Source organism: Fistularia commersonii, chromosome 12, assembly GCF_037954325.1.
Source record: "Fistularia commersonii isolate RoL2024-O1a breed Wild chromosome 12, RoL_Fcom_v1.0, whole genome shotgun sequence".
Classification (NCBI taxonomy): domain Eukaryota; kingdom Metazoa; phylum Chordata; class Actinopteri; order Syngnathiformes; family Fistulariidae; genus Fistularia; species Fistularia commersonii.
Window position 1 is genome coordinate 6772796 of NC_141295.1, and position 72089 is coordinate 6844884.

The window sequence follows — 72089 nt, forward strand, 5'->3', positions numbered from 1 at the left end:
CTATATCTTATGAACTTTTGGCTGGGTTACACTGAATTTGACATATATTGTGCAGAATCATGTCCTAAACAACATATTTCAACAGCAGAAACCAGCTTGATGAAATTCATTAGTTATTTCTACTCCGAATCAAAAACGCTTCAACTCGGTGAGATAAGCAGTTTTTGAACGAATGGTAAAATCTTTTCAACTCGTTACTGGATTACACTGAATTTTACATATATTGTGCAGAATCATGTCCTAAACAGCATAAATCAACAGCAGAAACCTGTTTGTTGATATTCATTATTTATTTCCACTCCGAATCAAAAACGCTTCAACTCTGTGAGATAGGCAGTTTTTGAACGAATGGCTATATCTTTTGAACTTGTGGCTGGATTACACTGAATTTGACATATATTGTGCAGAATCATGTCCTCAATAACATATTTCAACAGCAGAAACCTGCTTGATGAAATTCATTAGTTATTCCCACTCCGAATCCAAAACGCTTCAACTCAGTGAGAGAAGCACTTTTTGAATGAATGGCTATATCTTTTGAACTTGTGGTTGGATTATACTAAATTTGACATATATTGTGGAGAATCATATCCTAAACAACACATTTCAACAGCAAGAACCAGCTTGATGAAATTCATTAGTTATTTCCACTCCGAATCAAAAACGCTTGAACTCGGTCAGATAAGCACTTTTTGAATGAATGGCTATATCTTTTGAACCTGTGGCTGGATTACACTGATTTGAAATATATTGTGCAGAATCATGTCCTAAACAACACATTTCAACAGCAGAAACCAGCTTGATGAAATTCATTAGTTATTTCCACTCCAAATCAAAAACGCTTGGATTCAGAGATATAAGCAGTTTTTGAACGAATGGCAAAATCTTTTGAACTTGTGGCTGGATCACAGTGAATTTGACATATAATGTGTAGAATCATGTCCTAAACAACATATTTCAACACAAAAAACCAGCTTGATGAAATTTATAAGTTTTTTCCACTCCGAATCAAAAACGCTTCAACTCGGTAAGATAAGCACTTTTTGAAAGATTTGCTATATCTTATGAACTTTTGGCTGGGTTACACTGAATTTGACATATATTGTGCAGAATCATGTCCTAAACAACATATTTCAACAGCAGAAACCAGCTTGATGAAATTCATTAGTTATTTCTACTCCGAATCAAAAACGCTTCAACTCGGTGAGATAAGCAGTTTTTGAACGAATGGTAAAATCTTTTCAACTCGTTACTGGATTACACTGAATTCGACATATATTGTGCAAAATCATGTCCTAAACAGCATATATCAACAGCAGAAACCTATTTGTTGATATTCATTATTTATTTCCACTCCGAATCAAAAACGCTTCAACTCTGTGTGATAGGCAGTTTTTGAACGAATGGCTATATCTTTTGAACTTGTGGCTGGATTACACTGAATTTGACATATATTGTGCAGAATCATGTCCTCAATAACATATTTCAACAGCAAAAACCTGCTTGATGAAATTCATTAGTTATTCCCACTCCGAATCCAAAACGCTTCAACTCAGTGAGAGAAGCACTTTTTGAATGAATGGCTATATCTTTTGAACTTGTGGTTGGATTATACTAAATTTGACATATATTGTGGAGAATCATATCCTAAACAACACATTTCAACAGCAAGAACCAGCTTGATGAAATTCATTAGTTATTTCCACTCCGAATCAAAAACGCTTGAACTCGGTCAGATAAGCACATTTGAATGAATGGCTATATCTTTTGAACCTGTGGCTGGATTACACTGATTTGAAATATATTGTGCAGAATCATGTCCTAAACAACACATTTCAACAGCAGAAACCAGCTTGATGAAATTCATTAGTTATTTCCACTCCAAATCAAAAACGCTTGGATTCAGAGATATAAGCAGTTTTTGAACGAATGGCAAAATCTTTTGAACTTGTGGCTGGATCACAGTGAATTTGACATATAATGTGTAGAATCATGTCCTAAACAACATATTTCAACACAAAAAACCAGCTTGATGAAATTCATTAGTTATTTCCATTCCGAATCAAAAACGCTTCAAATCGGTGAGATAAGCACTTTTTGAACAAATGGCTATAACTTTTAAACTTGTAGCTGGATTACACTAAATTTGAAATATATTGTGGAGAATCATGTCCTAAACAACATATTTAAACAGCAGAAACTTGCTTGATGAAATTCATTAGTTATTTCCACTCCGAATCAAAAACGTTTCAACTCCGTGAGATAAGCAGTTTTTTAACGAATGGAAAATCTTTTGAACTTGTGGCTGGATTACACTGAATTTGACATATATTGTGCAAAATCATTTCCTAAACAACATATTTGAACAGCAGAAACCTGCTTGATGAAATTCATTAGTTTTTTCCATTCTGAATCAAAAAACGCTTCAACTCGGTCAGTTAAGCACTTTTTGAAAAAATGGCTATATCTTTTGAACTTGTGGCTGGATTACACTGAATTTGACATATACTGTAAAGAATCATGTCCTAAACAACTTATATCAAACGCAGAAACCTGCATAATGAAATTCATTAGTTATTTCCACTCCGAATCAAAAACGCTTCAACTCAGTGAGATAAGCACTATTTGAAAAAATGGCTATATCTTTTGAACTTGTGGCTGGATTACACTGAATTTGACATATATTGTGCAGAATCATGTCCTAAACAACATATTTCAACAGCAGAAACCTGCTTGATGAAATTCATTTGTTTTTTCCACTCCGAATCAAAAACGCTTCAACTCGGTGAGATTAGCAGTTTTTGAACGAAAGGCTATAACTTTTAAACTTGTAGCTGGATTACACTAAATTTGACATATATTGTGGAGAAGCATGTCCTAAACAACATATTTCAACAGCAGAAACCAGCTTGATGAAATTAATTAGTTATTTCCATTACGAATCAAAAACGCTTAAACTCGGTGAGATAAGAACTTTTTGAACGAATGGCTATATCTTTTGAACTTGTGGCTGGATTACACTGAATTTGACATATATTGTGCAGAATCATGTCCTAAACAACATATTTCAAACACAGAAACCTGCATTATGAAATTCATGAGTTATTTCCACTCCGAATCAAAAACGCTTCAACTTGGTCAGATAAGCACTTTTTGAACGAATGGTTATATCTGATGAACTTTTGGCTGGGTTACACTGAATTTTACATATATTGTGCAGAATCAGGTCCGCAACAACATGTATCAACAGCAGAAACCAGCTTGATGAAATTCATTAGTTATTTCCACTCCGAATCAAGAACGCTTTAACTCGGTGAGATAAGCACTTTTTGAACGAATGGCAAAATCTTTTGAACTTGTGGCTGGATCACAGTGAATTTGACATATAATGTGTAGAATCATGTCCTAAACAACATATTTCAACACAAAAAACCAGCTTGATGAAATTTATAAGTTTTTTCCACTCCGAATCAAAAACGCTTCAACTCGGTAAGATAAGCACTTTTTGAAAGATTTGCTATATCTTATGAACTTTTGGCTGGGTTACACTGAATTTGACATATATTGTGCAGAATCATGTCCTAAACAACATATTTCAACAGCAGAAACCAGCTTGATGAAATTCATTAGTTATTTCTACTCCGAATCAAAAACGCTTCAACTCGGTGAGATAAGCAGTTTTTGAACGAATGGTAAAATCTTTTCAACTCGTTACTGGATTACACTGAATTCGACATATATTGTGCAGAATCATGTCCTAAACAGCATAAATCAACAGCAGAAACCTGTTTGTTGATATTCATTATTTATTTCCACTCCGAATCAAAAACGCTTCAACTCTGTGAGATAGGCAGTTTTTGAACGAATGGCTATATCTTTTGAACTTGTGGCTGGGTTACACTGAATTTGACATATATTGTGCAGAATCATGTCCTCAATAACATATTTCAACAGCAGAAACCTGCTTGATGAAATTCATTAGTTATTCCCACTCCGAATCCAAAACGCTTCAACTCAGTGAGAGAAGCACTTTTTGAATGAATGGCTATATCTTTTGAACTTGTGGTTGGATTATACTAAATTTGACATATATTGTGGAGAATCATATCCTAAACAACACATTTCAACAGCAAGAACCAGCTTGATGAAATTCATTAGTTATTTCCACTCCGAATCAAAAACGCTTGAACTCGGTCAGATAAGCACTTTTTGAATGAATGGCTATATCTTTTGAACCTGTGGCTGGATTACACTGATTTGAAATATATTGTGCAGAATCATGTCCTAAACAACACATTTCAACAGCAGAAACCAGCTTGATGAAATTCATTAGTTATTTCCACTCCAAATCAAAAACGCTTGGATTCAGAGATATAAGCAGTTTTTGAACGAATGGCAAAATCTTTTGAACTTGTGACTGGATCACAGTGAATTTGACATATAATGTGTAGAATCATGTCCTAAACAACATATTTCAACACAAAAAACCAGCTTGATGAAATTTATAAGTTTTTTCCACTCCGAATCAAAAACGCTTCAACTCGGTAAGATAAGCACTTTTTGAAAGATTTGCTATATCTTATGAACTTTTGGCTGGGTTACACTGAATTTGACATATATTGTGCAGAATCATGTCCTAAACAACATATTTCAACAGCAGAAACCAGCTTGATGAAATTCATTAGTTATTTCTACTCCGAATCAAAAACGCTTCAACTCGGTGAGATAAGCAGTTTTTGAACGAATGGTAAAATCTTTTCAACTCGTTACTGGATTACACTGAATTCGACATATATTGTGCAAAATCATGTCCTAAACAGCATATATCAACAGCAGAAACCTATTTGTTGATATTCATTATTTATTTCCACTCCGAATCAAAAACGCTTCAACTCTGTGAGATAGGCAGTTTTTGAACGAATGGCTATATCTTTTGAACTTGTGGCTGGATTACACTGAATTTGACATATATTGTGCAGAATCATGTCCTCAATAACATATTTCAACAGCAAAAACCTGCTTGATGAAATTCATTAGTTATTCCCACTCCGAATCCAAAACGCTTCAACTCAGTGAGAGAAGCACTTTTTGAATGAATGGCTATATCTTTTGAACTTGTGGTTGGATTATACTAAATTTGACATATATTGTGGAGAATCATATCCTAAACAACACATTTCAACAGCAAGAACCAGCTTGATGAAATTCATTAGTTATTTCCACTCCGAATCAAAAACGCTTGAACTCGGTCAGATAAGCACTTTTTGAATGAATGGCTATATCTTTTGAACCTGTGGCTGGATTACACTGATTTGAAATATATTGTGCAGAATCATGTCCTAAACAACACATTTCAACAGCAGAAACCAGCTTGATGAAATTCATTAGTTATTTCCACTCCAAATCAAAAACGCTTGGATTCAGAGATATAAGCAGTTTTTGAACGAATGGCAAAATCTTTTGAACTTGTGGCTGGATCACAGTGAATTTGACATATAATGTGTAGAATCATGTCCTAAACAACATATTTCAACACAAAAAACCAGCTTGATGAAATTTATAAGTTTTTTCCACTCCGAATCAAAAACGCTTCAACTCTGTGAGATAGGCAGTTTTTGAACGAATGGCTATATCTTTTGAACTTGTGGCTGGATTACACTGAATTTGACATATATTGTGCAGAATCATGTCCTCAATAACATATTTCAACAGCAGAAACCTGCTTGATGAAATTCATTAGTTATTCCCACTCCGAATCCAAAACGCTTCAACTCAGTGAGAGAAGCACTTTTTGAATGAATGGCTATATCTTTTGAACTTGTGGTTGGATTATACTAAATTTGACATATATTGTGGAGAATCATATCCTAAACAACACATTTCAACAGCAGGAACCTGCTTGATGAAATTCATTAGTTATTTCCACTCCGAATCAAAAACGCTTGAACTCGGTCAGATAAGCACTTTTTGAATGAATGGCTATATCTTTTGAACCTGTGGCTGGATTACACTGATTTGAAATATATTGTGCAGAATCATGTCCTAAACAACACATTTCAACAGCAGAAACCAGCTTGATGAAATTCATTAGTTATTTCCACTCCGAATCAAAAACGCTTGGATTCAGAGATATAAGCAGTTTTTGAACGAATGGCTATATCTTTTGAACTTGTGGCTGGATTACACTGAATTTGACATATATTGTGCAGAATCATGTCCCAAACAACATATTTCAACAGCAGAAACCAGCTTGATGAAATTCATTAGTTATTTCCATTCCGAATCAAAAACGCTTCAAATCGGTGAGATAAGCACTTTTTGAACAAATGGCTATAACTTTTAAACTTGTAGCTGGATTACACTAAATTTGAAATATATTGTGGAGAATCATGTCCTAAACAACATATTTAAACAGCAGAAACTTGCTTGATGAAATTCATTAGTTATTTCCACTCCGAATCAAAAACGTTTCAACTCCGTGAGATAAGCAGTTTTTTAACGAATGGAAAATCTTTTGAACTTGTGGCTGGATTACACTGAATTTGACATATATTGTGCAAAATCATTTCCTAAACAACATATTTGAACAGCAGAAACCTGCTTGATGAAATTCATTAGTTTTTTCCATTCTGAATCAAAAAACGCTTCAACTCGGTCAGTTAAGCACTTTTTGAAAAAATGGCTATATCTTTTGAACTTGTGGCTGGATTACACTGAATTTGACATATACTGTAAAGAATCATGTCCTAAACAACTTATATCAAACGCAGAAACCTGCATAATGAAATTCATTAGTTATTTCCACTCCGAATCAAAAACGCTTCAACTCAGTGAGATAAGCACTATTTGAAAAAATGGCTATATCTTTTGAACTTGTGGCTGGATTACACTGAATTTGACATATATTGTGCAGAATCATGTCCTAAACAACATATTTCAACAGCAGAAACCTGCTTGATGAAATTCATTTGTTTTTTCCACTCCGAATCAAAAACGCTTCAACTCGGTGAGATTAGCAGTTTTTGAACGAAAGGCTATAACTTTTAAACTTGTAGCTGGATTACACTAAATTTGACATATATTGTGGAGAAGCATGTCCTAAACAACATATTTCAACAGCAGAAACCAGCTTGATGAAATTCATTAGTTATTTCCATTACGAATCAAAAACGCTTAAACTCGGTGAGATAAGAACTTTTTGAACGAATGGCTATATCTTTTGAACTTGTGGCTGGATTACACTGAATTTGACATATATTGTGCAGAATCATGTCCTAAACAACATATTTCAAACGCAGAAACCTGCATTATGAAATTCATGAGTTATTTCCACTCCGAATCAAAAACGCTTCAACTTGGTCAGATAAGCACTTTTTGAACGAATGGTTATATCTGATGAACTTTTGGCTGGGTTACACTGAATTTTACATATATTGTGCAGAATCAGGTCCGCAACAACATGTATCAACAGCAGAAACAAGCTTGATGAAATTCATTAGTTATTTCCACTCCAAATCAAAAACGCTTGGATTCAGAGATATAAGCAGTTTTTGAACGAATGGCAAAATCTTTTGAACTTGTGGCTGGATCACAGTGAATTTGACATATAATATGTAGAATCATGTCCTAAACAACATATTTCAACACAAAAAACCAGCTTGATGAAATTTATAAGTTTTTTCCACTCCGAATCAAAAACGCTTCAACTCGGTAAGATAAGCACTTTTTGAAAGATTTGCTATATCTTATGAACTTTTGGCTGGGTTACACTGAATTTGACATATATTGTGCAGAATCATGTCCTAAACAACATATTTCAACAGCAGAAACCAGCTTGATGAAATTCATTAGTTATTTCTACTCCGAATCAAAAACGCTTCAACTCGGTGAGATAAGCAGTTTTTGAACGAATGGTAAAATCTTTTCAACTCGTTACTGGATTACACTGAATTCGACATATATTGTGCAGAATCATGTCCTAAACAGCATATATCAACAGCAGAAACCTATTTGTTGATATTCATTATTTATTTCCACTCCGAATCAAAAACGCTTCAACTCTGTGAGATAGGCAGTTTTTGAACGAATGGCTATATCTTTTGAACTTGTGGTTGGATTATACTAAATTTGACATATATTGTGGAGAATCATATCCTAAACAACACATTTCAACAGCAAGAACCAGCTTGATGAAATTCATTAGTTATTTCCACTCCGAATCAAAAACGCTTGAACTCGGTCAGATAAGCACTTTTTGAATGAATGGCTATATCTTTTGAACCTGTGGCTGGATTACACTGATTTGAAATATATTGTGCAGAATCATGTCCTAAACAACACATTTCAACAGCAGAAACCAGCTTGATGAAATTCATTAGTTATTTCCATTCCGAATCAAAAACGCTTCAAGTCGGTCAGATAAGCACTTTTTGAACAAATGGCTATAACTTTTAAACTTGTAGCTGGATTACACTAAATTTGAAATATATTGTGGAGAATCATGTCCTAAACAACATATTTAAACAGCAGAAACTTGCTTGATGAAATTCATTAGTTATTTCCACTCCGAATCAAAAACGTTTCAACTCCGTGAGATAAGCAGTTTTTTAACGAATGGAAAATCTTTTGAACTTGTGGCTGGATTACACTGAATTTGACATATATTGTGCAAAATCATTTCCTAAACAACATATTTCAACAGCAGAAACCTGCTTGATGAAATTGATTAGTTATTTCCATTCTGAATAAAAAACGCTTCAACCCGGTCAGATAAGCACTTTTTGAACGAATGGCTATATCTTTTGAACTTGTGGCTGGATTACACTGAATTTGACATATACTGTAAAGAATCAAGTCCTAAACAACATATATCAAACACAGAAACCTGCATAATGAAATTCATTAGTTATTTCCACTCCGAATCAAAAACGCTTCAACTCAGTGAGATAAGCACTTTTTGAAAAAATGGCTATATCTTTTGAACTTGTGGCTTGATTACACTGAATTTGACATATATTGTGCAAAATCATTTCCTAAACAACATATTTCAACAGCAGAAACCTGCTTGATGAAATTCATTAGTTATTTCCATTCTGAATCAAAAACGCTTCAACTCGGTCAGATAAGCACTTTTTGAACGAATGGCTATATCTTTTGAGCTTGTGGCTGGATTACACTGAATTTGACATATATTGTGCAAAATCATTTCCTAAACAACATATTTCAACAGCAGAAACCTGCTTGATTAAATTCATTAGTTATTTCCATTCTGAATCAAAAACGCTTCAACTCGGTCAGATAAGCACTTTTTGAACGAATGGCTATATCTTTTGAACTTGTGGCTGGATTACACTGAATTTGACATATACTGTAAAGAATCATGTCCTAAACAACATATATCAAACGCAGAAACCTGCATAATGAAATTCATTAGTTATTTCCACTCCGAATCAAAAACGCTTCAACTCAGTGAGATAAGCAGTTTTTGAACGAATGGCAAAATCTTTTGAACTTGCGGCTGGATTACACTGAATTTGACATATATTGTGCAGAATCATGTCCTAAACAGCAAATTTGAACAGCAGAAACCTGCTTGATGAAATTCATTAGTTTTTTCCATTCTGAATCAAAAAACGCTTCAACTCGGTCAGTTAAGCACTTTTTGAACGAATGGCTATATCTTTTGAACTTGTGTCTGGATTACACTGAATTTGACATATTCTGTACAGAATCATGTCCTAAACAACATATATCAAACGCAGAAACCTGCTTGATGAAATTCATTAGTTATTTCCACTCCGAATCAAAAACGCTTCAACTCAGTGAGATAAGCACTTTTTGAAAAAATGGCTATATCTTTTGAACTTGTGGCTGGATTACACTGAATTTGACATATATTGTGCAGAATCATGTCCTAAATAACATATTTAAACAGCAGAAACCTGCTTGATGAAATTCATTAGTTATTTCCACTCCGAATAAAAAACGATTCAACTCCGTGAGATAAGCAGTTTTTGAACGAATGGCAAAATCTTTTGAACTTGTGGCTTGATTACACTGAATTTGACATATATTGTGCAGAATCATGTCCTAAACAACATATTTTTACAGCAGAAACCTGCTTGATGAAATTCATTAGTTTTTTCCACTCCGAATAAAAAAAACGCTTCAACTCGGTGATATAAGCAATTTTGAACAAATGGCTATATCTTATGAACTTGTGGCTGGATTACACTGAATTTGACATATATTGTGCAGAATCATGTCCTAAATAACATATTTCAACAGCAGAAACCCGCTTGATGAAATTCATTAGTTATTTCCACTCCGAATCAAATACGCTTCAACTCAGTGAGATAAGCAGTTTTTGAACGAAGGGCAAAATCTTTTGAACTTGCGGCTGGATTACACTGAATTTGACATATATTGTGCAAAATCATTTCCGAAACAACATATTTAAACAGCAGAAACCTGCTTGATGAAATTCATTAGTTATTTCCACTCCGAATCAAAAAACGCTTCAACTCGGTGAGATAAGCAGTTTTTGAAAGAAAGGCCATAACTTTTAAACTTGTAGCTGGATTACACTAAATTTTTCATATATTGTGCAGAATCATGTCCGCAACAACCTGTTTCAACAGCAGAAATAAGCTTGATGAAATTCATTAGTTATTTCCACTCCGAATCAAAAACGCTTCAGCTCGGTGAGATAAGCAGTTTTTGAACGAATGGAAAAATATTTTGAACTTGTGGCTGGATTACACTGAATTCTACATATAATGTGTAGAATCATGTCCTAAACAACATATTTCAACAGCAGAAACCTGCTTGATGAAATTCATTAGTTTTTTCCACTCCGAATCAAAAACGCTTCAACTCGGTGAGATTAGCAGTTTTTGAACGAAAGGCTATAACTTTTAAACTTGTAGCTGGATTACACTAAATTTGACATATATTGTGGAGAAGCATGTCCTAAACAACATATTTCAACAGCAGAAACCAGCTTGATGAAATTCATTAGTTATTTCCATTACGAATCAAAAACGCTTAAACTCGGTGAGATAAGAACTTTTTGAACGAATGGCTATATCTTTTGAACTTGTGGCTGGATTACACTGATTTGAAATATATTGTGCAGAATCATGTCCTAAACAACACATTTCAACAGCAGAAACCAGCTTGATGAAATTCATTAGTTATTTCCACTCCAAATCAAAAACGCTTGGATTCAGAGATATAAGCAGTTTTTGAACGAATGGCTATATCTTTTGAACTTGTGGCTGGATTACACTGAATTTGACATATATTGTGCAGAATCATGTCCCAAACAACATATTTCAACAGCAGAAACCAGCTTGATGAAATTCATTAGTTATTTCCATTCCGAATCAAAAACGCTTCAAATCGGTGAGATAAGCACTTTTTGAACAAATGGCTATAACTTTTAAACTTGTAGCTGGATTACACTAAATTTGAAATATATTGTGGAGAATCATGTCCTAAACAACATATTTAAACAGCAGAAACTTGCTTGATGAAATTCATTAGTTATTTCCACTCCGAATCAAAAACGTTTCAACTCCGTGAGATAAGCAGTTTTTTAACGAATGGAAAATCTTTTGAACTTGTGGCTGGATTACACTGAATTTGACATATATTGTGCAAAATCATTTCCTAAACAACATATTTGAACAGCAGAAACCTGCTTGATGAAATTCATTAGTTTTTTCCATTCTGAATCAAAAAACGCTTCAACTCGGTCAGTTAAGCACTTTTTGAAAAAATGGCTATATCTTTTGAACTTGTGGCTGGATTACACTGAATTTGACATATACTGTAAAGAATCATGTCCTAAACAACTTATATCAAACGCAGAAACCTGCATAATGAAATTCATTAGTTATTTCCACTCCGAATCAAAAACGCTTCAACTCAGTGAGATAAGCACTATTTGAAAAAATGGCTATATCTTTTGAACTTGTGGCTGGATTACACTGAATTTGACATATATTGTGCAGAATCATGTCCTAAACAACATATTTCAACAGCAGAAACCTGCTTGATGAAATTCATTTGTTTTTTCCACTCCGAATCAAAAACGCTTCAACTCGGTGAGATTAGCAGTTTTTGAACGAAAGGCTATAACTTTTAAACTTGTAGCTGGATTACACTAAATTTGACATATATTGTGGAGAAGCATGTCCTAAACAACATATTTCAACAGCAGAACCAGCTTGATGAAATTAATTAGTTATTTCCATTACGAATCAAAAACGCTTAAACTCGGTGAGATAAGAACTTTTTGAACGAATGGCTATATCTTTTGAACTTGTGGCTGGATTACACTGAATTTGACATATATTGTGCAGAATCATGTCCTAAACAACATATTTCAAACACAGAAACCTGCATTATGAAATTCATGAGTTATTTCCACTCCGAATCAAAAACGCTTCAACTTGGTCAGATAAGCACTTTTTGAACGAATGGTTATATCTGATGAACTTTTGGCTGGGTTACACTGAATTTTACATATATTGTGCAGAATCAGGTCCGCAACAACATGTATCAACAGCAGAAACAAGCTTGATGAAATTCATTAGTTATTTCCACTCCGAATCAAGAACGCTTTAACTCGGTGAGATAAGCACTTTTTGAACGAATGGCAAAATCTTTTGAACTTGTGGCTGGATCACAGTGAATTTGACATATAATGTGTAGAATCATGTCCTAAACAACATATTTCAACACAAAAAACCAGCTTGATGAAATTTATAAGTTTTTTCCACTCCGAATCAAAAACGCTTCAACTCGGTAAGATAAGCACTTTTTGAAAGATTTGCTATATCTTATGAACTTTTGGCTGGGTTACACTGAATTTGACATATATTGTGCAGAATCATGTCCTAAACAACATATTTCAACAGCAGAAACCAGCTTGATGAAATTCATTAGTTATTTCTACTCCGAATCAAAAACGCTTCAACTCGGTGAGATAAGCAGTTTTTGAACGAATGGTAAAATCTTTTCAACTCGTTACTGGATTACACTGAATTCGACATATATTGTGCAGAATCATGTCCTAAACAGCATAAATCAACAGCAGAAACCTGTTTGTTGATATTCATTATTTATTTCCACTCCGAATCAAAAACGCTTCAACTCTGTGAGATAGGCAGTTTTTGAACGAATGGCTATATCTTTTGAACTTGTGGCTGGATTACACTGAATTTGACATATATTGTGCAGAATCATGTCCTCAATAACATATTTCAACAGCAGAAACCTGCTTGATGAAATTCATTAGTTATTCCCACTCCGAATCCAAAACGCTTCAACTCAGTGAGAGAAGCACTTTTTGAATGAATGGCTATATCTTTTGAACTTGTGGTTGGATTATACTAAATTTGACATATATTGTGGAGAATCATATCCTAAACAACACATTTCAACAGCAAGAACCAGCTTGATGAAATTCATTAGTTATTTCCACTCCGAATCAAAAACGCTTGAACTCGGTCAGATAAGCACTTTTTGAATGAATGGCTATATCTTTTGAACCTGTGGCTGGATTACACTGATTTGAAATATATTGTGCAGAATCATGTCCTAAACAACACATTTCAACAGCAGAAACCAGCTTGATGAAATTCATTAGTTATTTCCACTCCAAATCAAAAACGCTTGGATTCAGAGATATAAGCAGTTTTTGAACGAATGGCAAAATCTTTTGAACTTGTGACTGGATCACAGTGAATTTGACATATAATGTGTAGAATCATGTCCTAAACAACATATTTCAACACAAAAAACCAGCTTGATGAAATTTATAAGTTTTTTCCACTCCGAATCAAAAACGCTTCAACTCGGTAAGATAAGCACTTTTTGAAAGATTTGCTATATCTTATGAACTTTTGGCTGGGTTACACTGAATTTGACATATATTGTGCAGAATCATGTCCTAAACAACATATTTCAACAGCAGAAACCAGCTTGATGAAATTCATTAGTTATTTCTACTCCGAATCAAAAACGCTTCAACTCGGTGAGATAAGCAGTTTTTGAACGAATGGTAAAATCTTTTCAACTCGTTACTGGATTACACTGAATTCGACATATATTGTGCAAAATCATGTCCTAAACAGCATATATCAACAGCAGAAACCTATTTGTTGATATTCATTATTTATTTCCACTCCGAATCAAAAACGCTTCAACTCTGTGAGATAGGCAGTTTTTGAACGAATGGCTATATCTTTTGAACTTGTGGCTGGATTACACTGAATTTGACATATATTGTGCAGAATCATGTCCTCAATAACATATTTCAACAGCAAAAACCTGCTTGATGAAATTCATTAGTTATTCCCACTCCGAATCCAAAACGCTTCAACTCAGTGAGAGAAGCACTTTTTGAATGAATGGCTATATCTTTTGAACTTGTGGTTGGATTATACTAAATTTGACATATATTGTGGAGAATCATATCCTAAACAACACATTTCAACAGCAAGAACCAGCTTGATGAAATTCATTAGTTATTTCCACTCCGAATCAAAAACGCTTGAACTCGGTCAGATAAGCACTTTTTGAATGAATGGCTATATCTTTTGAACCTGTGGCTGGATTACACTGATTTGAAATATATTGTGCAGAATCATGTCCTAAACAACACATTTCAACAGCAGAAACCAGCTTGATGAAATTCATTAGTTATTTCCACTCCAAATCAAAAACGCTTGGATTCAGAGATATAAGCAGTTTTTGAACGAATGGCAAAATCTTTTGAACTTGTGGCTGGATCACAGTGAATTTGACATATAATGTGTAGAATCATGTCCTAAACAACATATTTCAACACAAAAAACCAGCTTGATGAAATTCATTAGTTATTTCCATTCCGAATCAAAAACGCTTCAAATCGGTGAGATAAGCACTTTTTGAACAAATGGCTATAACTTTTAAACTTGTAGCTGGATTACACTAAATTTGAAATATATTGTGGAGAATCATGTCCTAAACAACATATTTAAACAGCAGAAACTTGCTTGATGAAATTCATTAGTTATTTCCACTCCGAATCAAAAACGTTTCAACTCCGTGAGATAAGCAGTTTTTTAACGAATGGAAAATCTTTTGAACTTGTGGCTGGATTACACTGAATTTGACATATATTGTGCAAAATCATTTCCTAAACAACATATTTGAACAGCAGAAACCTGCTTGATGAAATTCATTAGTTTTTTCCATTCTGAATCAAAAAACGCTTCAACTCGGTCAGTTAAGCACTTTTTGAAAAAATGGCTATATCTTTTGAACTTGTGGCTGGATTACACTGAATTTGACATATACTGTAAAGAATCATGTCCTAAACAACTTATATCAAACGCAGAAACCTGCATAATGAAATTCATTAGTTATTTCCACTCCGAATCAAAAACGCTTCAACTCAGTGAGATAAGCACTATTTGAAAAAATGGCTATATCTTTTGAACTTGTGGCTGGATTACACTGAATTTGACATATATTGTGCAGAATCATGTCCTAAACAACATATTTCAACAGCAGAAACCTGCTTGATGAAATTCATTTGTTTTTTCCACTCCGAATCAAAAACGCTTCAACTCGGTGAGATTAGCAGTTTTTGAACGAAAGGCTATAACTTTTAAACTTGTAGCTGGATTACACTAAATTTGACATATATTGTGGAGAAGCATGTCCTAAACAACATATTTCAACAGCAGAAACCAACTTGATGAAATTCATTAGTTATTTCCATTACGAATCAAAAACGCTTAAACTCGGTGAGATAAGAACTTTTTGAACGAATGGCTATATCTTTTGAACTTGTGGCTGGATTACACTGAATTTGACATATATTGTGCAGAATCATGTCCTAAACAACATATTTCAAACGCAGAAACCTGCATTATGAAATTCATGAGTTATTTCCACTCCGAATCAAAAACGCTTCAACTTGGTCAGATAAGCACTTTTTGAACGAATGGTTATATCTGATGAACTTTTGGCTGGGTTACACTGAATTTTACATATATTGTGCAGAATCAGGTCCGCAACAACATGTATCAACAGCAGAAACAAGCTTGATGAAATTCATTAGTTATTTCCACTCCAAATCAAAAACGCTTGGATTCAGAGATATAAGCAGTTTTTGAACGAATGGCAAAATCTTTTGAACTTGTGGCTGGATCACAGTGAATTTGACATATAATATGTAGAATCATGTCCTAAACAACATATTTCAACACAAAAAACCAGCTTGATGAAATTTATAAGTTTTTTCCACTCCGAATCAAAAACGCTTCAACTCGGTAAGATAAGCACTTTTTGAAAGATTTGCTATATCTTATGAACTTTTGGCTGGGTTACACTGAATTTGACATATATTGTGCAGAATCATGTCCTAAACAACATATTTCAACAGCAGAAACCAGCTTGATGAAATTCATTAGTTATTTCTACTCCGAATCAAAAACGCTTCAACTCGGTGAGATAAGCAGTTTTTGAACGAATGGTAAAATCTTTTCAACTCGTTACTGGATTACACTGAATTCGACATATATTGTGCAGAATCATGTCCTAAACAGCATATATCAACAGCAGAAACCTATTTGTTGATATTCATTATTTATTTCCACTCCGAATCAAAAACGCTTCAACTCTGTGAGATAGGCAGTTTTTGAACGAATGGCTATATCTTTTGAACTTGTGGTTGGATTATACTAAATTTGACATATATTGTGGAGAATCATATCCTAAACAACACATTTCAACAGCAAGAACCAGCTTGATGAAATTCATTAGTTATTTCCACTCCGAATCAAAAACGCTTGAACTCGGTCAGATAAGCACTTTTTGAATGAATGGCTATATCTTTTGAACCTGTGGCTGGATTACACTGATTTGAAATATATTGTGCAGAATCATGTCCTAAACAACACATTTCAACAGCAGAAACCAGCTTGATGAAATTCATTAGTTATTTCCATTCCGAATCAAAAACGCTTCAACTCGGTCAGATAAGCACTTTTTGAACAAATGGCTATAACTTTTAAACTTGTAGCTGGATTACACTAAATTTGAAATATATTGTGGAGAATCATGTCCTAAACAACATATTTAAACAGCAGAAACTTGCTTGATGAAATTCATTAGTTATTTCCACTCCGAATCAAAAACGTTTCAACTCCGTGAGATAAGCAGTTTTTTAACGAATGGAAAATCTTTTGAACTTGTGGCTGGATTACACTGAATTTGACATATATTGTGCAAAATCATTTCCTAAACAACATATTTCAACAGAAGAAACCTGCTTGATGAAATTGATTAGTTATTTCCATTCTGAATAAAAAACGCTTCAACCCGGTCAGATAAGCACTTTTTGAACGAATGGCTATATCTTTTGAACTTGTGGCTGGATTACACTGAATTTGACATATACTGTAAAGAATCAAGTCCTAAACAACATATATCAAACACAGAAACCTGCATAATGAAATTCATTAGTTATTTCCACTCCGAATCAAAAACGCTTCAACTCAGTGAGATAAGCACTTTTTGAAAAAATGGCTATATCTTTTGAACTTGTGGCTTGATTACACTGAATTTGACATATATTGTGCAAAATCATTTCCTAAACAACATATTTCAACAGCAGAAACCTGCTTGATGAAATTCATTAGTTATTTCCATTCTGAATCAAAAACGCTTCAACTATGTCAGATAAGCACTTTTTGAACGAATGGCTATATCTTTTGAGCTTGTGGCTGGATTACACTGAATTTGACATATATTGTGCAAAATCATTTCCTAAACAACATATTTCAACAGCAGAAACCTGCTTGATTAAATTCATTAGTTATTTCCATTCTGAATCAAAAACGCTTCAACTCGGTCAGATAAGCAGTTTTTGAACGAATGGCTATATCTTTTGAACTTGTGGCTGGATTACACTGAATTTGACATATACTGTAAAGAATCATGTCCTAAACAACATATATCAAACGCAGAAACCTGCATAATGAAATTCATTAGTTATTTCCACTCCGAATCAAAAACGCTTCAACTCAGTGAGATAAGCAGTTTTTGAACGAATGGCAAAATCTTTTGAACTTGCGGCTGGATTACACTGAATTTGACATATATTGTGCAGAATCATGTCCTAAACAGCATATTTGAACAGCAGAAACCTGCTTGATGAAATTCATTAGTTTTTTCCATTCTGAATCAAAAAACGCTTCAACTCGGTCAGTTAAGCACTTTTTGAACGAATGGCTATATCTTTTGAACTTGTGTCTGGATTACACTGAATTTGACATATTCTGTACAGAATCATGTCCTAAACAACATATATCAAACGCAGAAACCTGCTTGATGAAATTCATTAGTTATTTCCACTCCGAATCAAAAACGCTTCAACTCAGTGAGATAAGCACTTTTTGAAAAAATGGCTATATCTTTTGAACTTGTGGCTGGATTACACTGAATTTGACATATATTGTGCAGAATCATGTCCTAAATAACATATTTAAACAGCAGAAACCTGCTTGATGAAATTCATTAGTTATTTCCACTCCGAATAAAAAACGATTCAACTCCGTGAGATAAGCAGTTTTTGAACGAATGGCAAAATCTTTTGAACTTGTGGCTTGATTACACTGAATTTGACATATATTGTGCAGAATCATGTCCTAAACAACATATTTTTACAGCAGAAACCTGCTTGATGAAATTCATTAGTTTTTTCCACTCCGAATAAAAAAAACGCTTCAACTCGGTGATATAAGCAATTTTGAACAAATGGCTATATCTTATGAACTTGTGGCTGGATTACACTGAATTTGACATATATTGTGCAGAATCATGTCCTAAATAACATATTTCAACAGCAGAAACCCGCTTGATGAAATTCATTAGTTATTTCCACTCCGAATCAAATACGCTTCAACTCAGTGAGATAAGCAGTTTTTGAACGAAGGGCAAAATCTTTTGAACTTGCGGCTGGATTACACTGAATTTGACATATATTGTGCAAAATCATTTCCGAAACAACATATTTAAACAGCAGAAACCTGCTTGATGAAATTCATTAGTTATTTCCACTCCGAATCAAAAAACGCTTCAACTCGGTGAGATAAGCAGTTTTTGAAAGAAAGGCCATAACTTTTAAACTTGTAGCTGGATTACACTAAATTTTTCATATATTGTGCAGAATCATGTCCGCAACAACCTGTTTCAACAGCAGAAATAAGCTTGATGAAATTCATTAGTTATTTCCACTCCGAATCAAAAACGCTTCAGCTCGGTGAGATAAGCAGTTTTTGAACGAATGGAAAAATATTTTGAACTTGTGGCTGGATTACACTGAATTCTACATATAATGTGTAGAATCATGTCCTAAACAACATATTTCAACAGCAGAAACCTGCTTGATGAAATTCATTAGTTTTTTCCACTCCGAATCAAAAACGCTTCAACTCGGTGAGATTAGCAGTTTTTGAACGAAAGGCTATAACTTTTAAACTTGTAGCTGGATTACACTAAATTTGACATATATTGTGGAGAAGCATGTCCTAAACAACATATTTCAACAGCAGAAACCAGCTTGATGAAATTCATTAGTTATTTCCATTACGAATCAAAAACGCTTAAACTCGGTGAGATAAGAACTTTTTGAACGAATGGCTATATCTTTTGAACTTGTGGCTGGATTACACTGAATTTGACATATATTGTGCAGAATCATGTCCTAAATAACATATTTCAACAGCAGAAACCCGCTTGATGAAATTCATTAGTTATTTCCACTCCGAATCAAATACGCTTCAACTCAGTGAGATAAGCAGTTTTTGAACGAAGGGCAAAATCTTTTGAACTTGCGGCTGGATTACACTGAATTTGACATATATTGTGCAAAATCATTTCCGAAACAACATATTTAAACAGCAGAAACCTGCTTGATGAAATTCATTAGTTATTTCCACTCCGAATTAAAAAACGCTTCAACTCGGTGAGATAAGCAGTTTTTGAAAGAAAGGCCATAACTTTTAAACTTGTAGCTGGATTACACTAAATTTTTCATATATTGTGCAGAATCATGTCCGCAACAACCTGTTTCAACAGCAGAAATAAGCTTGATGAAATTCATTAGTTATTTCCACTCCGAATCAAAAACGCTTCAGCTCGGTGAGATAAGCAGTTTTTGAACGAATGGAAAAATATTTTGAACTTGTGGCTGGATTACACTGAATTCTACATATAATGTGTAGAATCATGTCCTAAACAACATATTTCAACAGCAGAAACCTGCTTGATGAAATTCATTAGTTTTTTCCACTCCGAATCAAAAACGCTTCAACTCGGTGAGATTAGCAGTTTTTGAACGAAAGGCTATAACTTTTAAACTTGTAGCTGGATTACACTAAATTTGACATATATTGTGGAGAAGCATGTCCTAAACAACATATTTCAATAGCAGAAACCAGCTTGATGAAATTCATTAGTTATTTCCATTACGAATCAAAAACGCTTAAACTCGGTGAGATAAGAACTTTTTGAACGAATGGCTATATCTTTTGAACTTGTGGCTGGATTACACTGAATTTGACATATATTGTGCAGAATCATGTCCTAAACAACATATTTCAAACGCAGAAACCTGCTTGATGAAATTCATGAGTTATTTCCACTCCGAATCAAAAACGCTTCAACTCGGTCAGATAAGCACTTTTTGAACGAATGGTTATATCTGATGAACTTTTGGCTGGGTTACACTGAATTTTACATATATTGTGCAGAATCAGGTCCGAAACAACATGTATCAACAGCAGAAACAAGCTTGATGAAATTCATTAGTTATTTCCACTCCGAATCAAGAACGCTTTAACTCGGTGAGATAAGCACTTTTTGAACGAATGGCAAAATCTTTTGAACTTGTGGCTGGATCACAGTGAATTTGACATATAATGTGTAGAATCATGTCCTAAACAACATATTTCAACACAAAAAACCAGCTTGATGAAATTTATAAGTTTTTTCCACTCCGAATCAAAAACGCTTCAACTCGGTAAGATAAGCACTTTTTGAAAGATTTGCTATATCTTATGAACTTTTGGCTGGGTTACACTGAATTTGACATATATTGTGCAGAATCATGTCCTAAACAACATATTTCAACAGCAGAAACCAGCTTGATGAAATTCATTAGTTACTTCTACTCCGAATCAAAAACGCTTCAACTCGGTGAGATAAGCAGTTTTTGAACGAATGGTAAAATCTTTTCAACTCGTTACTGGATTACACTGAATTCGACATATATTGTGCAGAATCATGTCCTAAACAGCATAAATCAACAGCAGAAACCTGTTTGTTGATATTCATTATTTATTTCCACTCCGAATCAAAAACGCTTCAACTCTGTGAGATAGGCAGTTTTTGAACGAATGGCTATATCTTTTGAACTTGTGGCTGGATTACACTTTGACATATATTGTGCAGAATCATGTCCTCAATAACATATTTCAACAGCAGAAACCTGCTTGATGAAATTCATAAGTTATTCCCACTCCGAATCCAAAACGCTTCAACTCAGTGAGAGAAGCACTTTTTGAATGAATGGCTATATCTTTTGAACTTGTGGTTGGATTATACTAAATTTGACATATATTGTGGAGAATCATATCCTAAACAACACATTTCAACAGCAGGAACCAGCTTGATGAAATTCATTAGTTATTTCCACTCCGAATCAAAAACGCTTGAACTCGGTCAGATAAGCACTTTTTGAATGAATGGCTATATCTTTTGAACCTGTGGCTGGATTACACTGATTTGAAATATATTGTGCAGAATCATGTCCTAAACAACACATTTCAACAGCAGAAACCAGCTTGATGAAATTCATTAGTTATTTCCACTCCAAATCAAAAACGCTTGGATTCAGAGATATAAGCAGTTTTTGAACGAATGGCAAAATCTTTTGAACTTGTGGCTGGATCACAGTGAATTTGACATATAATGTGTAGAATCATGTCCTAAACAACATATTTCAACACAAAAAACCAGCTTGATGAAATTTATAAGTTTTTTCCACTCCGAATCAAAAACGCTTCAACTCGGTAAGATAAGCACTTTTTGAAAGATTTGCTATATCTTATGAACTTTTGGCTGGGTTACACTGAATTTGACATATATTGTGCAGAATCATGTCCTAAACAACATATTTCAACAGCAGAAACCAGCTTGATGAAATTCATTAGTTATTTCTACTCCGAATCAAAAACGCTTCAACTCGGTGAGATAAGCAGTTTTTGAACGAATGGTAAAATCTTTTCAACTCGTTACTGGATTACACTGAATTCGACATATATTGTGCAGAATCATGTCCTAAACAGCATAAATCAACAGCAGAAACCTGTTTGTTGAAATTCATTAGTTATTTCCACTCCGAATCAAAAACGCTTTCAGCTCGGTGAGATAAGCAGTTTTTGAACGAATGGAAAAATATTTTGAACTTGTGGCTGGATTACACTGAATTCTACATATAATGTGTAGAATCATGTCCTACACAACATATTTCAACAGCAGAAACCTGCTTGATGAAATTCATTAGTTTTTTCCACTCCGAATCAAAAACGCTTCAACTCGGTGAGATTAGCAGTTTTTGAACGAAAGGCTATAACTTTTAAACTTGTAGCTGGATTACACTAAATTTGACATATATTGTGGAGAAGCATGTCCTAAACAACATATTTCAACAGCAGAAACCAGCTTGATGAAATTCATTCGTTATTTCCACTCCGAATCAAAAACGCTTCAACTCGGTGAGATAAGCAGTTTTTGAACGAATGGCTATATCTTTTGAACTTGTGGCTGGATTACACTGAATTTGACATATATTGTGCAGAATCATGTCCTAAATAACATATTTAAACAGCAGAAACCAGCTTGATGAAATTTATAAGTTTTTTCCACTCCGAATCAAAAACGCTTCAACTCGGTAAGATAAGCACTTTTTGAAAGATTTGCTATATCTTATGAACTTTTGGCTGGGTTACACTGAATTTGACATATATTGTGCAGAATCATGTCCTAAACAACATATTTCAACAGCAGAAACCAGCTTGATGAAATTCATTAGTTATTTCTACTCCGAATCAAAAATGCTTCAACTCGGTGAGATAAGCAGTTTTTGAACGAATGGTAAAATCTTTTCAACTCGTTACTGGATTACACTGAATTCGACATATATTGTGCAGAATCATGTCCTAAACAGCATAAATCAACAGCAGAAACCTGTTTGTTGATATTCATTATTTATTTCCACTCCGAATCAAAAACGCTTCAACTCTGTGAGATAGGCAGTTTTTGAACGAATGGCTATATCTTTTGAACTTGTGGCTGGATTACACTGAATTTGACATATATTGTGCAGAATCATGTCCTCAATAACATATTTCAACAGCAGAAACCTGCTTGATGAAATTCATTAGTTATTCCCACTCCGAATCCAAAACGCTTCAACTCAGTGAGAGAAGCACTTTTTGAATGAATGGCTATATCTTTTGAACTTGTGGTTGGATTATACTAAATTTGACATATATTGTGGAGAATCATGTCCTAAACAACACATTTCAACAGCAGGAACCTGCTTGATGAAATTCATTAGTTATTTCCACTCCGAATCAAAAACGCTTGAACTCGGTCAGATAAGCACTTTTTGAATGAATGGCTATATCTTTTGAACCTGTGGCTGGATTACACTGATTTGAAATATATTGTGCAGAATCATGTCCTAAACAACACATTTCAACAGCAGAAACCAGCTTGATGAAATTCATTAGTTATTTCCACTCCGAATCAAAAACGCTTGGATTCAGAGATATAAGCAGTTTTTGAACGAATGGCTATATCTTTTGAACTTGTGGCTGGATTACACTGAATTTGACATATATTGTGCAAAATCATGTCCCAAACAACATATTTCAACAGCAGAAACAAGCTTGATGAAATTCATTCGTTATTTCCATTCTGAATCAAAAAACGCTTCAACTCGGTCAGTTAAGCACTTTTTGAACGAATGGCTATATCTTTTGAACTTGTGGCTGGATTACACTGAATTTGACATATTCTGTACACAATCATGTCCTAAATAACATATATCAAACGCAGAAACCTGCATGATGAAATTCATTAGTTATTTCCACTCCGAATCAAAAAACGCTTCAACTCGGTGAGATAAGCAGTTTTTGAAAGAAAGGCCATAACTTTTAAACTTGTGGCTGGATTACACTAAATTTTTCATATATTGTGCAGAATCATGTCCGCAACAACCTGTTTCAACAGCAGAAATAAGCTTGATGAAATTCATTAGTTATTTCCACTCCGAATCAAAAACGCTTCAGCTCGGTGAGATAAGCAGTTTTTGAACGAATGGAAAAATATTTTGAACTTGTGGCTGGATTACACTGAATTCTACATATAATGTGTAGAATCATGTCCTACACAACATATTTCAACAGCAGAAACCTGCTTGATGAAATTCATTAGTTTTTTCCACTCCGAATCAAAAACGCTTCAACTCGGTGAGATTAGCAGTTTTTGAACGAAAGGCTATAACTTTTAAACTTGTAGCTGGATTACACTAAATTTGACATATATTGTGGAGAAGCATGTCCTAAACAACATATTTCAACAGCAGAAACCAGCTTGATGAAATTCATTAGTTATTTCCACTCCGAATCAAAAACGCTTCAACTCGGTGAGATAAGCAGTTTTTGAACGAATGGCTATATCTTTTGAACTTGTGGCTGGATTACACTGAATTTGACATATATTGTGCAGAATCATGTCCTAAATAACTTATTTAAACAGCAGAAACCAGCTTGATGAAATTCATTAGTTATTTCCACTCCGAATCAAAAACGCTTCAACTCCGTGAGATAAGCAGTTTTTTAACGAATGGAAAATCTTTTGAATTTGTGGCTGGGTTACACTGAATTTGACATAAATTGTGCAGAATAATGTCCTAAACAACATATTTCAACAGCAGAAACCAGCTTGATGAAATTCATTAGTTATTTCTACTCCGAATCAAAAACGCTTCAACTCGGTGAGATAAGCAGTTTTTGAACGAATGGTAAAATCTTTTCAACTCGTTACTGGATTACACTGAATTCGACATATATTGTGCAGAATCATGTCCTAAACAGCATATATCAACAGCAGAAACCTATTTGTTGATATTCATTATTTATTTCCACTCCGAATCAAAAACGCTTCAACTCTGTGAGATAGGCAGTTTTTGAACGAATGGCTATATCTTTTGAACTTGTGGCTGGATTACACTGAATTTGACATATATTGTGCAGAATCATGTCCTCAATAACATATTTCAACAGCAGAAACCTGCTTGATGAAATTCATTAGTTATTCCCACTCCGAATCCAAAACGCTTCAACTCAGTGAGAGAAGCACTTTTTGAATGAATGGCTATATCTTTTGAACTTGTGGTTGGATTATACTAAATTTGACATATATTGTGGAGAATCATATCCTAAACAACACATTTCAACAGCAGGAACCTGCTTGATGAAATTCATTAGTTATTTCCACTCCGAATCAAAAACGCTTGAACTCGGTCAGATAAGCACTTTTTGAATGAATGGCTATATCTTTTGAACCTGTGGCTGGATTACACTGATTTGAAATATATTGTGCAGAATCATGTCCTAAACAACACATTTCAACAGCAGAAACCAGCTTGATGAAATTCATTAGTTATTTCCACTCCGAATCAAAAACGCTTGGATTCAGAGATATAAGCAGTTTTTGAACGAATGGCTATATCTTTTGAACTTGTGGCTGGATTACACTGAATTTGACATATATTGTGCAGAATCATGTCCCAAACAACATATTTCAACAGCAGAAACCAGCTTGATGAAATTCATTAGTTATTTCCATTCCGAATCAACAACGCTTCAAATCGGTGAGATAAGCACTTTTTGAACAAATGGCTATAACTTTTAAACTTGTAGCTGGATTACACTAAATTTGAAATATATTGTGGAGAATCATGTCCTAAACAACATATTTAAACAGCAGAAACTTGCTTGATGAAATTCATTAGTTATTTCCACTCCGAATCAAAAACGTTTCAACTCCGTGAGATAAGCAGTTTTTTAACGAATGGAAAATCTTTTGAACTTGTGGCTGGATTACACTGAATTTGACATATATTGTGCAAAATCATTTCCTAAACAACATATTTGAACAGCAGAAACCTGCTTGATGAAATTCATTAGTTTTTTCCATTCTGAATCAAAAAACGCTTCAACTCGGTCAGTTAAGCACTTTTTGAAAAAATGGCTATATCTTTTGAACTTGTGGCTGGATTACACTGAATTTGACATATACTGTAAAGAATCATGTCCTAAACAACTTATATCAAACGCAGAAACCTGCATAATGAAATTCATTAGTTATTTCCACTCCGAATCAAAAACGCTTCAACTCAGTGAGATAAGCACTATTTGAAAAAATGGCTATATCTTTTGAACTTGTGGCTGGATTACACTGAATTTGACATATATTGTGCAGAATCATGTCCTAAATAACATATTTAAACAGCAGAAACCAGCTTGATGAAATTCATTAGTTTTTTTCCATTCTGAATCAAAAAACGCTTCAACTCGGTCAGTTAAGCACTTTTTGAACGAATGGCTATATCTTTTGAACTTGTGTCTGGATTACACTGAATTTGACATATTCTGTACAGAATCATGTCCTAAACAACATATATCAAACGCAGAAACCTGCTTGATGAAATTCATTAGTTATTTCCACTCCGAATCAAAAACGCTTCAACTCAGTGAGATAAGCACTTTTTGAAAAAATGGCTATATCTTTTGAACTTGTGGCTGGATTACACTGAATTTGACATATATTGTGCAGAATCATGTCCTAAATAACATATTTAAACAGCAGAAACCTGCTTGATGAAATTCATTAGTTATTTCCACTCCGAATAAAAAACGCTTCAACTCCGTGAGATAAGCAGTTTTTGAACGAATGGTAAAATCTTTTGAACTTGTGGCTTGATTACACTGAATTTGACATATATTGTGCAGAATCATGTCCTAAACAACATATTTTTATAGCAGAAACCTGCTTGATGAAATTCATTAGTTTTTTCCACTCCGAATAAAAAAAACGCTTCAACTCGGTGATATAAGCAATTTTGAACAAATGGCTATATCTTATGAACTTGTGGCTGGATTACACTGAATTTGACATATATTGTGCAGAATCATGTCCTAAATAACATATTTCAACAGCAGAAACCAGCCTGATGAAATTCATTAGTTATTTCCACTCCGAATCAAAAACGCTTCAACTCAGTGAGATAAGCATTTTTTGAACGAAGGGCAAAATCTTTTGAACTTGCGGCTGGATTACACTGAATTTGACATATATTGTGCAAAATCATTTCTGAAACAACATATTTAAACAGCAGAAACCTGCTTGATGAAATTCATTAGTTATTTCCATTCTGAATCAAAAAACGCTTCAACCCGGTCAGTTAAGCACTTTTTGAACGAATGGCTATATCTTTTGAACTTGTGGCTGGATTACACTGAATTTGACATATTCTGTACACAATCATGTCCTAAACAACATATATCAAACGCAGAAACCTGCATGATGAAATTCATTAGTTATTTCCACTCCGAATCAAAAAACGCTTCAACTCGGTGAGATAAGCAGTTTTTGAAAGAAAGGCCATAACTTTTAAACTTGTAGCTGGATTACACTAAATTTTTCATATATTGTGCAGAATCATGTCCGCAACAACCTGTTTCAACAGCAGAAATAAGCTTGATGAAATTCATTAGTTATTTCCACTCCGAATCAAAAACGCTTCAGCTCGGTGAGATAAGCAGTTTTTGAACGAATGGAAAAATATTTTGAACTTCTGGCTGGATTACACTGAATTCTACATATAATGTGTAGAATCATGTCCTAAACAACATATTTCAACAGCAGAAACCTGCTTGATGAAATTCATTAGTTTTTTCCACTCCGAATCAAAAACGCTTCAACTCGGTGAGATTAGCAGTTTTTGAACGAAAGGCTATAACTTTTAAACTTGTAGCTGGATTACACTAAATTTGACATATATTGTGGAGAAGCATGTCCTAAACAACATATTTCAACAGCAGAAACCAGCTTGATGAAATTCATTAGTTATTTCCATTACGAATCAAAAACGCTTAAACTCGGTGAGATAAAAACTTTTTGAACGAATGGCTATATCTTTTGAACTTGTTGCTGGATTACACTGAATTTGACATATATTGTGCAGAATCATGTCCTAAACAACATATTTCAAACGCAGAAACCTGCATTATGAAATTCATGAGTTATTTCCACTCCGAATCAAAAACGCTTCAACTCGGTCAGATAAGCACTTTTTGAACGAATGGTTATATCTGATGAACTTTTGGCTGGGTTACACTGAATTTTACATATATTGTGCAGAATCAGGTCCGAAACAACATGTATCAACAGCAGAAACAAGCTTGAGGAAATTCATTAGTTATTTCCACTGCGAATCAAGAACGCTTTAACTCGGTGAGATAAGCAGTTTTTGAACGAATGGTAAAATCTTTTCAACTCGTTACTGGATTACACTGAATTCGACATATATTGTGCAGAATCATGTCCTAAACAGCATAAATCAACAGCAGAAACCTGTTTGTTGATATTCATTATTTATTTCCACTCCGAATCAAAAACGCTTCAACTCTGTGAGATAGGAAGTTTTTGAACGAATGGCTATATCTTTTGAACTTGTGGCTGGATTACACTGAATTTGATATATATTGTGCAGAATCATGTCCTCAATAACATATTTCAACAGCAGAAACCTGCTTGATGAAATTCATTAGTTATTCCCACTCCTAATCCAAAACGCTTCAACTCAGTGAGAGAAGCACTTTTTGAATGAATGGCTATATCTTTTGAACTTGTGGTTGGATTATACTAAATTTGACATATATTGTGGAGAATCATATCCTAAACAACACATTTCAACAGCAGGAACCAGCTTGATGAAATTCATTAGTTATTTCCACTCCGAATCAAAAACGCTTGAACTCGGTCAGATAAGCACTTTTTGAATGAATGGCTATATCTTTTGAACCTGTGGCTGGATTACACTGATTTGAAATATATTGTGCAGAATCATGTCCTAAACAACACATTTCAACAGCAGAAACCAGCTTGATGAAATTCATTAGTTATTTCCACTCCGAATCAAAAACGCTTGGATTCAGAGATATAAGCAGTTTTTGAACGAATGGCTATATCTTTTGAACTTGTGGCTGGATTACACTGAATTTGACATATATTGTGCAGAATCATGTCCCAAACAACATATTTCAACAGCAGAAACCAGCTTGATGAAATTCATTAGTTATTTCCACTCCGAATCAAAAACGCTTCAACTCGGTAAGATAAGCACTTTTTGAAAGATTTTCTATATCTTATGAACTTTTGGCTGGGTTACACTGAATTTGACATATATTGTGCAGAATCATGTCCTAAACAACATATTTCAACAGCAGAAACCTGCTTGATGAAATTCATTAGTTATTTCCACTCCGAATCAAAAACGCTTCAACTCGGTGAGATAAGCAGTTTTTGAACGAATGGCTATATCTTATGAACTTGTGGCTGGATTACACTGAATTTGACATATATTGTGCAGAATCATGTCCTAAAATACATATTTCAACAGCAGAAACCTGCTTGATGAAATTCATTAGTTATTTCCACTCCGAATCAAAAACGATTCAATCTGGTCAGATAAACACTTTTTGAGTGAATGGCTATATCTTTTGATCATGGGGCTGGATTACACTGAATTTGACATTTATTGTGCAGAATAATGTCCTAAATAACATATTTAAACAGCAGAAACCAGCTTGATGAAATTCATTAGTTATTTCCACTCCGAATCAAAAACACTTCAACTCGGTCAGATAAGCAGTTTTTGATCGAATGGAAAAATCTTTTGAACTTGTGGCTGGATTACACTGAATTTGACATATATTGTGCAAAATAATGTCCTAAACAACATATTTCAACAACAGGAACCTGCTTGATTAAATTCATTAGTTATTTCCACTCCGAATCAAAAACGCTTCAACTCGGTGAGATAAGCACTTTTTGAACAAATGGCTATAACTTTTAAACTTGTAGCTGGATTACACTAAATTTGAAATATATTGTGGAGAATCATGTCCTAAACAACATATTTCAACAGTAGAAACTTGCTTGATGCAATTCATTAGTTATTTCCACTCCGAATCAAAATCGTTCAACTCGGTCAGATAAGCAGTTTTTGAACGAATGGTAAAATCTTTTCAACTCGTTACTGGATTACTCTGAATTCGACATATATTGTGCAGAATCATGTCCTAAACAGCATATATCAACAGCAGAAACCTGTTTGTTGATATTCATTATTTATTTCCACTCCGAATCAAAAACGCTTCAACTCTGTGAGATAGGCAGTTTTTGAACGAATGGCTATATCTTTTGAACTTGTGGCTGGATTACACTGAATTTGACATTAATTGTGCAGAATCATGTCCTAAACAACATATTTCAACAACAGAAACCTGCTTGATGAAATTCATTAGTTATTTCCATTCCGAATCAAAAACGCTTCAACTCGGTCAGATAAGCACTTTTTGAACAAATGGCTATGACTTTTAAACTTGTAGCTGGATTACACTAAATTTGAAATATAGTGTGGAGAATCATGTCATAAACAACAAATTTCAACAGCAGAAACCTGCTTGATGATATTCATTAGTTATTTCCATTCTGAATCAAAAACGCTTCAACTCGGTCAGATAAGCACTTTTTGAACGAATGGCTATATCTTTTGAACTTGTGGCTGGATTACACTGAATTTGACATATATTGTGGAGAAGCATGTCCTAAACAACATATTTCAACAGCAGAAACCTGCTTGATGAAATTCATTAGTTATTTCCACTCCGAATCAAAAACGCTTCAACTCGGTGAGATAAGCAGTTTTTGAACGAAAGGCTATAACTTTTAAACTTGTTGCTGGATTACACTAAATTTGACATATATTGTGGAGAAGCATGTCCTAAACAACATATTTCAACAGCAGAAACCTGCTTGATGAAATTCATTAGTTATTCCCACTCCGAATCCAAAACGCTTCAACTCAGTGAGAGAAGCACTTTTTGAATGAATGGCTATATCTTTTGAACTTGTGGTTGGATTATACTAAATTTGACATATATTGTGGAGAATCATATCCTAAACAACACATTTCAACAGCAGGAACCAGCCTTGATGAAATTCATCAGTTATTTCCACTCCGAATCAAAAACGCTTGAACTCGGTCAGATAAGCACTTTTTGAATGAATGGCTATATCTTTTGAACCTGTGGCTGGATTACACTGATTTGAAATATATTGTGCAGAATCATGTCCTAAACAACACATTTCAACAGCAGAAACCAGCTTGATGAAATTCATTAGTTATTTCCACTCCGAATCAAAAACGCTTGGATTCAGAGATATAAGCAGTTTTTGAACGAATGGCTATATCTTTTGAACTTGTGGCTGGATTTCACTGAATTTGACATATATTGTGGAGAATCATGTCCCAAACAACATATTTCAACAGCAGAAACCAGCTTGATGAAATTCATTAGTTATTTCCACTCCGAATCAAAAACGCTTCAACTCGGTAAGATAAGCACTTTTTGAAAGATTTTCTATATCTTATGAACTTTTGGCTGGGTTACACTGAATTTGACATATATTGTGCAGAATAATGTCCTAAACAACATATTTCAACAGCAGAAACCTGCTTGATGAAATTCATTAGTTATTTCCACTCCGAATCAAAAACGCTTCAACTCCGTGAGATAAGCAGTTTTTTAACGAATGGAAAATCTTTTGAACTTGTGGCTGGATTACACTGAATTTGACATATATTGTGCAAAATCATTTCCTAAACAACATATTTCAACAGCAGAAACCTGCTTGATGAAATTCATTAGTTATTTCCATTCTGAATCAAAAACGCTTCAACTCGGTCAGATAAGCACTTTTTGAACGAATGGCTATATCTTTTGAACTTGTGGCTGGATTTCACTGAATTTGACATATACTGTAAAGAATCATGTCCTAAACAACATATATCAAACGCAGAAACCTGCATAATGAAATTCATTAGTTATTTCCACTCCGAATCAAAAACGCTTCAACTCAGTGAGATAAGCAGTTTTTGAACGAATGGCAAAATCTTTTGAACTTGCGGCTGGATTACACTGAATTTGACATATATTGTGCAGAATCATGTCCTAAACAGCATATTTGAACAGCAGAAACCTGCTTGATGAAATTCATTAGTTTTTTCCATTCTGAATCAAAAAACGCTTCAACTCGGTCAGTTAAGCACTTTTTGAACGAATGGCTATATCTTTTGAACTTGTGGCTGGATTACACTGAATTTGACATATTCTGTACAGAATCATGTCCTAAACAACATATATCAAACGCAGAAACCTGCTTGATGAAATTCATTAGTTATTTCCACTCCGAATCAAAAACGCTTCAACTCAGTGAGATAAGCACTTTTTGAAAAAATGGCTATATCTTTTGAACTTGTGGCTGGATTACACTGAATTTGACATATATTGTGCAGAATCATGTCCTAAATAACATATTTAAACAGCAGAAACCTGCTTGATGAAATTCATTAGTTATTTCCACTCCGAATAAAAAACGATTCAACTCCGTGAGATAAGCAGTTTTTGAACGAATGGCAAAATCTTTTGAACTTGTGGCTTGATTACACTGAATTTGACATATATTGTGCAGAATCATGTCCTAAACAACATATTTTTACAGCAGAAACCTGCTTGATGAAATTCATTAGTTTTTTCCACTCCGAATAAAAAAAACGCTTCAACTCAGTGAGATAAGCAGTTTTTGAACGAAGGGCAAAATCTTTTGAACTTGCGGCTGGATTACACTGAATTTGACATATATTGTGCAAAATCATTTCCGAAACAACATATTTAAACAGCAGAAACCTGCTTGATGAAATTCATTAGTTATTTCCACTCCGAATAAAAAAACGCTTCAACTCGGTGAGATAAGCAGTTTTTGAAAGAAAGGCCATAACTTTTAAACTTGTAGCTGGATTACACTAAATTTTTCATATATTGTGCAGAATCATGTCCGCAACAACCTGTTTCAACAGCAGAAATAAGCTTGATGAAATTCATTAGTTATTTCCACTCCGAATCAAAAACGCTTCAGCTCGGTGAGATAAGCAGTTTTTGAACGAATGGAAAAATATTTTGAACTTGTGGCTGGATTACACTGAATTCTACATATAATGTGTAGAATCATGTCCTAAACAACATATTTCAACAGCAGAAACCTGCTTGATGAAATTCATTAGTTTTTTCCACTCCGAATCAAAAACGCTTCAACTCGGTGAGATTAGCAGTTTTTGAACGAAAGGCTATAACTTTTAAACTTGTAGCTGGATTACACTAAATTTGACATATATTGTGGAGAAGCATGTCCTAAACAACATATTTCAACAGCAGAAACCAGCTTGATGAAATTCATTAGTTATTTCCATTACGAATCAAAAACGCTTAAACTCGGTGAGATAAGAACTTTTTGAACGAATGGCTATATCTTTTGAACTTGTGGCTGGATTACACTGAATTTGACATATATTGTGCAGAATCATGTCCTAAATAACATATTTCAACAGCAGAAACCCGCTTGATGAAATTCATTAGTTATTTCCACTCCGAATCAAATACGCTTCAACTCAGTGAGATAAGCAGTTTTTGAACGAAGGGCAAAATCTTTTGAACTTGCGGCTGGATTACACTGAATTTGACATATATTGTGCAAAATCATTTCCGAAACAACATATTTAAACAGCAGAAACCTGCTTGATGAAATTCATTCGTTATTTCCACTCCGAATCAAAAAACGCTTCAACTCGGTGAGATAAGCAGTTTTTGAAAGAAAGGCCATAACTTTTAAACTTGTAGCTGGATTACACTAAATTTTTCATATATTGTGCAGAATCATGTCCGCAACAACCTGTTTCAACAGCAGAAATAAGCTTGATGAAATTCATTAGTTATTTCCACTCCGAATCAAAAACGCTTCAGCTCGGTGAGATAAGCAGTTTTTGAACGAATGGAAAAATATTTTGAACTTGTGGCTGGATTACACTGAATTCTACATATAATGTGTAGAATCATGTCCTAAACAACATATTTCAACAGCAGAAACCTGCTTGATGAAATTCATTAGTTTTTTCCACTCCGAATCAAAAACGCTTCAACTCGGTGAGATTAGCAGTTTTTGAACGAAAGGCTATAACTTTTAAACTTGTAGCTGGATTACACTAAATTTGACATATATTGTGGAGAAGCATGTCCTAAACAACATATTTCAATAGCAGAAACCAGCTTGATGAAATTCATTAGTTATTTCCATTACGAATCAAAAACGCTTAAACTCGTTGAGATAAGAACTTTTTGAACGAATGGCTATATCTTTTGAACTTGTGGCTGGATTACACTGAATTTGACATATATTGTGCAGAATCATGTCCTAAACAACATATTTCAAACGCAGAAACCTGCTTGATGAAATTCATGAGTTATTTCCACTCCGAATCAAAAACGCTTCAACTCGGTCAGATAAGCACTTTTTGAACGAATGGTTATATCTGATGAACTTTTGGCTGGGTTACACTGAATTTTACATATATTGTGCAGAATCAGGTCCGAAACAACATGTATCAACAGCAGAAACAAGCTTGATGAAATTCATTAGTTATTTCCACTCCGAATCAAGAACGCTTTAACTCGGTGAGATAAGCAGTTTTTGAACGAATGGCAAAATCTTTTGAACTTGCGGCTGGATTACACTGAATTTGACATATATTGTGCAAAATCATTTCCTAAACAACATATTTGAACAGCAGAAACCTGCTTGATGAAATTCATTAGTTTTTTCCATTCTGAATCAAAAAACGCTTCAACTCGGTCAGTTAAGCACTTTTTGAACGAATGGCTATATCTTTTGAACTTGTGTCTGGATTACACTGAATTTGACATATTCTGTACAGAATCATGTCCTAAACAACATATATCAAACGCAGAAACCTGCTTGATGAAATTCATTAGTTATTTCCACTCCGAATCAAAAACGCTTCAACTCAGTGAGATAAGCACTTTTTGAAAAAAAGGCTATATCTTTTGAACTTGTGGCTGGATTACACCGAATTTGACATATATTGTGCAGAATCATGTCCTAAATAACATATTTAAACAGCAGAAACCTGCTTGATGAAATTCATTAGTTATTTCCACTCCGAATAAAAAACGCTTCAACTCCGTGAGATAAGCAGTTTTTCAACGAATGGCAAAATCTTTTGAACTTGTGGCTTGATTACACTGAATTTGACATATATTGTGCAGAATCATGTCCTAAACAACATATTTTTACAGCAGAAACCTGCTTGATGAAATTCATTAGTTTTTTCCACTCCGAATAAAAAAAACGCTTCAACTCGGTGATATAAGCAATTTTGAACAAATGGCTATATCTTATGAACTTGTGGCTGGATTACACTGAATTTGACATATATTGTGCAGAATCATGTCCTAAATAACATATTTCAACAGCAGAAACCAGCTTGATGAAATTCATTAGTTATTTCCACTCCGAATCAAATACGCTTCAACTCAGTGAGATAAGCAGTTTTTGAACGAAGGGCAAAATCTTTTGAACTTGCGGCTGGATTACACTGAATTTGACATATATTGTGCAAAATCATTTCCGAAACAACATATTTAAACAGCAGAAACCTGCTTGATGAAATTCATTAGTTATTTCCATTCTGAATCAAAAAACGCTTCAACTCGGTCAGTTAAGCACTTTTTGAACGAATGGCTATATCTTTTGAACTTGTGGCTGGATTACACTGAATTTGACATATTCTGTACACAATCATGTCCTAAACAACATATATCAAACGCAGAAACCTGCATGATGAAATTCATTAGTTATTCCCACTCCGAATCCAAAACGCTTCAACTCAGTGAGAGAAGCACTTTTTGAATGAATGGCTATATCTTTTGAACCTGTGGTTGGATTATACTAAATTTGACATATATTGTGGAGAATCATATCCTAAACAACACATTTCAACAGCAGGAACCAGCTTGATGAAATTCATTAGTTATTTCCACTCCGAATCAAAAACGCTTGAACTCGGTCAGATAAGCACTTTTTGAATGAATGGCTATATCTTTTGAACCTGTGGCTGGATTACACTGATTTGAAATATATTGTGCAGAATCATGTCCTAAACAACACATTTCAACAGCAGAAACCAGCTTGATGAAATTCATTAGTTATTTCCACTCCAAATCAAAAACGCTTGGATTCAGAGATATAAGCAGTTTTTGAACGAATGGCAAAATCTTTTGAACTTGTGGCTGGATCACAGTGAATTTGACATATAATGTGTAGAATCATGTCCTAAACAACATATTTCAACACAAAAAACCAGCTTGATGAAATTTATAAGTTTTTTCCACTCCGAATCAAAAACGCTTCAACTCGGTAAGATAAGCACTTTTTGAAAGATTTGCTATATCTTATGAACTTTTGGCTGGGTTACACTGAATTTGACATATATTGTGCAGAATCATGTCCTAAACAACATATTTCAACAGCAGAAACCAGCTTGATGAAATTCATTAGTTATTTCTACTCCGAATCAAAAACGCTTCAACTCGGTGAGATAAGCAGTTTTTGAACGAATGGTAAAATCTTTTCAACTCGTTACTGGATTACACTGAATTCGACATATATTGTGCAGAATCATGTCCTAAACAGCATAAATCAACAGCAGAAACCTGTTTGTTGATATTCATTATTTATTTCCACTCCGAATCAAAAACGCTTCAGCTCTGTGAGATAGGCAGTTTTTGAACGAATGGCTATATCTTTTGAACTTGTGGCTGGATTACACTGAATTTGACATATATTGTGCAGAATCATGTCCTCAATAACATATTTCAACAGCAGAAACCTGCTTGATGAAATTCATTAGTTATTCCCACTCCGAATCCAAAACGCTTCAACTCAGTGAGAGAAGCACTTTTTGAATGAATGGCTATATCTTTTGAACTTGTGGTTGGATTATACTAAATTTGACATATATTGTGGAGAATCATGTCCTAAACAACACATTTCAACAGCAGGAACCTGCTTGATGAAATTCATTAGTTATTTCCACTCCGAATCAAAAACGCTTGAACTCGGTCAGATAAGCACTTTTTGAATGAATGGCTATATCTTTTGAACCTGTGGCTGGATTACACTGAATTTGACATATATTGTGCAGAATCATGTCCCAAACAACATATTTCAACAGCAGAAACCAGCTTGATGAAATTCATTAGTTATTTCCATTCCGAATCAAAAACGCTTCAAATCGGTGAGATAAGCACTTTTTGAACAAATGGCTATAACTTTTAAACTTGTAGCTGGATTACACTAAATTTGAAATATATTGTGGAGAATCATGTCCTAAACAACATATTTAAACAGCAGAAACTTGCTTGATGAAATTCATTAGTTTTTTCCACTCCGAATAAAAAAAACGCTTCAACTCGGTGATATAAGCAATTTTGAACAAATGGCTATATCTTATGAACTTGTGGCTGGATTACACTGAATTTGACATATATTGTGCAGAATCATGTCCTAAATAACATATTTCAACAGCAGAAACCTGCTTGATGAAATTCATTAGTTATTTCCACTCCGAATCAAATACGCTTCAACTCAGTGAGATAAGCAGTTTTTGAACGAAGGGCAAAATCTTTTGAACTTGCGGCTGGATTACACTGAATTTGACATATATTGTGCAAAATCATTTCCGAAACAACATATTTAAACAGCAGAAACCTGCTTGATGAAATTCATTAGTTATTTCCATTTTGAATCAAAAAACGCTTCAACTCGGTCAGTTAAGCACTTTTTGAACGAATGGCTATATCTTTTGAACTTGTGGCTGGATTACACTGAATTTGACATATTCTGTACACAATCATGTCCTAAATAACATATATCAAACGCAGAAACCTGCATGATGAAATTCATTAGTTATTTCCACTCCGAATCAAAAAACGCTTCAACTCGGTGAGATAAGCAGTTTTTGAAAGAAAGGCCATAACTTTTAAACTTGTAGCTGGATTACACTAAATTTTTCATATATTGTGCAGAATCATGTCCGCAACAACCTGTTTCAACAGCAGAAATAAGCTTGTTGAAATTCATTAGTTATTTCCACTCCGAATCAAAAACGCTTTCAGCTCGGTGAGATAAGCAGTTTTTGAACGAATGGAAAAATATTTTGAACTTGTGGCTGGATTACACTGAATTCTACATATAATGTGTAGAATCATGTCCTACACAACATATTTCAACAGCAGAAACCTGCTTGATGAAATTCATTAGTTATTTCCACTCCGAATCAAAAACGCTTCAACTCGGTGAGATAAGCAGTTTTTGAACGAATGGCTATATCTTTTGAACTTGTGGCTGGATTACACTGAATTTGACATATATTGTGCAGAATCATGTCCTAAATAACATATTTAAACAGCAGAAACCAGCTTGATGAAATTTATAAGTTTTTTCCACTCCGAATCAAAAACGCTTCAACTCGGTAAGATAAGCACTTTTTGAAAGATTTGCTATATCTTATGAACTTTTGGCTGGGTTACACTGAATTTGACATATATTGTGCAGAATCATGTCCTAAACAACATATTTCAACAGCAGAAACCAGCTTGATGAAATTCATTAGTTATTTCTACTCCGAATCAAAAACGCTTCAACTCGGTGAGATAAGCAGTTTTTGAACGAATGGTAAAATCTTTTCAACTCGTTACTGGATTACACTGAATTCGACATATATTGTGCAGAATCATGTCCTAAACAGCATAAATCAACAGCAGAAACCTGTTTGTTGATATTCATTATTTATTTCCACTCCGAATCAAAAACGCTTCAACTCTGTGAGATAGGCAGTTTTTGAACGAATGGCTATATCTTTTGAACTTGTGGCTGGATTACACTGAATTTGACATATATTGTGCAGAATCATGTCCTCAATAACATATTTCAACAGCAGAAACCTGCATGATGAAATTCATTAGTTATTCCCACTCCGAATCCAAAACGCTTCAACTCAGTGAGAGAAGCACTTTTTGAATGAATGGCTATATCTTTTGAACTTGTGGTTGGATTATACTAAATTTGACATATATTGTGGAGAATCATGTCCTAAACAACACATTTCAACAGCAGGAACCTGCTTGATGAAATTCATTAGTTATTTCCACTCCGAATCAAAAACGCTTCAACTCGGTCAGATAAGCACTTTTTGAATGAATGGCTATATCTTTTGAACCTGTGGCTGGATTACACTGATTTGAAATATATTGTGCAGAATCATGTCCTAAACAACACATTTCAACAGCAGAAACCAGCTTGATGAAATTCATTAGTTATTTCCACTCCGAATCAAAAACGCTTGGATTCAGAGATATAAGCAGTTTTTGAACGAATGGCTATATCTTTTGAACTTGTGGCTGGATTACACTGAATTTGACATATATTGTGCAGAATCATGTCCCAAACAACATATTTCAACAGCAGAAACCAGCTTGATGAAATTCATTAGTTATTTCCATTCCGAATCAAAAACGCTTCAAATCGGTGAGATAAGCACTTTTTGAACAAATGGCTATAACTTTTAAACTTGTAGCTGGATTACACTAAATTTGAAATATATTGTGGAGAATCATGTCCTAAACAACATATTTAAACAGCAGAAACTTGCTTGATGAAATTCATTAGTTTTTTCCACTCCGAATAAAAAAAACGCTTCAACTCGGTGATATAAGCAATTTTGAACAAATGGCTATATCTTATGAACTTGTGGCTGGATTACACTGAATTTGACATATATTGTGCAGAATCATGTCCTACATAACATATTTCAACAGCAGAAACCAGCTTGATGAAATTCATTAGTTATTTCCACTCCGAATCAAATACGCTTCAACTCAGTGAGATAAGCAGTTTTTGAACGAAGGGCAAAATCTTTTGAACTTGCGGCTGGATTACACTGAATTTGACATATATTGTGCAAAATCATTTCCGAAACAACATATTTAAACAGCAGAAACCTGCTTGATGAAATTCATTAGTTATTTCCATTCTGAATCAAAAAACGCATCAACTCGGTCAGTTAAGCACTTTTTGAACGAATGGCTATATCTTTTGAACTTGTGGCTGGATTACACTGAATTTGACATATTCTGTACACAATCATGTCCTAAATAACATATATCAAACGCAGAAACCTGCATGATGAAATTCATTAGTTATTTCCACTCCGAATCAAAAAACGCTTCAACTCGGTGAGATAAGCAGTTTTTGAAAGAAAGGCCATAACTTTTAAACTTGTGGCTGGATTACACTAAATTTTTCATATATTGTGCAGAATCATGTCCGCAACAACCTGTTTCAACAGCAGAAATAAGCTTGATGAAATTCATTAGTTATTTCCACTCCGAATCAAAAACGCTTCAGCTCGGTGAGATAAGCAGTTTTTGAACGAATGGAAAAATATTTTGAACTTGTGGCTGGATTACACTGAATTCTACATATAATGTGTAGAATCATGTCCTACACAACATATTTCAACAGCAGAAACCTGCTTGATGAAATTCATTAGTTTTTTCCACTCCGAATCAAAAACGCTTCAACTCGGTGAGATTAGCAGTTTTTGAACGAAAGGCTATAACTTTTAAACTTGTAGCTGGATTACACTAAATTTGACATATATTGTGGAAAAGCATGTCCTAAACAACATATTTCAACAGCAGAAACCAGCTTGATGAAATTCATTAGTTATTTCCACTCCGAATCAAAAACGCTTCAACTCGGTGAGATAAGCAGTTTTTGAACGAATGGCTATATCTTTTGAACTTGTGGCTGGATTACACTGAAGTTGACATATATTGTGGAGAATCATGTCCTAAATAACATATTTAAACAGCAGAAACCAGCTTGATGAAATTCATTAGTTATTTCCACTCCGAATCAAAAACGCTTCAACTCCGTGAGATAAGCAGTTTTTTAACGAATGGAAAATCTTTTGAACTTGTGGCTGGGTTACACTGAATTTGACATATATTGTGCAGAATCATGTCCTAAACAACATATTTCAACAGCAGAAACCTGCATAATGAAATTCATTAGTTATTTCTACTCCGAATCAAAAACGCTTCAACTCGGTGAGATAAGCAGTTTTTGAACGAATGGTAAAATCTTTTCAACTCGTTACTGGATTACACTGAATTCGACATATATTGTGCAGAATCATGTCCTAAACAGCATAAATCAACAGCAGAAACCTGTTTGTTGATATTCATTATTTATTTCCACTCCGAATCAAAAACGCTTCAACTCTGTGAGATAGGCAGTTTTTGAACGAATGGCTATATCTTTTGAACTTGTGGCTGGATTACACTGAATTTGACATATATTGTGCAGAATCATGTCCTCAATAACATATTTCAACAGCAGAAACCTGCTTGATGAAATTCATTAGTTATTCCCACTCCGAATCCAAAACGCTTCAACTCAGTGAGAGAAGCACTTTTTGAATGAATGGCTATATCTTTTGAACTTGTGGTTGGATTATACTAAATTTGACATATATTGTGGAGAATCATGTCCTAAACAACACATTTCAACAGCAGGAACCTGCTTGATGAAATTCATTAGTTATTTCCACTCCGAATCAAAAACGCTTGAACTCGGTCAGATAAGCACTTTTTGAATGAATGGCTATATCTTTTGAACCTGTGGCTGGATTACACTGATTTGAAATATATTGTGCAGAATCATGTCCTAAACAACACATTTCAACAGCAGAAACCAGCTTGATGAAATTCATTAGTTATTTCCACTCCGAATCAAAAACGCTTGGATTCAGAGATATAAGCAGTTTTTGAACGAATGGCTATATCTTTTGAACTTGTGGCTGGATTACACTGAATTTGACATATATTGTGCAAAATCATGTCCCAAACAACATATTTCAACAGCAGAAACCAGCTTGATGAAATTCATTAGTTATTTCCATTCTGAATCAAAAAACGCTTCAACTCGGTCAGTTAAGCACTTTTTGAACGAATGGCTATATCTTTTGAACTTGTGGCTGGATTACACTGAATTTGACATATTCTGTACACAATCATGTCCTAAATAACATATATCAAACGCAGAAACCTGCATGATGAAATTCATTAGTTATTTCCACTCCGAATCAAAAAACGCTTCAACTCGGTGAGATAAGCAGTTTTTGAAAGAAAGGCCATAACTTTTAAACTTGTGGCTGGATTACACTAAATTTTTCATATATTGTGCAGAATCATGTCCGCAACAACCTGTTTCAACAGCAGAAATAAGCTTGATGAAATTCATTAGTTATTTCCACTCCGAATCAAAAACGCTTCAGCTCGGTGAGATAAGCAGTTTTTGAACGAATGGAAAAATATTTTGAACTTGTGGCTGGATTACACTGAATTCTACATATAATGTGTAGAATCATGTCCTACACAACATATTTCAACAGCAGAAACCTGCTTGATGAAATTCATTAGTTTTTTCCACTCCGAATCAAAAACGCTTCAACTCGGTGAGATTAGCAGTTTTTGAACGAAAGGCTATAACTTTTAAACTTGTAGCTGGATTACACTAAATTTGACATATATTGTGGAGAAGCATGTCCTAAACAACATATTTCAACAGCAGAAACCAGCTTGATGAAATTCATTAGTTATTTCCACTCCGAATCAAAAACGCTTCAACTCGGTGAGATAAGCAGTTTTTGAACGAATGGCTATATCTTTTGAACTTGTGGCTGGATTACACTGAATTTGACATATATTGTGCAGAATCATGTCCTAAATAACATATTTAAACAGCAGAAACCAGCTTGATGAAATTCATTAATTATTTCCACTCCGAATCAAAAACGCTTCAACTCCGTGAGATAAGCAGTTTTTTAACGAATGGAAAATCTTTTGAATTTGTGGCTGGGTTACACTGAATTTGACATAAATTGTGAAGAATAATGTCCTAAACAACATATTTCAACAGCAGAAACCAGCTTGATGAAATTCATTAGTTATTTCTACTCCGAATCAAAAACGCTTCAACTCGGTCAGATAAGCAGTTTTTGAACGAATGGTAAAATCTTTTCAACTCGTTACTGGATTACACTGAATTCGACATATATTGTGCAGAATCATGTCCTAAACAGCATATATCAACAGCAGAAACCTATTTGTTGATATTCATTATTTATTTCCACTCCGAATCAAAAACGCTTCAACTCTGTGAGATAGGCAGTTTTTGAACGAATGGCTATATCTTTTGAACTTGTGGCTGGATTACACTGAATTTGACATATATTATGCAGAATCATGTCCTCAATAACATATTTCAACAGCAGAAACCTGCTTGATGAAATTCATTAGTTATTTCCACTCCGAATCAAAAACGCTTGAACTCGGTCAGATAAGCACTTTTTGAATGAATGGCTATATCTTTTGAACCTGTGGCTGGATTACACTGATTTGAAATATATTGTGCAGAATCATGTCCTAAACAACACATTTCAACAGCAGAAACCAGCTTGATGAAATTCATTAGTTATTTCCACTCCGAATCAAAAACGCTTGGATTCAGAGATATAAGCAGTTTTTGAACGAATGGCTATATCTTTTGAACTTGTGGCTGGATTACACTGAATTTGACATATATTGTGCAGAATCATGTCCCAAACAACATATTTCAACAGCAGAAACCAGCTTGATGAAATTCATTAGTTATTTCCATTCCGAATCAAAAACGCTTCAAATCGGTGAGATAAGCACTTTTTGAACAAATGGCTATAACTTTTAAACTTGTAGCTGGATTACACTAAATTTGAAATATATTGTGCAAAATCATTTCCTAAACAACATATTTGAACAGCAGAAACCTGCTTGATGAAATTCATTAGTTTTTTCCATTCTGAATCAAAAAACGCTTCAACTCGGTCAGTTAAGCACTTTTTGAACGAATGGCTATATCTTTTGAACTTGTGTCTGGATTACACTGAATTTGACATATTCTGTACAGAATCATGTCCTAAACAACATATATCAAACGCAGAAACCTGCTTGATGAAATTCATTAGTTTTTTCCATTCTGAATCAAAAAACGCTTCAACTCGGTCAGTTAAGCACTTTTTGAAAAAATGGCTATATCTTTTGAACTTGTGGCTGGATTACACTGAATTTGACATATACTGTAAAGAATCATGTCCTAAACAACTTATATCAAACGCAGAAACCTGCATAATGAAATTCATTAGTTATTTCCACTCCGAATCAAAAACGCTTCAACTCAGTGAGATAAGCACTATTTGAAAAAATGGCTATATCTTTTGAACTTGTGGCTGGATTACACTGAATTTGACATATATTGTGCAGAATCATGTCCTAAATAACATATTTAAACAGCAGAAACCAGCTTGATGAAATTCATTAGTTATTTCCACTCCGAATCAAAAACGCTTCAACTCCGTGAGATAAGCAGTTTTTTAACGAATGGAAAATCTTTTGAACTTGTGGCTTGATTACACTGAATTTGACATATATTGTGCAAAATCATTTCCTAAACAACATATTTCAACAGCAGAAACCTGCTTGATGAAATTCATTAGTTATTTCCATTCTGAATCAAAAACGCTTCAACTCGGTCAGATAAGCACTTTTTGAACGAATGGCTATATCTTTTGAACTTGTGGCTGGATTACACTGAATTTGACATATACTGTAAAGAATCATGTCCTAAACAACATATATCAAACGCAGAAACCTGCATAATGAAATTCATTAGTTATTTCCACTCCGAATCAAAAACGCTTCAACTCCGTGAGATAAGCAGTTTTTTAACGAATGGAAAATCTTTTGAACTTGTGGCTGGATTACACTGAATTTGACATATATTGTGCAAAATCATTTCTGAAACAACATATTTAAACAGCAGAAACCTGCTTGATGAAATTCATTAGTTATTTCCAGTCTGAATCAAAAAACGCTTCAACCCGGTCAGTTAAGCACTTTTTGAACGAATGGCTATATCTTTTGAACTTGTGGCTGGATTACACTGAATTTGACATATTCTGTACACAATCATGTCCTAAACAACATATATCAAACGCAGAAACCTGCATGATGAAATTCATTAGTTATTTCCACTCCGAATCAAAAAACGCTTCAACTCGGTGAGATAAGCAGTTTTTGAAAGAAAGGCCATAACTTTTAAACTTGTAGCTGGATTACACTAAATTTTTCATATATTGTGCAGAATCATGTCCGCAACAACCTGTTTCAACAGCAGAAATAAGCTTGATGAAATTCATTAGTTATTTCCACTCCGAATCAAAAACGCTTCAGCTCGGTGAGATAAGCAGTTTTTGAACGAATGGAAAAATATTTTGAACTTGTGGCTGGATTACACTGAATTCTACATATAATGTGTAGAATCATGTCCTAAACAACATATTTCAACAGCAGAAACCTGCTTGATGAAATTCATTAGTTTTTTCCACTCCGAATCAAAAACGCTTCAACTCGGTGAGATTAGCAGTTTTTGAACGAAAGGCTATAACTTTTAAACTTGTAGCTGGATTACACTAAATTTGACATATATTGTGGAGAAGCATGTCCTAAACAACATATTTCAACAGCAGAAACCAGCTTGATGAAATTCATTAGTTATTTCCATTACGAATCAAAAACGCTTAAACTCGGTGAGATAAAAACTTTTTGAACGAATGGCTATATCTTTTGAACTTGTTGCTGGATTACACTGAATTTGACATATATTGTGCAGAATCATGTCCTAAACAACATATTTCAAACGCAGAAACCTGCATTATGAAATTCATGAGTTATTTCCACTCCGAATCAAAAACGCTTCAACTCGGTCAGATAAGCACTTTTTGAACGAATGGTTATATCTGATGAACTTTTGGCTGGGTTACACTGAATTTTACATATATTGTGCAGAATCAGGTCCGAAACAACATGTATCAACAGCAGAAACAAGCTTGAGGAAATTCATTAGTTATTTCCACTCCGAATCAAGAACGCTTTAACTCGGTGAGATAAGCAGTTTTTGAACGAATGGTAAAATCTTTTCAACTCGTTACTGGATTACACTGAATTCGACATATATTGTGCAGAATCATGTCCTAAACAGCATAAATCAACAGCAGAAACCTGTTTGTTGATATTCATTATTTATTTCCACTCCGAATCAAAAACGCTTCAACTCTGTGAGATAGGAAGTTTTTGAACGAATGGCTATATCTTTTGAACTTGTGGCTGGATTACACTGAATTTGATATATATTGTGCAGAATCATGTCCTCAATAACATATTTCAACAGCAGAAACCTGCTTGATGAAATTCATTAGTTATTCCCACTCCGAATCCAAAACGCTTCAACTCAGTGAGAGAAGCACTTTTTGAATGAATGGCTATATCTTTTGAACTTGTGGTTGGATTATACTAAATTTGACATATATTGTGGAGAATCATATCCTAAACAACACATTTCAACAGCAGGAACCAGCTTGATGAAATTCATTAGTTATTTCCACTCCGAATCAAAAACGCTTGAACTCGGTCAGATAAGCACTTTTTGAATGAATGGCTATATCTTTTGAACCTGTGGCTGGATTACACTGATTTGAAATATATTGTGCAGAATCATGTCCTAAACAACACATTTCAACAGCAGAAATCAGCTTGATGAAATTCATTAGTTATTTCCACTCCGAATCAAAAACGTTTGGATTCAGAGATATAAGCAGTTTTTGAACGAATGGCAAAATCTTTTGAACTTGTGGCTGGATCACAGTGAATTTGACATATAATGTGTAGAATCATGTCCTAAACAACATATTTCAACACAAAAAACCAGCTTGATGAAATTCATGAGTTATTTCCACTCCGAATCAAAAACGCTTCAACTCGGTCAGATAAGCACTTTTTGAACGAATGGTTATATCTGATGAACTTTTGGCTGGGTTACACTGAATTTTACATATATTGTGCAGAATCAGGTCCGAAACAACATGTATCAACAGCAGAAACCAGCTTGATGAAATTCATTAGTTATTTCTACTCCGAATCAAAAACGCTTCAACTCGGTGAGATAAGCAGTTTTTGAACGAATGGTAAAATCTTTTCAACTCGTTACTGGATTACACTGAATTCGACATATATTGTGCAGAATCATGTCCTAAACAGCATATATCAACAGCAGAAACCTATTTGTTGATATTCATTATTTATGTCCACTCCGAATCAAAAACGCTTCAACTCTGTGATATAGGCAGTTTTTGAACGAATGGCTATATCTTTTGAACTTGTGGCTGGATTACACTGAATTTGACATATATTGTGCAGAATCATGTCCTAAACAACACATTTCAACAGCAGAAACCAGCTTGATGAAATTCATTAGTTATTTCCACTCCGAATCAAAAACGCTTGGATTCAGAGATATAAGCAGTTTTTGAACGAATGGCTATATCTTTTGAACTTGTGGCTGGATTACACTGAATTTGACATATATTGTGCAGAATCATGTCCCAAACAACATATTTCAACAGCAGAAACCTGCTTGATGAAATTCATTAGTTATTTCTATTCCGAATCAAAAACGCTTCAAATCGGTGAGATAAGCACTTTTGAACAAATGGCTATAACTTTTAAACTTGTAGCTGGATTACACTAAATTTGAAATATATTGTGGAGAATCATGTCCTAAACAACATATTTAAACAGCAGAAACTTGCTTGATGAAATTCATTAGTTATTTCCACTCCGAATCAAAAACGCTTCAACTCCGTGAGATAAGCAGTTTTTTAACGAATGGAAAATCTTTTGAACTTGTGGCTGGATTACACTGAATTTGACATATATTGTGCAAAATCATTTCCTAAACGACATATTTCAACAGCAGAAACCTGCTTGATGAAATTCATTAGTTATTTCCATTCTGAATCAAAAACGCTTCAACTCGGTCAGATAAGCACTTTTTGAACGAATGGCTATATCTTTTGAACTTGTGGCTGGATTACACTGAATTTGACATATACTGTAAAGAATCATGTCCTAAACAACATATATCAAACGCAGAAACCTGCATAATGAAATTCATTAGTTATTTCCACTCCGAATCAAAAACGCTTCAACTCAGTGAGATAAGCACTTTTTGAAAAAATGGCTATATCTTTTGAACTTGTGGCTGGATTACACTGAATTTGACATATATTGTGCAGAATCATGTCCTAAATAACATATTTAAACAGCAGAAACCAGCTTGATGAAATTCATTAGTTATTTCCACTCCGAATCAAAAACGCTTCAACTCCGTGAGATAAGCAGTTTTTTAACGAATGGAAAATCTTTTGAACTTGTGGCTTGATTACACTGAATTTGACATATATTGTGCAAAATCATTTCCTAAACAACATATTTCAACAGCAGAAACCTGCTTGATGAAATTCATTAGTTATTTCCATTCTGAATCAAAAACGCTTCAACTCGGTCAGATAAGCACTTTTTGAACGAATGGTTATATCTTTTGAACTTGTGGCTGGATTACACTGAATTTGACATATACTGTAAAGAATCATGTCCTAAACAACATATATCAAACGCAGAAACCTGCATAATGAAATTCATTAGTTATTTCCACTCCGAATCAAAAACGCTTCAACTCAGTGAGATAAGCAGTTTTTGAACGAATGGCAAAATCTTTTGAACTTGCGGCTGGATTACACTGAATTTGACATATATTGTGCAAAATCATTTCCTAAACAACATATTTGAACAGCAGAAACCTGCTTGATGAAATTTATAAGTTTTTTCCATTCTGAATCAAAAAACGCTTCAACTCGGTCAGTTAAGCACTTTTTGAACGAATGGCTATATCTTTTGAACTTGTGTCTGGATTACACTGAATTTGACATATTCTGTACAGAATCATGTCCTAAACAACATATATCAAACGCAGAAACCTGCTTGATGAAATTCATTAGTTATTTCCACTCCGAATCAAAAACGCTTCAACTCAGTGAGATAAGCACTTTTTGAAAAAATGGCTATATCTTTTGAACTTGTGGCTGGATTACACTGAATTTGACATATATTGTGCAGAATCATGTCCTAAATAACATATTTAAACAGCAGAAACCAGCTTGATGAAATTCACTAGTTATTTCCACTCCGAATCAAAAACGCTTCAACTCCGTGAGATAAGCAGTTTTTTAACGAATGGAAAAATATTTTGAACTTGTGGCTGGATTACACTGAATTTGACATATATTGTGCAGAATCATGTCCTAAATAACATATTTCAACAGCAGAAACCAGCTTGATGAAATTCATTAGTTATTTCCACTCCGAATCAAATACGCTTCAACTCAGTGAGATAAGCAGTTTTTGAACGAAGGGCAAAATCTTTTGAACTTGCGGCTGGATTACCCTGAATTTGACATATACTGTAAAGAATCATGTCCTAAACAACATATATCAAACGCAGAAACCTGCATAATGAAATTCATTAGTTATTTCCACTCCGAATCAAAAACGCTTCAACTCAGTGAGATAAGCACTTTTTGAAAAAATGGCTATATCTTTTGAACTTGTGGCTGGATTACACTGAATTTGACATATATTGTGCAGAATCATGTCCTAAATAACATATTTAAACAGCAGAAACCAGCTTGATGAAATTCACTAGTTATTTCCACTCCGAATCAAAAACGCTTCAACTCCGTGAGATAAGCAGTTTTTTAACGAATGGAAAAATATTTTGAACTTGTGGCTGGATTACACTGAATTCTACATATAATGTGTAGAATCATGTCCTAAACAACATATTTCAACAGCAGAAACCTGCTTGATGAAATTCATTAGTTTTTTCCACTCCGAATCAAAAACGCTTCAACTCGGTGAGATTAGCAGTTTTTGAACGAAAGGCTATAACTTTTAAACTTGTAGCTGGATTACACTAAATTTGACATATATTGTGGAGAAGCATGTCCTAAACAACATATTTCAACAGCAGAAACCAGCTTGATGAAATTCATTAGTTATTTCCATTCTGAATCAAAAACGCTTCAACTCAGTCAGATAAGCACTTTTTGAACGAATGGCTATATCTTTTGAACTTGTGGCTGGATTACACTGAATTTGACATATATTGTGCAGAATCATGTCCTAAACAATATATATCAAACGCAGAAACCTGCATTATGAATTTCATGAGTTTTTTCCACTCCGAATCAAAAACGCTTCAACTCGGTAAGATAAGCACTTTTTGAAAGATTTGCTGTATCTTATGAACTTGTGGCTGGGTTACACTGAATTTTACATATATTGTGCAGAATCATGTCCTAAACAACATATTTCAACAGCAGAAACCAGCTTGATGAAATTCATTAGTTATTTCTACTCCGAATCAAAAACGCTTCAACTCGGTGAGATAAGCAGTTTTTGAACGAATGGTAAAATCTTTTCAACTCGTTACTGGATTACACTGAATTCGACATATATTGTGCAGAATCATGTCCTAAACAGCATAAATCAACAGCAGAAACCTGTTTGTTGATATTCATTATTTATTTCCACTCCGAATCAAAAACGCTTCAACTCTGTGAGATAGGCAGTTTTTGAACGAATGGCTATATCTTTTGAACTTGTGGCTGGATTACACTGAATTTGACATATATTGTGCAGAATCATGTCCTCAATAACAAATTTCAACAGCAGAAACCTGCTTGATGAAATTCATTAGTTATTCCCACTCCGAATCCAAAATGCTTCAACTCAGTGAGAGAAGCACTTTTTGAATGAATGGCTATATCTTTTGAACATGTGGTTGGATTATACAAAATTTGACATATATTGTGGAGAATCATATCCTAAACAACACATTTCAACAGCAGGAACCAGCTTGATGAAATTCATTAGTTATTTCCACTCCGAATCAAAAACGCTTGAACTCGGTCAGATAAGCACTTTTTGAATGAATGGCTATATCTTTTGAACCTGTGGCTGGATTACACTGATTTGAAATATATTGTGCAGAATCATGTCCTAAACAACACATTTCAACAGCAGAAACCAGCTTGATGAAATTCATTAGTTATTTCCACTCCGAATCAAAAACGCTTGGATTCAGAGATATAAGCAGTTTTTGAACGAATGGCAAAATCTTTTGAACTTGTGGCTGGATCACAGTGAATTTGACATATAATGTGTAGAATCATGTCCTAAACAACATATTTCAACACAAAAAACCAGCTTGATGAAATTCATTAGTTATTTCCACTCCGAATCAAAAACGCTTCAACTCGGTCAGATAAGCAGTTTTTGATCGAATGGAAAAATCTTTTGAACTTGTGGCTGGATTACACTGAATTTGACATATATTGTGCAAAATAATGTCCTAAACAACATATTTCAACAACAGAAACCTGCTTGATTAAATTCATTAGTTATTTCCACTCCGAATCAAAAACGCTTCAACTCGGTGAGATAAGCACTTTTTGAACAAATGGCTATAACTTTTAAACTTGTAGCTGGATTACACTAAATTTGAAATATATTGTGGAGAATCATGTCCTAAACAACATATTTCAACAGTAGAAACTTGCTTGATGCAATTCATTAGTTATTTCCACTCCGAATCAAAATCGTTCAACTCGGTCAGATAAGCAGTTTTTGAACGAATGGTAAAATCTTTTCAACTCGTTACTGGATTACACTGAATTCGACATATATTGTGCAGAATCATGTCCTAAACAGCATATATCAACAGCAGAAACCTGTTTGTTGATATTCATTATTTATTTCCACTCCGAATCAAAAACGCTTCAACTCTGTGAGATATTCAGTTTTTGAACGAATGGCTATATCTTTTGAACTTGTGGCTGGATTACACTGAATTTGACATTAATTGTGCAGAATCATGTCCTAAACAACATATTTCAACAACAGAAACCTGCTTGATGAAATTCATTAGTTATTTCCATTCCGAATCAAAAACGCTTCAACTCGGTCAGATAAGCACTTTTTGAACAAATGGCTATGACTTTTAAACTTGTAGCTGGATTACACTAAATTTGAAATATATTGTGGAGAATCATGTCCTAAACAACAAATTTCAACAGCAGAAACCTGCTTGATGATATTCATTAGTTATTTCCATTCTGAATCAAAAACGCTTCAACTCGGTCAGATAAGCACTTTTTGAACGAATGGCTATATCTTTTGAACTTGTGGCTGGATTACACTGAATTTGACATATATTGTGGAGAAGCATGTCCTAAACAACATATTTCAACAGCAGAAACCTGCTTGATGAAATTCATTAGTTATTTCCACTCCGAATCAAAAACGCTTCAACTCGGTGAGATAAGCAGTTTTTGAACGAAAGGCTATAACTTTTAAACTTGTTGCTGGATTACACTAAATTTGACATATATTGTGGAGAAGCATGTCCTAAACAACATATTTCAACAGCAGAAACCTGCTTGATGAAATTCATTAGTTATTTCCACTCCGAATCAAAAACGCTTCAACTCGGTGAAATAAGCCCTCTTTCAACGAATGGTAAAATCTTTTCAACTCGTTACTGGATTACACTGAATTCGACATATATTGTGCAGAATCATGTCCTAAACAGCATATATCAACAGAAGAAACCTGTTTGTTGATATTCATTATTTATTTCCACTCCGAATCAAAAACGCTTCAACTCTGTGAGATAGGCAGTTTTTGAACGAATGGCTATATCTTTTGAACTTGTGGCTGGATTACACTGAATTTGACATATATTGTGCAGAATCATGTCCTCAATAACATATGTCAACAGCAGAAACCTGCTTGATGAAATTCATTAGTTATTCCCACTCCGAATCCAAAACGCTTCAACTCAGTGAGAGAAGCACTTTTTGAATGAATGGCTATATCTTTTGAACTTGTGGTTGGATTATACTAAATTTGACATATATTGTGGAGAATCATATCCTAAACAACACATTTCAACAGCAGGAACCAGCTTGATGAAATTCATCAGTTATTTCCACTCCGAATCAAAAACGCTTGAACTCGGTCAGATAAGCACTTTTTGAATGAATGGCTATATCTTTTGAACCTGTGGCTGGATTACACTGATTTGAAATATATTGTGCAGAATCATGTCCTAAACAACACATTTCAACAGCAGAAACCAGCTTGATGAAATTCATTAGTTATTTCCACTCCGAATCAAAAACGCTTGGATTCAGAGATATAAGCAGTTTTTGAACGAATGGCTATATCTTTTGAACTTGTGGCTGGATTTCACTGAATTTGACATATATTGTGGAGAATCATGTCCCAAACAACATATTTCAACAGCAGAAACCAGCTTGATGAAATTCATTAGTTATTTCCACTCCGAATCAAAAACGCTTCAACTCGGTAAGATAAGCACTTTTTGAAAGATTTTCTATATCTTATGAACTTTTGGCTGGGTTACACTGAATTTGACATATATTGTGCAGAATAATGTCCTAAACAACATATTTCAACAGCAGAAACCTGCTTGATGAAATTCATTAGTTATTTCCACTCCGAATCAAAAACGCTTCAACTCGGTGAGATAAGCAGTTTTTGAACGAAAGGCTATAACTTTTAAACTTGTAGCTGGATTACACTAAATTTGACATATATTGTGGAGAAGCATGTCCTAAACAACATATTTCAACAGCAGAAACCTGCTTGATGAAATTCATTAGTTATTTCCATTCCGAATCAAAAACGCTTCAACTCGGTGAAATAAGCACTTTTTGAACGAATGGCTATATCTTATGAACTTGTGGCTGGATTACACTGAATTTGACATATATTGTGCAGAATCATGTCCTAAAATACATATTTCAACAGCAGAAACCTGCTTGATGAAATTCATTAGTTATTTCCACTCCGAATCAAAAACGATTCAATCTGGTCAGATAAACACTTTTTGAGTGAATGGCTATATCTTTTGATCTTGGGGCTGGATTACACTGAATTTGACATTTATTGTGCAGAATAATGTCCTAAATAACATATTTAAACAGCAGAAACCAGCTTGATGAAATTCATTAGTTATTTCCACTCCGAATCAAAAACGCTTCAACTCGGTCAGATAAGCAGTTTTTGATCGAATGGAAAAATCTTTTGAACTTGTGGCTGGATTACACTGAATTTGACATATATTGTGCAAAATAATGTCCTAAACAACATATTTCAACAACAGAAACCTGCTTGATTAAATTCATTAGTTATTTCCATTCCGAATCAAAAACGCTTCAACTCGGTGAGATTAGCAGTTTTTGAACGAAAGGCTATAACTTTTAAACTTGTAGCTGGATTACACTAAATTTGACATATATTGTGGAGAAGCATGTCCTAAACAACATATTTCAACAGCAGAAACCAGCTTGATGAAATTCATTAGTTATTTCCATTCTGAATCAAAAACGCTTCAACTCGGTCAGATAAGCACTTTTTGAACGAATGGCTATATCTTTTGAACTTGTGGCTGGATTACACTGAATTTGACATATATTGTGCAGAATCATGTCCTAAACAATATATATCAAACGCAGAAACCTGCATTATGAATTTCATGAGTTATTTCCACTCCGAATAAAAAACGCTTCAACTCGGTCAGATAAGCACTTTTTGAACGAATGGTTATATCTGATGAACTTTTGGCTGGGTTACACTGAATTTTACATATATTGTGCAGAATCAGGTCCGAAACAACATGTATCAACAGCAGAAACAAGCTTGATGAAATTCATTAGTTATTTCCACTCCGAATCAAGAACGCTTTAACTCGGTGAGATAAGCACTTTTTGAACGAATGGCAAAATCTTTTGAACTTGTGGCTGGATCACAGTGAATTTGACATATAATGTGTAGAATCATGTCCTAAACAACATATTTCAACACAAAAAACCAGCTTGATGAAATTTATAAGTTTTTTCCACTCCGAATCAAAAACGCTTCAACTCGGTAAGATAAGCACTTTTTGAAAGATTTGCTATATCTTATGAACTTGTGGCTGGGTTACACTGAATTTTACATATATTGTGCAGAATCATGTCCTAAACAACATATTTCAACAGCAGAAACCAGCTTGATGAAATTCATTAGTTATTTCTACTCCGAATCAAAAACGCTTCAACTCGGTGAGATAAGCAGTTTTTGAACGAATGGTAAAATCTTTTCAACTCGTTACTGGATTACACTGAATTCGACATATATTGTGCAGAATCATGTCCTAAACAGCATAAATCAACAGCAGAAACCTGTTTGTTGATATTCATTATTTATTTCCACTCCGAATCAAAAACGCTTCAACTCTGTGAGATAGGCAGTTTTTGAACGAATGGCTATATCTTTTGAACTTGTGGCTGGATTACACTGAATTTGACATATATTGTGCAGAATCATGTCCTCAATAACAAATTTCAACAGCAGAAACCTGCTTGATGAAATTCATTAGTTATTCCCACTCCGAATCCAAAATGCTTCAACTCAGTGAGAGAAGCACTTTTTGAATGAATGGCTATATCTTTTGAACATGTGGTTGGATTATACTAAATTTGACATATATTGTGGAGAATCATATCCTAAACAACATATTTCAACAGCAGGAACCAGCTTGATGAAATTCATTAGTTATTTCCACTCCGAATCAAAAACGCTTGAACTCGGTCAGATAAGCACTTTTGAATGAATGGCTATATCTTTTGAACCTGTGGCTGGATTACACTGATTTGAAATATATTGTGCAGAATCATGTCCTAAACAACACATTTCAACAGCAGAAACCAGCTTGATGTAATTCATTAGTTATTTCCACTCCGAATCAAAAACGCTTGGATTCAGAGATATAAGCAGTTTTTGAACGAATGGCAAAATCTTTTGAACTTGTGGCTGGATCACAGTGAATTTGACATATGATGTGTAGAATCATGTCCTAAACAACATATTTCAACACAAAAAACCAGCTTGATGAAATTTATAAGTTTTTTCCACTCCGAATCAAAAACGCTTCAACTCGGTAAGATACGCACTTTTTGAAAGATTTGCTATATCTTATGAACTTGTGGCTGGGTTACACTGAATTTGACATATATTGTGCAGAATCATGTCCTAAACAACATATTTCAACAGCAGAAACCAGCTTGATGAAATTCATTAGTTATTTCTACTCCGAATCAAAAACGCTTCAACTCGGTGAGATAAGCAGTTTTTGAACGAATGGTAAAATCTTTTCAACTCGTTACTGGATTACACTGAATTCGACATATATTGTGCAGAATCATGTCCTAAACAGCATAAATCAACAGCAGAAACCTGTTTGTTGATATTCATTATTTATTTCCACTCCGAATCAAAAACGCTTCAACTCTGTGAGATAGGCAGTTTTTGAACGAATGGCTATATCTTTTGAACTTGTGGCTGGATTACACTGAATTTGACATATATTGTGCAGAATCATGTCCTCAATAACAAATTTCAACAGCAGAAACCTGCTTGATGAAATTCATTAGTTATTCCCACTCCGAATCCAAAACGCTTCAACTCAGTGAGAGAAGCACTTTTTGAATGAATGGCTATATCTTTTGAACATGTGGTTGGATTATACTAAATTTGACATATATTGTGGAGAATCATATCCTAAACAACACATTTCAACAGCAGGAACCAGCTTGATGAAATTCATTAGTTATTTCCACTCCGAATCAAAAACGCTTGAACTCGGTCAGATAAGCACTTTTTGAATGAATGGCTATATCTTTTGAACCTGTGGCTGGATTACACTGATTTGAAATATATTGTGCAGAATCATGTCCTAAACAACACATTTCAACAGCAGAAACCAGCTTGATGAAATTCATTAGTTATTTCCACTCCGAATCAAAAACGCTTGGATTCAGAGATATAAGCAGATTTTGAAAGAATGGCTATATCTTATGAACTTGTGGCTGGATTACACTGAATTTGACATATATTGTGCAGAATCATGTCCTAAAATACATATTTCAACAGCAGAAACCTGCTTGATGAAATTCATTAGTTATTTCCACTCCGAATCAAAAACGCTTCAACTCGGTGAGATAAGCAGTTTTTGAACGAAAGGCTATAACTTTTAAACTTGTTGCTGGATTACACTAAATTTGACATATATTGTGGAGAAGCATGTCCTAAACAACATATTTCAACAGCAGAAACCTGCTTGATGAAATTCATTACTTATTTCCACTCCGAATCAAAAACGCTTCAACTCGGTGAAATAAGCACTCTTTGAACGAATGGTAAAATCTTTTCAACTCGTTACTGGATTACACTGAATTTGACATATATTGTGCAGAATCATGTCCTAAACAACATATTTCAACAGCAGAAACCTGCTTGATGAAATTCATTAGTTATTTCCACTCCGAATCAAAAACGCTTCAACTCGGTGAGATAAGCAGTTTTTGAACGAATGGCTATATCTTATGAACTTGTGGCTGGATTACACTGAATTTGACATATATTGTGCAGAATCATGTCCTAAAATACATATTTCAACAGCAGAAACCTGCTTGATGAAATTCATTAGTTATTTCCACTCCGAATCAAAAACGATTCAATCTGGTCAGATAAACACTTTTTGAGTGAATGGCTATATCTTTTGATCTTGGGGCTGGATTACACTGAATTTGACATTTATTGTGCAGAATAATGTCCTAAATAACATATTTAAACAGCAGAAACCAGCTTGATGAAATTCATTAGTTATTTCCACTCCGAATCAAAAACGCTTCAACTCGGTGAGATAAGCAGTTTTTGATCGAATGGAAAAATCTTTTGAACTTGTGGCTGGATTATACTGAATTTGACATATATTGTGCAAAATAATGTCCTAAACAACATATTTCAACAACAGAAACCTGCTTGATTAAATTCATTAGTTATTTCCATTCCGAATCAAAAACGCTTCAACTCGGTGAGATAAGCACTTTTTGAACAAATGGCTATAACTTTTAAACTTGTAGCTGGATTACACTAAATTTGAAATATATTGTGGAGAATCATGTCCTAAACAACATATTTCAACAGCAGAAACTTGCTTGATGCAATTCATTAGTTATTTCCACTCCGAATCAAAATCGTTCAACTCGGTCAGATAAGCAGTTTTTGAACGAATGGTAAAATCTTTTAAACTTGTAGCTGGATTACACTGAATTTGACATATATTGTGCAAAAACCATTTCCTAAACAACATATTTCAACAGCAGAAACCTGCTTGATGAAATTCATTAGTTATTTCCATTCTGAATCAAAAACGCTTCAACTCGGTCAGATAAGCACTTTTTGAACGAATGGCTATATCTTTTGAACTTGTGGCTGGATTACACTGAATTTGACATATATTGTGGAGAAGCATGTCCTAAACAACATATTTCAACAGCAGAAACCTGCTTGATGAAATTCATTAGTTATTTCCACTCCGAATCAAAAACGCTTCAACTCGGTGAGATAAGCAGTTTTTGAACGAAAGGCTATAACTTTTAAACTTGTTGCTGGATTACACTAAATTTGACATATATTGTGGAGAAGCATGTCCTAAACAACATATTTCAACAGCAGAAACCTGCTTGATGAAATTCATTAGTTATTTCCACTCCGAATCAAAAACGCTTCAACTCCGTGAAATAAGCACTCTTTGAACGAATGCCTACATCTTATGAACTTGTGGCTGGATTACACTGAATTTGACATATATTGTGGAGAAGCATATCCTAAACAACATATTTCAACAGCAGAAACCTGCTTGATGAAATTCATTAGTTATTTCCACTCCGAATCAAAAACGCTTCAACTCGGTGAAATAAGCACTCTTTGAACGAATGGCTATATCTTATGAACTTGTGGCTGGATTACACTGAATTTGACATATATTGTGGAGAATCATGTCCTAAAATACATATTTCAACAGCAGAAACCTGCTTGATGAAATTCATTAGTTGTTTCCACTCCGAATCAAAAACGCTTCAATTCGGTCAGATAAACACTTTTTGAGTGAATGGCTATATCTTTTGATCTTGGGGCTGGATTACACTGAATTTGACATATATTGTGCAGAATAATGTCCTAAATAACATATTTAAACAGCAGAAACCAGCTTGATGAAATTCATTAGTTATTTCCACTCCGAATCAAAAACGCTTCAACTCGGTCAGATAAGCAGTTTTTGAACGAATGGTAAAATCTTTTAAACTTGTAGCTGGATTACCTTGAATTTGACATTAATTGTGCAAAATCATGTCCTAAACAACATATTTCAACAACAGAAACCTGCTTGATGAAATTCATTAGTTATTTCCATTCCGAATCAAAAACGCTTCAACTCGGTGATATAAGCACTTTTTGAACGAATGGCTATATCTTATGAACTTGTGGCTGGATTACACTGAATTTGACATATATTGTGCAGAATCATGTCCTAAACAACATATTTCAAACGCAGAAACCTGCATGATGAAATTCATTAGTTATTTCCACTCCGAATCAAAAAACGCTTCAACTCGGTGAGATAAGCAGTTTTTGAAAGAAAGGCCATAACTTTTAAACTTGTAGCTGGATTACACTAAATTTGTCATATATTGTGCAGAATCATGTCCGCAACAACCTGTCTCAACAGCAGAAATAAGCTTGATGAAATTCATTAGTTATTTCCACTCCGAAATAAAAACGCTTCAGCTCGGTGAGATAAGCAGTTTTTGAACAAATGGAAAAATCTTTTGAACTTGTGGCTGGATTACACTGAATTTGACATATATTGTGTAGAATCATGTCCTAAACAACATATTTCAACAGCAGAAACCTGCTTGATGAAATTCATTAGTTTTTTCCACTCCGAATCAAAAACGCTTCAACTCGGTGAGATAAGCAGTTTTTGAACGAAAGGCTATATCTTTTAAACATGTGGCCGCATTACACTGAATTTGAGATATAGTGTACAGAATCATGTCCAAACAACGTATTTCAACAGCAGAAATCAGCTTGATGAAATCCATTAGATATTTCCACTCCGAATCAAAAACGCTTCAACTCGGTCAGATAAGCACTTTTTGAATGAATGGCTATATCTTATGAACTTGTTGCTGGATTACTCTGATTTTGATATATATTGTGCAGAATCATGTCCTAAATAACATATTTCAACAGCAGAAACCAGCTTGATGAAATTCATTAGTTATTTCCATTACGAATCAAAAACGCTTAAACTCCGTGAGATAAGCAGTTTTTGAACGAATGGCAAAATCTTTTGAAATGGTGGCTTGATTACACTGATTTTGACATATATTGTAAAGAATCATGTCCTAAACAACATATTTCAAACGCAGAAACCTGCATTATGAAATTCATGAGTTATTTCCACTCCGAATCAAAAACGCTTCAACTCGGTCAGATAAGCACTTTTTTAACGAATGGTTATATCTGATGAACTTTTGGCTGGGTTACACTGAATTTTACATATATTGTGCAGAATCATGTCCGAAACAACATATATCAACAGCAGAAACAAGCTTGATGAAATTCATTAGTTATTTCCACTCCGAATCAAAAACGCTTCAACTCGGTCAGATAAGCACTTTTTGAACGAATGGCAAAATCTTTTGAACTTGTGGCCGGATTACACTGAATTTGACATATAATGTGTAGAATCATGTCCTAAACAACATATTTCAACACAAAAAACAAGCTTAATGAAATTTATAAGTTATTTCCACTCCGAATATAAAACGCTTCAACTCGGTCAGTTAAGCACTTTTTGAACGAATGGCTATATCTTTTGAACTTGTGTCTGGATTACACTGAATTTGACATATTCTGTACAGAATCATGTTTTAAACAAGATATATCAAACGCAGAAACCTGCATGATGAAATTCATTAGTTATTTCCACTCCGAATCAAAAAACGCTTCAACTCGGTGAGATAAGCAGTTTTTGAAAGAAAGGCCATAACTTTTAAACTTGTAGCTGGATTACACTAAATTTGTCATATATTGTGCAGAATCATGTCCGCAACAACCTGTCTCAACAGCAGAAATAAGCTTGATGAAATTCATTAGTTATTTCCACTCCGAAATAAAAACGCTTCAGCTCGGTGAGATAAGCAGTTTTTGAACAAATGGAAAAATCTTTTGAACTTGTGGCTGGATTACACTGAATTTGACATATAATGTGTAGAATCATGTCCTAAACAACCTATTTCAACAGCCGAAACCTGCTTGATGAAATTAATTAGTTTTTTCCACTCCGAATCAAAAACGCTTCAACTCGGTAAGATAAGCACTTTGTGAACGAATGGCTATATCTTTTAAACATGTGGCCGCATTACACTTAATTTGAGATATAGTGTACAGAATCATGTCCAAACAACTTATTTCAACAGCAAAAATCAGCTTGATGATATCCATTAGATATTTCCACTCCGAATCAAAAACGCTTCAACACGGTCAGATAAGCACTTTTTGAATGAATGGCTATATCTTATGAACTTGTGGCTGGATTACACTGATTTTGACATATATTGTGCAGAATCATGTCCTAAATAACATATTTCAACAGCAGAAACCAGCTTGATGAAATTCATTAGTTATTTCCATTCCGAATCAAAAACGCTTGAACTCGGTGAGATAAGAACTTTTTGAACGAATGGCTATATCTTTTGAACTTGTTGCTGGATTACACTGAATTTGACATATATTGTGCAGAATCATGTCCTAAACAACATATTTCAACAGCAGAAACCTGCTTGATGAAATTCATTAGTTATTTCCACTCCGAATCAAAAACGCTTCAACTCGGTGAGATAAGCAGTTTTTGAACGAAAGGCTATAACTTTTAAACTCGTTGCTGGATTACACTAAATTTGACATGTATTGTGGAGAAGCATGTCCTAAACAACACATTTCAACAGCAGAAACCTGCTTGATGAAATTCATTAGTTATTTCCACTCCGAATCAAAAACGCTTCAACTCGGTGATATAAGCACTTTTTGAACGAGTGGCTATATCTTATGAACTTGTGGCTGGATTACACTGAATTTGACATATATTGTGCAGAATCATGTCCTAAACAACATATTTCAACAGCAGAAACCTGCTTGATGAAATTCATTAGTTATTTCCACTCTGAATCAAAAACCCTTCAACTCGGTCAGATAAGCACTTTTTGAATGAATGGCTATATCTTTTGAACTTGTGGCTGGATTACACTGAATTATACATATATTGTGCAGAATCATGTCCTAAATAACATATTTCAACAGCAGAAACCAGCTTGATGAAATTCATTAGTTATTTCCATTACGAATCAAAAACGCTTAAACTCGGTGAGATAAGAACTTTTTGAACAAATAGCTATATCTTTTGAACATGTGGCTGGATTACACTGAATTTGACATATATTGTGCAGAATCATGTCCTAAACAACATATTTCAAACGCAGAAACCTGCTTTATGAAATTCATGAGTTATTTCCACTCCGAATCAAAAACGCTTCAACTCGGTCAGATAAGCACTTTTTGAACGAATGGTTATATCTTATGAACTTTTGGCTGGGTTACACTGAATTTGACATATATTGTGCAAAATCAGGTCCGAAACAACATATCTCAACAGCAGAAACAAGCTTGATGAAATTCATTAGTTATTTCCACTCCGAATCAAAAACGCTTCAACTCGGTCAGATAAGCAGTTTTTTAAAGAATGGCAAAATCTTTTGAACTTGTGGCTGGATTACACTGAACTTGACATATAATGTGTAGAATCAGGTCCGAAACAACATATTTCAACAGCAGAAACCTGCTTGATGAAATTCATTAGTTATTTCCACTCCGAATCAAAAACGCTTCAACTCGGTGAGATAAGCAGTTTTTGAACGAAAGGCTATATCTTATGAACTTGTGGCTGGATTACACTGAATTTGACATATATTTTGCAGAATCATGTCCTAAACAACATATTTCAACAGCAGAAACCTGCTTGATGAAATTCATTAGTTATTTCCACTCTGAATCAAAAACCCTTCAACTCGGTGAGATTAGCAGTTTTTGAACAAATGGAAAAATCTTTTGAACTTGTGGCTGGATTACACTGAATTTGACATATATTGTGCAAAATCATGTCCTAAACAACATATTTCAAACGCAGAAACCTGCATTATGAAATTCATGAGTTATTTCCACTCCGAATTATAAACGCTTCAACTCGGTCAGATAAGCACTTTTTGAACGAATGGTTATATCTGATGAACTTTTGGCTGGGTTACACTGAATTTTACATATATTGTGCAGAATCAGGTCCGAAACAACATATATCAACAGCAGAAACAAGCTTGATGAAATTCATTAGTTATTTCCACTCCGAATCAAAAACGCTTCAACTCGGTCAGTTAAGCACTTTTTGAACGAATGGCTATATCTTTTGAACTTGTGGCTGGATTACACTGAATTTGACATATTCTGTACAGAATCATGTTTTAAACAAGATATATCAAACGCAGAAACCTGCATGATGAAATTCATTAGTTATTTCCACTCCGAATCAAAAATTGTTCAACTCGGTGAGATAAGCAGTTTTTGAAAGAAAGGCCATAACTTTTAAACTTGTAGCTGGATTACACTAAATTTGTCATTTATTGTGCAGAATCATGTCCGCAACAACCTGTCTCAACAGCAGAAATAAGCTTGATGAAATTCATTAGTTATTTCCACTCCGAAATAAAAACGCTTCAGCTCGGTGAGATAAGCAGTTTTTGAACAAATGGAAAAATCTTTTGAACTTGTGGCTGGATTACACTGAATTTGACATATAATGTGTAGAATCATGTCCTAAACAACATATTTCAACAGCAGAAACCTGCTTGATGAAATTCATTAGTTTTTTCCACTCCGAATCAAAAACGCTTCAACTCGGTGAGATAAGCACTTTGTGAACGAATGGCTATATCTTTTAAACATGTGGCCGCATTACACTGAATTTGAGATATAGTGTACAGAATCATGTCCAAACAACTTATTTCAACAGCAAAAATCAGCTTGATGAAATCCATGAGATATTTCCACTCCGAATCAAAAACGCTTCAACTCGGTCAGATAAGCACTTTTTGAATGAATGGCTATATCTTATGAACTTGTGGCTGGATTACACTGATTTTGACATATATTGTGCAGAATCATGTCCTAAATAACATATTTCAACAGCAGAAACCAGCTTGATGAAATTCATTAGTTATTTCCATTCCGAATCAAAAACGCTTGAACTCGGTGAGATAAGAACTTTTTGAACGAATGGCTATATCTTATGAACTTGTGGCTGGATTACACTGAATTTGACATATATTGTGCAGAATCATGTCCTAAACAACATATTTCAACAGCAGAAACCTGCTTGATGAAATTCATTACTTATTTCCACTCCGAATCAAAAACGCTTCAACTCGGTGAGATAAGCAGTTTTTGAACGAAAGGTAATAACTTTTAAACTTGTAGCTGGATTACACTAAATTTGACATATATTGTGGAGAAGCATGTCCTAAACAACACATTTCAACAGCAGAAACCTGCTTGATGAAATTCATTAGTTATTTCCACTCCGAATCAAAAACGCTTCAACTCGGCGATATAAGCACTTTTTGAACGAATGGCTATATCTTATGAACTTGTGACTGGATTACACTGAATTTGACATATATTGTGCAGAATCATGTCCTAAACAACATATTTCAACAGCAGAAACCTGCTTGATGAAATTCATTAGTTATTTCCACTCTGAATCAAAAACCCTTCAACTCGGTCAGATAAGCACTTTTTTAATGAATGGCTATATCTTTTGAACTTGTGGCTGGATTGCACTGAATTATACATATATTGTGCAGAATCATGTCCTAAATAACATATTTCAACAGCAGAAACCAGCTTGATGAAATTCATTAGTTATTTCCATTACGAATCAAAAACGCTTAAACTCGGTGAGATAAGAACTTTTTGAACAAATGGCTATATCTTTTGAACATGTGGCTGGATTACACTGAATTTGACATATATTGTGCAGAATCATGTCCTAAACAACATATTTCAAACGCAGAAACCTGCATTATGAAATTCATGAGTTATTTCCACTCCGAATCAAAAACGCTTCAACTCGGTCAGATAAGCACTTTTTGAACGAATGGTTATATCTGATGAACTTTTGGCTGGGTTACACTGAATTTTACATATATTGTGGAGAAGCATGTCCTAAACAACATATTTCAACACAAAAAACCAGCTTGATGAAATTTATAAGTTATTTCCACTCCGAATAAAAAACGCTTCAACTCGGTCAGTTAAGTACTTTTTGAACGAATGGCTATATCTTTTGAACTTGTGGCTGGATTACACTGAATTTGACATATTCTGTACAGAATCATGTTTTAAACAACATATATCAAACGCAGAAACCTGCATGATGAAATTCATTAGTTATTTCCATTCCGAATCAAAAAACGCTTCAACTCGGTGAGATAAGCAGTTTTTGAAAGAAAGGCCATAACTTTTAAACTTGTAGCTGGATTACACTAAATTTGTCATATATTGTGCAGAATCATGTCCGCAACAACCTGTCTGAACAGCAGAAATAAGCTTGATGAAATTCATTAGTTATTTCCACTCCGAATCAAAAACGCTTCAGCTCGGTGAGATAAGCAGTTTTTGAACAAATGGAAAAGTCTTTTGAACTTGTGGCTGGATTACACTGAATTTGACATATATTGTGCAGAATCATGTCCTAAACAACATTTTTCAAACGCAGAAACCTGCATTATGAAATTCATGAGTTATTTCCACTCCGAATTAAAAACGCTTCAACTCGGTCAGATAAGCACTTTTTGAACGAACGGTTATATCTGATGAACTTTTGGCTGAGTTACACTGAATTTTACATATATTGTGCAGAATCAGGTCCGAAACAACATATATCAACAGCAGAAACAAGCTTGATGAAATTCATTAGTTATTTCCACTCCGAATCAAAAACGCTTCAACTCGTTGAGATAAGCACTTTTTGAACGAATGGCAAAATCTTTTGAACTTGTGGCTGGATTACACTGAATTTGACATATAATGTGTAGAATCATGTCCTAAACAACATATTTCAACACAAAAAACAAGCTTAATGAAATTTATCAGTTATTTCCACTCCGAATAAAAAACGCTTCAACTCGGTCAGTTAAGCACTTTTTGAACGAATGGCTATATCTTTTGAACTTGTGGCTGGATTACACTGAATTTGACATATTCTGTACAGAATCATGTTTTAAACAACATATATCAAACGCAGAAACCTGCATGATGAAATTCATTAGTTATTTCCACTCCGAATCAAAAAACGCTTCAACTCGGTGAGATAAGCAGTTTTTGAAAGAAAGGCCATAACTTTTAAACTTGTAGCTGGATTACACTAAATTTGTCATATATTGTGCAGAATCATGTCCGCAACAACCTGTCTCAACAGCAGAAATAAGCTTGATGAAATTCATTAGTTATTTCCACTCCGAAATAAAAACTCTTCAGCTCGGTGAGATAAGCAGTTTTTGAACAAATGGAAAAATCTTTTGAACTTGTGGCTGGATTACACTGAATTTGACATATAATGTGTAGAATCATGTCCTAAACAACATATTTCAACAGCAGAAACCTGCTTGATGAAATTCATTAGTTTTTTCCACTCCGAATCAAAAACGCTTCAACTCGGTGAGATAAGCACTTTGTGAACGAATGGCTATATCTTTTAAACATGTGGCCGCATTACACTGAATTTGAGATATAGTGTACAGAATCATGTCCAAACAACTTATTTCAACAGCAAAAATCAGCTTGATGAAATCCATTAGATATTTCCACTCCGAATCAAAAACGCTTCAACTCGGTCAGATAAGCACTTTTTGAATGAATGGCTATATCTTATGAACTTGTGGCTGGATTACACTGATTTTGACATATATTGTGCAGAATCATGTCCTAAATAACATATTTCAACAGCAGAAACCAGCTTGATGAAATTCATTAGTTATTTCCATTCCGAATCAAAAACGCTTGAACTCGGTGAGATAAGAACTTTTTGAACGAATGGCTATATCTTTTGAACTTGTGGCTGGATTACACTGAATTTGACATATAATGTGTAGAATCATGTCCGAAACAACATATTTCAACAGCACAAACCTGCTTGATGAAATTCGTTAGTTATTTCCACTCCGAATCAAAAACGCTTCAACTCGGTGAGATAAGCAGTTTTTGAACGAAAGGCTATAACTTTTAAACTTGTAGCTGGATTACACTAAATTTGACATATATTGTGGAGAAGCATGTCCTAAACAACACATTTCAACAGCAGAAACCTGCTTGATGAAATTCATTAGTTATTTCCACTCCGAATCAAAAACGCTTCAACTCGGCGATATAAGCACTTTTTGAACGAATGGCTATATCTTATGAACTTGTGGCTGGATTACACTGAATTTGACATATATTGTGCAGAATCATGTCCTAAACAACATATTTCAACAGCAGAAACCTGCTTGATGAAATTCATTAGTTATTTCCACTCTGAATCAAAAACCCTTCAACTCGGTCAGATAAGCACTTTTTGAATGAATGGCTATATCTTTTGAACTTGTGGCTGGATTACACTGAATTTGACATATATTGTGCAGAATCATGTCCTAAATAACATATTTCAACAGCAGAAACCAGCTTGATGAAATTCATTAGTTATTTCCATTACGAATCAAAAACGCTTAAACTCGGTAAGAGAAGAACTTTTTGAACAAATGGCTATATCTTTTGAACTTGTGGCTGGATTACACTAAATTTGACATATATTTTGGAGAATCATATCCTAAACAACATATTTCAACAGCAGAATTCTGCTTGATGAAATTCATTAGTTATTTCCACTCCGAATCAAAAACGCTTCAACAGGGTGATATAAGCACTTTTTGAACGAATGGCTATTTGTTATAAACTTGTGGCTGTATAACACTGAATTTGACATATATTGTGCAGAATCATGTCCTAAACAACATATTTCAACAGCAGCAAACAGTTTGATGAAATTCATTAGTTATTTCCACTCCGAATTAAAAACGCTTCAACTAAGTCAGATAAGCACTTTTTGAACGAATGGCTATTTCTTTCGAACTTGTGGCTGGATTACATTGAATTTGACATAAATTGTGCAGAATCATGTCCTAAACAACTTATTTCAACAGCAGAAACCTTCTTGATGAAATTCATTAGTTATTTCCACTCCGAATCAAAAACGCTTCAACTCGGTGAGATAAGACCTTTTTGAACGAATGGCTATAACTTTTAAACTTGTAGCTGGATTACACTAAATTTGAGATATATTTTGGAGAATCATGTCCTAAACAACATATTTCAACAGCAGAAACCAGTTTGATGAAATTCATTAGTTATTTCCACTCCGAATCAAAAACGCTTCAACTCAGTCAGATAAGCACTTTTTGAACGAATGGCTATATCTTTCGAACTTGTGGCTGGATTACACTGAATTAGACATAAATTGTTCAGAATCATGTCCTAACTTCTTATTTCAACAGCAGAAACCTTCTTGATGAAATTCATTAGTTTTTTCCACTCCGAGTCAAAAACGCTTCAACTCGGTGAGATAAGACCTTTTTGAACGAATGGCTATAACTTTTAAACTTGTAGCTGGATTACACTAAATTTGAGATATATTTTGGAGAATCATGTCCTAAACAACATATTTCAACAGCAGAATTCTGCTTGATGAAATTCATTAGCTATTTCCAATCCGAATCAAAATCGCTTCAACTCGGTGAGATAGGCAGTTTTTGAACGAATCCCTATATCTTTCGAACTTGTGGCTGGATTACACTGAATTAGACATAAATTGTTCAGAATCATGTCCTAACTTCTTATTTCAACAGCAGAAACCTGCTTGATGAAATTCATTAGTTTTTTCCACTCCGAGTCAAAAACGCTTCAACTCGGTGAGATAAGACCTTTTTGAACGAATGGCTATAACTATTAAACTTGTAGCTGGATTACACTAAATTTGAGATATGTTTTGGAGAATCATGTCCTAAACAACATATTTCAACGGCAGAATTCTGCTTGATGAAATTCATTAGTTTTTCCACTCCGAATTAAAAACGGTTCAACTCGGTTTGATAAGCACTTTTTGAACGAATGGTAACATCTTTTGAACTGGTGGCTGTATTATACTGAATTCGACATATATTGTGCAGAATCATGTCCTAAACAATATATTTCAACAGCAGAAACCAGCTTGATGAAATTCATTAGTTTTTCCACTCCGAATTAAAAACGGTTCAATTCGGTTTGATAAGCAGTTTTTGAACGAATGGTAACATCTTTTGAACTGGTGGCTGGATTATACTGAATTCGACATATATTGTGCAGAATCATGTCCTAAACAATATATTTCAACAGCAGAAACCTGCTTGATGAAATTCATTAGTTATTTCAACTCCGAATAAAAACGCTTCAACAGGGTAATATAAGCACTTTTTGAACGAATGGCTATTTATTATAAACTTGTGGCTGTATAACACTGAATTTGACATATATTGTGCAGAATCATGTCCTAAACAACATATTTCAACAGCAGCAAACAGTTTGATGAAATTCATTAGTTATTTTCACTCCGAATTAAAAACGCTTCAACTCAGTCAGATAAGCACTTTTTGAACGAATGGCTATTTCTTTCGAACTTGTGGCTGGATTACATTGAATTTGACATAAATTGTGCAGAATCATGTCCTAAACAACTTATTTCAACAGCAGAAACCTTCTTGATGAAATTCATTAGTTATTTCCACTCCGAATCAAAAACGCTTCAACTCGGTGAGATAAGACCTTTTTGAACGAATGGCTATAACTTTTAAACTTGTAGATGGATTACACTAAATTTGAGATATATTTTGGAGAATCATGTCCTAAACAACATATTTCTACATCAGAAACCTGCTTGATGAAATTCATTAGTTTTTCCACTCCGAATGAAAAACGCTTCAACTCGGTGAGATAGGCAGTTTTTGAACGAATGACTATAACTTTTAAACTTGTAGCTGGATTACACTAAATTTGAGATATATTTTGGAGAATCATGTCCTAAACAACATATTTCAACAGCAGAATTCTGCTTGATGAAATTCATTAGCTATTTCCAATCCGAATCAAAATCGCTTCAACTCGGTGAGATAGGCAGTTTTTGAACGAATGGCTATATCTTTTGAACTTGTGGCTGGATTACACTGAATTTGACATATATTGTGCAGAATCATGTCCTAAACAACACATTTCAACAGCAGAAACCAGCTTGATGAAATTCATTAGTTATTTCCACTCCGAATCAAAAACGCTTCAACTCCGTGAGATAAGCAGTTTTTGAACGAATGGCAAAATCTTTTGAAATGGTGGCTTGATTACACTGAATTTGACATATATTGTGCAGAATCATGTCCTAAACAACATATTTCAACAGCAGAAACCAGTTTGATGAAATTCATTAGTTTTTCCACTCCGAATGAAAAACCCTTCAACTCGGTGATATAAGCACTTTTTGAACGATTGGCTATATCTTATGAACTTGTGGCTGTATAAAACTGACTTTGACATATATTGTGCAGAATCAAGTCCTAAACAACACATTTCAACAGCAGAAACTAACTTGATTAAATTCATTAGTTATTTCCACTCCGAATTAAAAACGCTTCAACTCGGTCAGATAAGCACTTTTTGAACGAATGGCTATATCTTTCGAACTTGTGGCTGGATTACACTGAATTTGATATAAATTGTGCAGAATCATGTCCTAAACAACTAATTTCAACAGCAAAACCCTGCTTGATGAAATTCATTAGTTATTTCCACTCCGAATCAAAAACGCTTCAATACGGTGAGATAAGACCTTTTTGAACGAATGGCTATAACTTTTAAAAATGTAGCTGGATTACACTAAATTTGAGATATATTTTGGAGAATCATGTCCTAAACAACATATTTCAACAGCAGAATTCTGCTTGATGAAATTCATTAGTTATTTCCACTCCGAATCAAAAACACTTCAACTCGGGGAGATAGGCAGTTTTTGAACGAATGGCTATATCTTTTGAACTTGTGGCTGGATTACACTGAATTTGACATATATTGTGCAGAATCATGTCCTTAACAACACATTTCAACAGCAGAAACCAGCTTGATGAAATTCATTAGTTTTTCCACTCCGAATTAAAAACGGTTCAATTCGGTTTGATAAGCAATTTTTGAACGAATGGTAACATCTTTTGAACTGGTTGCTGGATTATACTGAATTCGACATATATTGTGCAGAATCATGTCCTAAACAATATATTTCAACAGCAGAAACCTGCTTGATGAAATTCATTAGTTATTTCAACTCCGAATAAAAACGCTTCAACAGGGTGATATAAGCACTTTTTGAACGAATGGCTATTTGTTATAAACTTCTGGCTGTATAACACTGAATTTGACATATATTGTGCAGAATCATGTCCTAAACAACATATTTCAACAGCAGCAAACAGTTTGATGAAATTCATTAGTTATTTC